The following is a 72,089-nucleotide window of genomic DNA, read 5'->3' as shown; positions in this document are numbered from 1 at the left end:
TTACATATAAAATTTAGCCCAGATATAGCTTTTGCTATTTACAAAGCACCCACTAACCAGAATAATTTCCTCTCATCGACCTCTTCAGCCCCCTTCCAGTCTGTAGATTTGCTCTATCATCCTGTCTCCTGCCCTTTTACCCCCAACAGGCCTGTGCGGGGCCATAATGCACATCCGAGTTTAGTTCCTGAAGGTCATCCCAATGAAAGGAGACAGGCTTGAAGTTTCACTGACTTGAACTTTTCCTTATACAACAAAAAAGAAACAACACAGGGAGACTTAGATCCTTACAAGATAGTTGCCCCAGAAGATGAGCCCTTTGCTCCTAATCCAGTCCTCCTGCTTTTGGATTTTACCCAGCACCACATGCACCCCCTTTCATCTTCTCCAACAGAAACAAATTCTCCCTTTCTGGAAAATACCATTCACAGGAGGGGATTTTGAGGGTTGTTTGGGTTCTTTGCCCATGAACAAGGAAGGATGTGGTCTCCTCGTTCTGGATGAGTCTTTCACCATGACGGGTGATTCCCTTGTTAGGAACCTACTAGTTAAATACATGTATTAAAATATTAAGCCATGGAAGTAGCATCACCTAATTTCTGCTCTGGGGAGAAAATGGAGTATTTTGCTCCTATCAGAGTTCTGGCTTCAAGGAATGATAAATTCTCCCAAGAAGGGACGCCTGGGTGGCTCAGTGTGATCCCGGTGTGATCCCGGGTCCGAGATCGAGTCCTACACCTGGCTCCTTGCAGGGAGCCTGCTTCTCCCTCTGCCTGTGTCTCTGCGTGTCTTTCATAAATAAATAAATAAATAAATAAATAAATAAATAAATAAATAAACAAATAAATAAATCTTAAAAAAAAAAATTCTCCCAAGAAGAACTCTGCCCCTCTCCTATGCAGCCTGCAACGTCCAAGCTAAGTCATGCCAGCTTCTTCCGGGTCTCGTCTACCTACAGCAATGGCAACAGCTGCCACTGCATTGCATTTACCATCCAGTGTACGCTGGGAGCCATCTGCCAGTTCCTGTCACCATGTGACTATCACAAAGCCCTGGTACGCTGTGACAAATGTGATTTCTCCCTGGCTCTGACATGGCCTGTTCAGGCAATGACTATTTTTAGACAGAGGTTCTAGTCCCTGGTTTCATTACCACCCTGTATTTTAGTGCTCCATTTGGCTCGCAGAACCTAACCATGCCCAAGAAATTCCCGCAGGGTTTTTTGCAGAAAGGCAAACCAACACCCACTCCTGAATTAATGAAGCCCTCTTGCTGTCAATGGAGCTTTAATGGACTTCACCATCCCCTGTATTTTCACACCCAGAACAGAAAGTCATACAAAAGTAACTTAATTCAGGGATGACCTTTGAGTTCACTGCCTGGCAGTGTTGTAAATCTTGTGCAGGGGCAGGTTTATTGCTTTGTCCATGATTTCCATAGGCAGCTTCACCTTATGTGTGGCAAGGACTTAAAAATGGTTGCAAAAATGTTACCACTGTGTAAAGTGGACGATAGTCATTGCATTTTATCAACCCTGGTGATGACTTCTCCCTATTCATTCCCCCAATTTTGCATTTTGCTAGACTATCTTTCAAAAAGATGGTGTCCCCATGGTACATAGTATTTCAAGTAACTAGAAAGAAAAATAATCTCTATTCTGTTCTCTTCGTTGAAACACCTTTTTGGTGATTTTCTAAGGCTCAAAAGCTGCCAAACTCAGGGCTTTTCTTTACTTCTTAATTTTTCTTCTATCTTCTTAAGTCATCTCCTAATCAGTTCTAATTCTCATGTTTTAAATTAAATGTAGGGGCACCTGAGTGGCTCAGACTGTGAAGGGTTTTCTGCTCAGGTCATAGTCTCGGGGTCCTGGGATTGAAGCTGGTGGTGGGCTTCTTGCTCAGTGAGGAGTCTACTTCTCCCTCTCTGCTCCTCTCCCCCGGTCTCTCTCTCAAATAAATAAATAAAATTTTTCAAAAAATATAAATAAATAAAACTAAATGCAAATGTGTCAGGTGAGGTTGAGATGAACAAAATCTCCACGGTGGAGGTGGGTGATTAAGAGTAAGGTTTTGGAATCCCTGGGTGGCTCAGCGGTTTAGCACTGCCCTCGGCCCAGGGCATGATCCTGGAAACCGGGGATCGAGTCCCATGTCGGTCTCCCTGCATGGAGCCTGCTTTGCCCTCTGCCTGTGTCTCTGCCTCTGTCTCTCTCTCTTTCTTTCTCTCTGTCTCTCATGAATAGATAGAATCTTTAAAGAAAAAAAAAAAGGTTTCATGGGTCAAATATAAACTGATGGGAAACAATGGATTTCCAGACTGTCCCCGTCTCACTACTTCTCTCCACAGATATGGTTTATCACTTGCTTTTTGTGGAACATTGAGTAAATTGGGATGTACAACAGGGAGCACTGAATTTTCTGCCTCTTGAGATGTCCCCAGCTAGTGGGAGAGACCATCGAGTTTAAGAAAAATTGCAATATTTTGTTATATTAGCTGTGAGAAATGATATAATGTGTTTGGGCAGCAATTAGGAGAAGCAAGCAGAAGGGGCAACGCATCATGGCTGTATCTCCAGCATCCATTCTCCTGTGTCTGGAGACAGCATCCTTCCTTGCGCTGAGAGCTACTCCATCATTAGCTCCAGCCACCCCCCAACTTCCTCCCCTTCATCAACCGCAGTGGGCAGATAACCCGAGAATGGCCCCCACCCTCCTGGCCATACTGATTAGTCCAGGATGAGCACATGACCCAAAGTGGACCAGTCAGAAACACTTCTTGAGATTTTCTTCACAGATGCTAAAAGAGAAACGCCATCATGTTAGCCAATAAGTGTATATTTTTATTAGGTGTATTTGAATCGGGTTTTGTTCCCTTACAATTGAATGAATTCTGACTAGCACGGAGGCATTCTAGGAAGAGAACAACCCGTGATGGCAAGAACGTGGTACATCCATAGTAGAGCAGATACAAAGAAAAGGTATCTGTACCCTCCCATTCTAACCCATCATTTTGACATTATTTGGATATTTTGAGGCTGCTGTTTTAACTCTGTTGCTTCCTCTATGTTCTGCCAAAACCTGGACTGTAAACATGTGGTAGAAAAATGGTAGGATATACAAAAAAGAAAAAGATTATCAACACAATAAATCATCTGACCATTCTGGACAATCTTAGAATATCTGTGAGAATTGTTTAATATAGCCTCCTGAATTAAATGAAGATACACCTAATAAGGTTTTCATTCAATTCATAATAAAAATATTGAAAATTATAATGAACAAAATTAAAAATTTAATAAGGGCTCAACCTAGATGTAAAATTTTAATCTAAAAATTTCACCAAGAGAAAAACAGACTCAGTAGAAATGACAGGTACAACATAGGTCTTACAATGGAAGAAAATTGGATTAGAAATCTTAATTTTGTGAAATACTGTTCTAAGTACTCTGATACAGAGATGCCTGATTAATAAATCAAATATCAAGTACAAAATTGACACAGAGATAATTTTCCCAATGAGATTACTTCAATTAAATTAAAAGATTCAGAATAAACTGTATACAATTCAATTGTGCCACATAAACATTTAGACAAGCAATCATTTGGTTTACTGTATCAGTGAGAGAAAACATTCCCTCGATAAAAGCTCACCTTGAAGTTAATTCAGTGGGATTCGAACCTATTGATTCCATATGTACATCAATTTGGCTAAAGTGTACATTCCAAGGGAAAAAGTCTCAAAAAAAAATGAAGCTATAGGAATAGAAGGATGCAGATTACAAAGGATCAGGCATGCCATGCTTGAGGCTTTGACTTTATCCTGAAGACTATGAATCCCTTTCAAAAAGGGAGTAACCTGATCACCTCTTCGTCAAGTCAAATCCCTCTAGTAGTTCTGTGGAGAGAGAGGTACAGAGGAGTAAGATCCGAGGCCAGGAGACTAATGAGGATCTGATCCAGTAATCCCAGCACGATTTAGTGAGTGTCCCAGTCTAGGGAGGGGCAGACGGAATAGAGGGAAGGAAGGAGATGCAAGAGCCATTATGTCAGTGAATTTGACAGGACTCAAAGACTAATTGAACAAGAAGAGGAGCGAGAATGAAAAATCACTCCCAGGATTCTAATCTGTGCACTTGGACACCTTTTACCAAGAAAGAAAATAAAATAAGAGGAATGGTTCTGGTATGGTGATGAGTTCATTTTGGATGACCAAGTGTGAGGTGAGTGGAGACGCCCATTCCTCAGCCTGACCCTAGCACTCAGGAGGGAGGTGTGGGCTTGAAGCAAGGTGGTCCGGTGTATCAGCATATAGTTTTTTGAGGAAGCCATTGGAGACCATCAGTTCATCTACAAAGACTAGAAACAAGGAAAACAGAATTAAGAGGGGAAACCTGATTTTTGTTTGTTTAGTTTTTAATAGCTGTATAGGGCTATCTACAGTATGCTTTATGCATTTTAATTGCTTAATCTTCATGACAAACGTATGAGATAAATACATCCTTGTCATCTTTCTCACAGTTGAAGAAATCGAGGCCCAGATAGGTAAAGTATTCTGTGCATGGTAATACACCCAGCAAATGGCTCAGTGAGGGACTTGACCCATGTGATCTGGGGTCCATCTGTATTCTAACCAATGAGATGTACTGCTCCTGACTGTATTGAATACCATATAGAGGGATACCTGGGTGGTTCAACCATCGAGAGTCTGCCTTTGGCTCAGGGCGTGATCCCGGAGTCCCAGGATCGAGTCCCACATCGGGCTTCCTGCGTGAAGCCTGCTTCTAACTCTCTCTATGTCTCTGCCTCTCTCTGTGTGTGCCTCTCATGAATAAATAAATGAAATCCTAAAAACAAAGAAAGATTTTTAAAAAATGAATAGCATATAGAAGGAACAGATGAAAGACATCCAAAAGAGAGAAACCAGAAGTCATGATCATGGGAGAAAGAGGGAAAAGCAGTGGGTGGGATGTCACAGAATCTAATGAAGGGATGAGTTTTAAGGAGAAAGTGACCAAGAATAACAAGTATCTAAAAGGAACCTCAAATGTCAAGAGCTGACAAGTGGCCCCTGAGCTGTGATGGGTGGGCTTTCTGGTATTTTCTGTGGAGAGTTAGAGGCAAAAGCCAGAAGATAGTAGACAGAAAAGAGAAAAGGAGGAGAGGAATTAAAAATGATAAGCACAGAAAACTCTCTCCTTTCCTTCATAGCTGAGTTTCTTTAAAGAGGTGAGAGTGGTGAAGAAGGACCCGAGGTCCATTTACATTGTGGCAGAAGAGAAGGACACAAGAAACCTTGAATAAAATAGTGCAGCTAGAGAGAAAGGAGACCTCATGTGGGAGGAGTTTATGCCAAATCATTTCATTTAACACCAGAAGTTGGAGATGAGCCTATTTGCCAAAAAGGAACAAGGTAAATGGTAAATGAAGATTTTTTTTTTTTTGAGAGAGAGAGAGAGGGAGAGAAGGTAGGGAGGGCAGAGGGAGAGGAAGAGAGAGAATCTTAAGTAGGTTCCATGTCCAGCGTGGAGCCTGATGTGGGGCTCTATCTCACAACCCTGAGATCATGAGCTGAGCCGATATCAAGAGTCAGAGGCTTGGGCAGCCTTTTAGCACCGCCTTTGGCCCAGGGTGTGATTCTGGAGACCCGGGATGGAGTCTCACACCAGGCTCCCTGCATGGAGTCTGCTTCTCTCTCTGCCTGTGTCTCTGTCTCTGTCTCTCTCTCTCTCTGTGTCTCTCATAAATAAATAAAATCTTAAAAAAAAAAGTCAGCGGCTTAACTGAGAGAGTATCCCAGGTGCCCCAAGAGGTAGATAATTTAAAAAGAATACTAACATGTGGGGATTAGGAGAAAGAATAGGCTAGAGATGTTTTCCTTAAAGTGATAGCACCCTATGATGCTGAGGGGGAAGCCATATGTCATGGTTAGCCAAGGATGGTCCCAATGGATACCTATTGGGTTCAGATCATTGTTTCTCTTTCAAAAGGGTCCCTGTTTGGAGGTTATAGAAACCCTAATATTAAGAGATGTTTTAAGAAAGAGATTTACAATAAATGGCCATTGTAAGAATGGAGGAGATTCCTTATATACAATGTGATCTTAGTGGGAACTCATGAGAGAACTCTGATAACTGGTAGGACAACCCTCTACACATTGATCTCTAAGCAATTTAGAGCAAAATTTATGGTACACTCCAAGCAAATATACAGAAGTTTGGCATATCTTTTGTGTTCTGACCTTATTATCTTTATGTCTGTAGTACTTTGCTTTTCAACCCTTAAATTTCTACTGTCATTTTAATTTTTTGCTTATTTTATAAAATATACATGGATTTGTAAAATACTTTAAATCCGTTCTGGAACTAGAGGCTCTGTTAAGTCTCTCATTCACTCTTTCTTTTTTTTTTTTTCATTTTTTAAAATTAGTAAGTAGGACAGTATAAAAAGTGGAGCTGTGAAAAAAATCAACTGAGATATTGTTATTGTTTTAAGTTTCAGAAGATCTTTCTAATCTGTTAAAGAAAAAAATAACCTGGAAACAGAAATGTGAGCCTTATGGCTAGGTAAAGTGATGGGAACAAGAATCGTGACAAGATTCTAATGACCATTTACTGAGCTGAAACAGGGAGCTATGGCAGATACTACCTATTTTCTAGAAGTGTCCTCTTGTCCTTTCTTCCTCAGTATATAGAAACCCAGTTTGTGGGGGAAAATGTGTCCCTCTCCCAACTGTGCTAATTCTGCTTTACTTGGCCAGTGACTGGTTTAGGACCAAACACATATTCCCATTCTGACCAAGTAAGATGTCATGTGGGCATCTTCCTGGGAAGATATTTCTCCCTGATAGAAAGAGAACTGCTGTCCCATCCCACAAACATCCCTGTCTGTAGGTCACATTGTCTTTCTGCCTTAGATATCGTTGTAGGAATTCATGATGTTTGTAGCAACTATGAGGACACTGAAAAAGAAGTGAAACCAGATCCCTGAAACCATCTACCTGGAGGAGGCTGGCCATCTTGTTATAAAGAGGAAATGACAGCCCTCTTTATCTAAGTCAGATATTAACACTTAAACCTGAAAGTACCTTGACATGCATAAGCATTCTAGATAGAAAACCAAAAGTCAGCCCTTAGGGGTCAGCTCAGGGGTTTCTGGAGGATCAGACAACTGAAATAATAATACATTATTAAAGAATTGTTTTTAAATAAAATAATTGTATATTGGACTTGCCACAAGACAAAAACCCTTGGTGGTAGGTTGATGGTTGCATTAAATTTTCTTTTTGCCTTTCCTCATTTTTAATTTGTGGTATTATCAGCATACATTAATTTGCCAATCATAAAACAAAGCAAATACTATTTATAAAATAAAAGAATAGTCCCCACATTATCATTGGGTGTTAAACACCAATCAAGAACCAAAAACAGGAGGGATCCAGCAAGCAAACCTGAGTCTGAGGGGATATTTTCCCAGCTTCTGGTTACAAAGGAATGCAAGACACAACTGCATTGATGCATATACATTTACCCAGCACATTCCACACAACATAGCTTTAAAGCAGTGCTATTCACTCTTCTTCCTCTCTATGTGGTTGTATAATTTCTATGTCTGGGATTGACTCTTCTTTCTTTGTATACAAACTATTCTCTGTCAATGCACAAAATCCTATGCAATCTCTAACTAGAGCCTATAAACACATTAAAAATATGAAAAGAAATTTGTTTTGTCATGGCTTTGTCAATGTCATATCTGTTAAACACCTATCAAGTTGCTTCATATGTAAAGCCATAACTTGTAACGAAGGTAAGTCATATTTCAGATTGTTTCTTCTCATCCACTCTCATTCAGTCTACTGAAATATATTGAGTAAAAGAGAATAGTCTGTTTTTAAACCCCTGGATTGATAATGAAATCACAATATAGCTTTTATGACCATTTGAAGGCTTATTAGGTGACACCATCTGAGGAATTCTGTTATTACTGTCACTGTAGAAGCAGAATATATGGCTCAAACAAGACTTAAAAATCCTTCCAAATTGATGGTACTTTAAGTGATACATTTTTTTAAGTGATAGCTTTTAGGAGTTTGTACACTACATGTTTAGAAATGGTGTTTCCATAAAACCTCTAGACTAAAAATAGAATTCTTCAATGAATACATAGGCAATCAATAAAATTCCACATTATTAATTCACCTGACAGTACATTGATGCTTTTTACAATATAATACTCAGATAGTGAAGAAGATAGCAGAGGGGGTAGCTATCTTTTCATTTAAATTGGTGCTTGAGCTTTGCAATTACTTCAAATGTCATTGCTGATATTTGAAGAGATTTCCAGTGGAATTTTTCTCAAGTTGGGTATTTGACTGATATGATTAACCTTAGGCCCATCTTGATGCCACTAGACTCTATGATGAAAAAACTAATTTTATCTTACAATGTGTGCCAGACTTTCAACTGATAAGGAAACTAGACTCAAAGGATTTTTCTGGGACAAAGATCATGATAGTAATGATTAGTTTTTAGATAATGAGCAGATCTTTGTTATTAAGTTAGTTCACTTTTGCAATACTCTTCTTCAAAAGTACATTAAAGCAAATAAAAATATGCAATCAGTTTTGAAATATTTAGTAAGCAAAACAGGAAAACTCTTTTTTCAAAATCCGTTGTTGCATATTATACTCATTAATAAGGGACAATGTAATCGAACACGGTATACAGAAGACATTCGTCAGTAAACCAGTTTATTTAGTTCTTTTGGTTAAAAAGGGTCTTTGGAAAACATTTTAAACTTTTAAAAGTTTCCTCTTAACAGCTTCACATTAATATTTGTTGATGATCTCCTCCATTTATGTTCATTATGATCTTGCAGGACCTGAGAAGACACTTTTAAACATATCTCTCTTTAACTTATTTTCAGTGACAACAACAGGCAGAGGCTAACACATTCCCATATACAAATGGTCCCCAACTTATGACAGTTCGACTTAGGATTTTCTGACTTTATGATGGTTTAAAAGCCATACACGTTCAGTGAAAACCATACTTGGAAGTTTGAATTTGGATCCTCTCCTGGGTTACTTATGTGTGGTTTGATCCTCTCTTCTGACGCTGAGCAGCATAGCTCCCAGTCAGCCACTTGATCACAAGGGTAAACCACCCATCTGTACCTATATAGCCATTCCATTTGCTTTCAATACAGTAATCAAGAAAGTACATGAGATATTCAATACTTTGTTATAAAATAGGCTTTGCATTAGTTGCTTTTACTCAACTGTAGGCTAACAGAAATGTTCTAAGCATGTTTAAGATAGGCTAAGCTAAGCTATGGTGTTCAGGAGGTTGGCATATTAAATGCATTTTCGACTTTCAGTATTTTCAACTTATGATGGGTCTATTAGGATGCAAGATCTGTAATTTTAACTGATTTTTAAAAAATACCTGAATACTTCACTGAGTGTCAGAGATTCTGTATGTCTTACTTGACACGTTTCCTTTCAATTAGTCTAAAATACAAAAACAGTTCATGTTTGGTTTACTAGGTAACTCTGTTTAAGGACACCAAATAAAGAACAAATGTTGGAAATTTGGAAATAAAATAGGACAGTTGAGAAAAGAATAGTGTGAAAATTAACTGGCTTTCTGGACTAACAGTATTTCTCCAAATAGCACAGCTACTGACAAATTATAGATCCAACTGTGGGTATTAAATTCTCCCACAATCACACAATGTTACTTTATCTTCTGAGGATAGAAGCAATCTTATAAAACATGACAATTAAAGTACTATAACAGAACTCAATAGTATTTAATACCTATGTCTTCAGAAGGGTGTGTTTTAGAAATTTTGATCATAATGCAATCTGCTCAAAGCTGTTAAAGTATGGATAATTTCACTCAATTTTCCAGTAGGTTTCTGCCTTGAATAAGTAAATAGTGGGTAATGGTTTGTGTCAAAGTCCTTGCAACACTCCATTAAACACAGAGCATGACAATCTGATCAGATGTCTCTTTTATAGTCAGAAACTGACTTGTGACTTTGTGAGTTACTCAGCTACATCAGGTCACATCAAAAGTCTCATCTTTTCATCTTGCCCAAATCCCTGATGGTTTTACATCTGACACATTTTGAATCTCCGCACTGTGACCTTACTCTTCAACCTGCATCTGATATAGTCTAAGTATTGCTAATGAAATAACTCAAAGTTATTATTTAAGGAGATGAACCGATAAGCAAATAATATCAACATTAATAGAATTTCAGATTTTTACACTATTTTCCATCAGTGTCTAGCCCAAATAAGTCAAAAGTATGGTTCGACTCATTATCAAATCATCAAAAATTTTACCCATTTGTTCATCCCTGGGAAATAAATAAATTCAGGGTTTGAGTATTTGACTACATAAACTCATATAAAATATAACCAAACTCAGATAGTTCAAATCAGTCAAACCAATCTAAGCATTGCATCAAATAACTAGATGTACACTTTACATAAGTGCAGTTTAACTAAAATTTTGGAAATCCACTGCTGATACTAGTGTTAATTAAATCTCCAAATTAAAGTTCTCAGTCTCCAATTACAATTCATTTTATGTGGCACTGATTGTAACAAATTTTATTATTTATTAAAATTATTTAGATAGGGATATTTGGCACTCAAGTCCAAAATGATAACTCTAAGACTGTTTATTACGTTTCCTCAGATTCTAGAAGTTCATTTCACATTTACTCTTTAACACATATTCATTTTGGGATTGCTGTGTGCAAGGTTTGTAGTATCTAGACATCTATTGTTCACTTTGTTCACAGCCTGGGAATCAGAGAGGGTGTCACTATAGTGCTCTTTCACACTGATGAATCTGAGGTCTGGAGACAGAGGGCACAGCACATTGGGGCTTTTCAAGAAACAGTTCTCAACAATCTTAATATTCTTGCACTTCATGCCAAACACCAAAGAACCAGAGATTGCTAAAACTGGAAAGGATCTTGGTGATTCTCCGTCTAAGGGTTCATGAGAAACCTGTGACTCCTAGCTTCTAGGCTTTCTTTGAATAACTCCACAGAGGTAAGTTACTACTTTGGTTAACTTCACGAAAATTGTCATCCCTGTGTTGCATCCTTGAGTTGCAGTATGTTTGTCTGGCTCTTTGATATTAATTTTTCAATCTATTTTGCATGACAACCTTTCAACTGTTTCTGTAAACAACCTCTTAACCCCTAATCCTTCTCCCTTCTAATTAAATTTCTCCAGTTCTTCCTGTCATTTCATATATGGCATCAATTCCCAGACCTCTTGCCATCCTGCTGAGTTTCCTCTGATTTTTTTTTCCCCTCGAGGTTTAATTTTTGTGTTTAACTTTTTATTGATGTATAACCTACATACAAAGAAGCACAAACATCTCCAATGTAAAGCTCAATAAACATGAAGACATCATTAAGGTTTTGTTTTTTAAGCTCACAAAAAATAGAATATTATAAAAACCTTAGTATTCTACAGGCAGAAACTACTATAATCTAGTTACCATTCCCCTAATGATGGAAAGAAATCCTCTCTTTGCTGTCTTTCCTCCTTTCCTCCCCACCTCCCTCTCTTCCTGTGTTTCATTTTTTTATGTATCCAAAGGAGGTAATTGCTTTAACTTTCAGAATTCTTGATTCTCACTATGGTGTCATGAATGGAAGCTTCAGTAACCCCACCAGTAATTCATTTAAAATGTCCTTAAAATATTAGTTTTGTCCTTTGACAAACAAAAGTGTTCATATTTATTTTGAAGAACGCTGATTTACTTGAAAGCAACTAAACAATGAAGTTTCCTGAATTTAAATCTAAACGTTTTGAGTGAAATCTTTTTAATTACTCATGATTATTAGTTCTAAACTTCAGAATCATTCTGTTTAAGTTAAATGGCCTCATACGGGATTTCATCCTTCTGGTTTTGCTGCCTTTTTGTTGCTGTGACATGGTTAAATGTTATCACTGCCATAGCGTTCGTAGGCTTCATGTTAATTTGACCCTGTTTATATCACATTACTCTGTGCTATCAGAAGCCCATCTTCACTGGTGTATTCAACTGCTAAAGATAATGTGTTATATGCATGTGGTAGTTTCTCATGTAGAGATAAGAATTTTTTCTTTGTGCTATTACAAAAACAGGATTTCTCTAAAAATTTTTGTTTTTCACATTATTTTTCTTCTTTTAATAGTAATATGTACTTGGTGTAAAATTTCCAACATTTCAGAAATGTATAGCTTAGGAAAAGTAGGTCTCATAAATTCTCCTGAAACACTCTGAAAACCTCAGGGTAACAGATATATATATTGGTCACTCTCTATATATTATTGAATCCTCTGAATGCTTCTGACTAGTCATTATCATTCGAAACTTTTTGTGACACTTCATAAAGTTATCTAAGCCTGAATGTCTTCTTTTCAAAGGATGGAATTCAGAAAATCCATGAATATGGATGGAGAACAAAATAAATCTATACTTTGCTTTTCACTTCCCTCAATGATGAAGGTAAGCAGCATATCACTATAGCACCAGCAGTGCCTGATGCTTGGTCATTAATTGATATTATTTCATATCAGATTATCTCCAAATATTCATTGTGCTCATCAAATTAGACTCTCTATTAAATCTGTTACTTTGTGTATTTGTATTTGTATTTGAAGATTACCATTTCAAAACTATATGCTTTTTTTTTTCATTTTCACAGTTATTTTTAAAATAGGATTTGTTTTTATTTAATTCCATGTATTTTATTTTATGCATTTAAGAAATTTCCTTGGAAAAGGGTTTGCCAAAAGGGGTCCATAGCACAAAAATAGGTTAAGAACTGACCTACTGGCTTTAGTCATTTACTATCCCCAAAGAAAGCCCAAATACATTCTCAAACACATTTCATTGGTGACACATGCACCCTGGAGCTGAATATTGGAATTGGTCTTTTTAGAAATTCACTAGGGCTATCTGATTTTCCATTTCTTACAGAATAATCTATATTTTATCTCACCTGCAACCAATACGATCTACTCTACTATATGTCCTTGAACCCCAAAGCCACATGTGCTCTTGAACCTCTTTGCTCACAACTCATCCTTTACCCAGGTTCTCACTTCCCCAAAAAAGTATTCACTTGCAGTGATCAGAGGCTGGTTCTTCTTATCGTGAAATTATGAAATTGACTTTTGCAACCTTTTTAAATTTTAGCCAATAATCCCACACCAGCAATATCGTTTTGAATCTTCACCTGTCCTATACAGAAAAAGTATCCCTCCTGATTGAACACTACCTGTCTGTTTTGTACAGATACACTCCTGGCTGATATGGCTGGCACCTGTAACTTGGTGGGAACGTTGATCAAAGAAGAGAAAGATGGGGACGCCTGGGTGGCTCAGAGGTTGAGTACCTGCCTTCGGCCCAGGATGTGATCCTGGAGTCCCGGGATCAAGCTCCGCATCAGATTCCCTGCATGGAGCCTGCTTCTCTCTCTGCCAATGGCTCTGCCTCACTCTGACTCTCTCATGAATAAATAAATAAAATCTTTAAAATATATAAAAATAAAGAAGAGAAAGATGAAAACAACACATGCTGATTCTAAACCTTTTAACTAACAACGTGCAAATGAATGATCCTTGCCAGTGAATGGATGTAGGGCCCCAAACCAGTCTCTGAATACGGGTCCTCTGGCTTGAGTTCAACATCATCTTCCCACTTTAGAATTCCCTTTAACACATCATTCTTGATTTCCAGGCTTTTATTTCTTTAAAGTGAAGCGAGATCACAAAGATAGTTGTGAAAGCATCTGAGTGCTGAATCTTTCTAGATTTTTATGACTTGTCTTCTTCAGTTGACCAGCCTGTGATTCATTGGTAGCAATTATTTTTAGTGATGAGCTTTTACTGAATCCCTGCAAAGCAACAGTGCTTAGTTTTCAGAGCAACAGTGCTCTTCCCTCACGCACTCGCTTTTAGGTCCTGCTTAGTTATATTGTTTAATCACAAACCTAATACAATTAGCTTTAGCAAGTGTGAGGGGTAGATATGAAAAACCAATTCTTGATAAGGCCAATCAAACTAAAGGGGGACAAGGGGATTGTGCAGGGACCTGCAAGAGCCAGACTCACTATCACTGGGTAGAAATTGGCATGCCAACAATGACTGGGGGTTTTCAGAGAAAAGGGACATATTGTTGAATCTGGCAGGAAAATGATGTGGTGAGAGTTGCCACCATAACAATAGTACACATATCACTTTTATTCACTTTTACATTTATTACTACATTCTCTCTACATCCATCTTGTATACAATTTCTGTGAGATTTCTTAGAAAAACAAATTTTTATGCAGAAAGCTTCAGAGGTTTTTTAAAAAGAAAAAGAGAAAAACAAAACAACAACAACAACAAAAAAAACAGGCATTGGAATCAAGCATTCAGTATTAGACCCTGGAGTCTGAATGCATCCCACATTAGCGAGGCAATTAGGCATGTCAGGATACCTCCTGGTCTCTCCCAACCTCATTTCGGTGGACAGACAGATTGACTTCTGACTGGCCAGTGTGTGAAATGAGTTGACAGTGGAGCACTATCTATGTAAATGTGATACATCCTCAACCCGAACGACTATTATCAAATATTTTAAAATATATATGCTTTAAAATTTACATTACGAAGAGGAATTTTCACCTAACTTCTAAATTGTTAGAGAATAACTAGATCAGCCTTCTAGCAAATTTTGCTATTCAGCGTCAGGTGTTACATGGAAAGAAATCTGAATGAAAAAAATTTTCCAGTACATAAATCCACCTGCTTTACAGAAAAGTGAACTATCTTGGAACTTAATGGGAGCAATTTTGTGTAGAACAAAGCAGTACAATAGAAGCAGGAAAATGCAGTGACAGTTTCTAGCAAATCTTTAAAATAACAGTCTTCTGTGGACATATATTTTAGAGGTAATCAGTTCTACATGGTTCTGCAGCCCCTGAAAGGACTACCACATTCCAGTGCTGTATTGGATTGTCACGGACTTCTCCAATTGTGATGATGTTCTATCTGGTCAAAGTAACGAGAAGTACAATCTCTGGAAAGCACCCCACCCCCCTGCCTTGTCCCCCAGGTGAAAATATAGTATTGTGTTTTAGAAGATTCCAGAATATAGGTAGAGAGATTCTCCTCTGCCACAATTTCCTGGTAGTGCTGCAGTGAGGCATCTACACAAGATGACTGAATGGTTGAAGACACGGGGACGCAAAGGGTGACCAGCTCTCTGACCCCACCCATGCAAAGCCCAGCCTATGGAGCCCCATGGGGGCTGACCTATTTGTTCAGCTGACAATTGGCCATCTCAGGGAATGCTTCCACTCACTGCTGACTATGTTTCTTTCATCTATGACTGCTGGGCATTTAAACTTTGTCCTACATGGAGGTCCTATTGGCCCAAGCACTTTCTGTGCTGGCGAAAGACTATTAGACCAATTGTTTGGAGCCACAGACTTCCTACATCAGTTCTGTTATAGACTCAATTGTGCCACCCTCCTCAAAATTCATACATTGAAGCTCCAACCCCCCATGTGACTCTATTTGGATATAGGTAACTAAGGTTAAAGGAGTTAATACGGGGTGGGGGTCCTAATCCAAAAGGACTAGTGACCTTACGAGAAGAAAAAGAGGCAGACACCACAAGAGATGCTTGGATGGCTTGGTAGTTGAGCATCTGTCTGTCTTCCACTCAGGGTGTGATCCTGGGGTTCTGGGATCAAGTCCTGCATCGAGCCTGCTTCTACCTCTGCCTATGTCTCTGCTTCTCTCTGTGTCTCTCATGAATAAATAAATAAAATCTTAAAAAAAAGAAATTAAAAGAGAGACACCACAAATGCATGCACACATAGAAAAGGTCATGTTGGAGATGCAGTGAGAAGCTGGGCATCCACAAGTCAAGAAGAGAGGCTGAACCAGGAACCAATCCTGCCAGCACCTTGATCTCGGACTTCAAGCCTCCAGAACTGCTAAGATAAGTTTCTGCTCTCTAAGGCCTCTCACGTGGTATGCCCTTGTGGCAGCTCCAGGTGATTATCACAGTCCCCCAGCGAGCACCACCATTCTTCACATCTCCTGGTAATCCCCACCCCTATTTCTCCTCTAACCTTTCCCTCTGGACCCTTGAAGAGAGAAGCCCTTAAACAAAATATTTCCTTTCAAATTTTATTTAATGACCATCCAGAAAAATCTGATGTCTCATCACAATGGAGCCCCAACCCTTAGAAACATAAATTCTGGTTTCCCCTCCCTGGACAGGAAGAGAAATATTTTCATCCTTCCTCTAATGAGTCAGTCTCCTAGAAAAATGGACAGAAAACGTTTGCACAGAACAAAATCCAGGTTGACATTGCTGTATCCTGTTCCACATATTTATTTCCCTTCCCTAAAAAAGTAGCATATCTAGAGTGAAGGAGGGGACATGAGATTTGGAGTCAGACAGACCTGAGCTACAGTCAAGTTGACCTGACTTCCTTGAGTCTCCATTTCTCTACCTTCCTCCAAAAGTTGGGCCAGTTAACATATATGCCATCGAACTAGTGAAATAACTGAATAATTTTAATAAATGTTCAGCTTTTCTTCCCTATATATTAGTAGTGGCCCTGTTGAGACAGCTAAGAAGGTCAAATTGTCCTCCTTCTATAAACATGGTAGGGAAGCATGAAATGCATTCAGAGAAGAATATTTTCTAAAAATAGTTAAAAGAATGAAGTGTTGATAATTGAGCATCCTTTCGGTATCTGGGAAATTTCTTTCATGGAACACCTCAGCCTTTCTACCATGCCAAATTAACCAAGCGTTGTTATCCTTCAGATGAGGCACTTCAGCTAAAAACACATTCAGAATTCAATGAATCACATTTTGCCAGCTTGCTTAGAAATGTAAATGTCATTTACTTCTGGAACATGTTTTTCATGTTCCATCGAAGTGAATGTCATAATTTTTGACTAAGGGGGTCCCAGTGTATAACAATACCATGAGATAATTTCAGGTTTCATGTATCAGGAATTTAAATTGGGAATAGACTCGATTTTTGTTTTCTAAAGATCGAATCCAACCTCTGGAAAGCCCGGAAAGGATCTGGTACATGCGACGTGAAGTAGAATCCCAACAATGAGGAAACAAAAGGAATAACAGTAGGAAATAGGTCAGTAAGGCATAGCAACATTTTCTTAGGCAGGCACAGGGTGCATTGATTGCTGGGGAGGGCTCTGCTCCTCCTACCTTTATGAAATTATAAAATAATTTTATAAAAAGAAGAAAACTCTAGTTTCTCTGCTCTGGAGATTTTCTCTCCTCGGAGGCATAAGAGAACCACAAACTTCATAACCATTTTCTTAAAAAAAAAAAAAAAAAAAAACTGAAGGAGAAAATACCAGCCTATACTCCCTTTTGTCTGTGATCCTTGTCTCTGCACTGCTTATTCACTGGTTTGATAGTAAAAAGAATTGAGACAATGTTTTCAAGTGTGAAGCTTTCTTCTTGGCCATCTTGGAACCCAGACCAGCCTGTGTGGTCAGGCCTAGCTCATTCCTTACATGACAGAACAGGAAACAGAGGTTCAGTAAGCAAATCACATCTTTCATTTTGTCAACGGTGAGTTCTCCTAAAAACCAAATGGCTCAAGGTAGTAGGAAATATTTCACCAATATTTCATGATAGGGCACACCGTTGGTTAAATTAGAATTTTTGTGGCAGTCATCGAGACCACTTGTGGCATGAAAAATAAATTCACACCATACTTTTTCTCCCAGAACAAAAAACATTAACCAGACCTTTCTGTAAGGGTTTCTCTAAGGGATGAGTGAACATGGCTCTGCAGATAACACTCCCACACATCTGAAATTCTGTCCTGAAGCCACATATCTCAAGTTTGGGGAACAGCAAAACCCCAAATTGTCCTCCCAAACACGTATAAGCACGTGCTTGCAGAGAAACTTGAACCCATATGTTTTTGATTGACGGGAACAGCACTGTTAAGGCTGCCCAGAAGATTTTACAAGCTTTTCTCAGGAAACTTGTTGTATTTCAAACTCAAGAGTTATACTTAACCAAAAATAAACCAAATGTAAACCCCTACCTATGGGGCATTAATTTGAACCAAAGACCACAAAACTACCTTTTAAAGAGAACAATTACTTTCCAGGACATGCCGGGCCAAGAGCTACGTTCTTTCTAGTACTTTTCTAGCTGAGCTTGGTAAGCCACTAGAAGAAGCACTTTTTAATAAAACTGAGAGAATAAAGCTCTATAGTAAATCCGAAATAGCACTTTCTTAAATCCCTACTCCAAATAGAAGACGTTATCACTATTAAATTTGGTTTAAAAAAAAAAAACTTTAAAAAAAGCAGTTTTTTTTTTTTTTTCTAATGATTAAGGAAATAGTCACATAATCTAGCCTTTCAGGGTTAAGTCTGTTTGTGATATAAATTGAAAATTAAGGATTTTTATCTGAATTAAATCCTTTTAAAACATTCACAATTTAATAGTAACCTATTGTACCCAGGGGATTTCAAATTCCTACTTCCAATATCCACTGGATTTCAAAAGCAAATTCTAGACCAAATATTGAAGTAACCTGAGTTTTGCCTATATGCTATCTTCTTACTAGTTTAAAGGAGGTTTGCAGAAATGAGACTCTGGAGAGAAATTATTTCTTCCCAACCATTAAACCAGGTGCATGGGAGGGTTCATTAACAATCAGCACTAACCCAGGGCATTTCTGGTGAGTCTGAACGTTGTTAGGATTTCCTTAGGCAGTAGAAGAAAATAAATATAAATTAGTTGTATTATCTAGTACTGGTAAAATCAGTGAGAAATAATAATGAAAGTCAAATCCTGTAAATATATGGAAAGATGTTTGTTGGGATATATATATATATATTAGTAAGCAAATATATATATATGTAATAATATACTATGTGTTACATATATATTTATAACCCACATAGAGAGAAAAAATTTAAATAAATATTGGATAGAGGGAATCATGACCACAATAATAAAAACTGTGTGCCCCTAGGGATAATTCCTTGAGGAGCAAGCCCACAGGAATGCACCAGAGGGCCAAGAGCTGCCGATTGACATCACATAAGGGGGGAGATCCCTCTTGGGAAGAGTTTGCGTTTGCCTTACTTAATCAATAAGCCTCCACCCCTGAACCCACTTACATTTTAATCAAAACTAAGATAGAAGAAAGAAATAACTGAGAAAATTTTCCCATTTTCACCTAATTCAGACTTCAAAGTCTCATAAACTGACCCCTTTGAAAAGGAAGAGATAACATTCTCCAGATTATAAATAAATGTATTTACTCTGCCATAAAGTGTAAAGGTAAATTCCATCTTTTTTTTTTTTTAAACAAAGAAGGTTATCTTCCCTTCTCTGAAGTCTTCTAACTCAAAGAAGAATGAGAATTTTCTACCGTTGGAAGAACACTCACCCTCTGCTAGTGAAAAGCCCTTTTAAATCCTTTGCTAGACCCAATCCTTCGTTTCTATGCTGTTGATGATGCTTTACCCCTTCGCATGCATACTGTGGCTGCAGAAAGGTCAGAAGAAAGACAAAGGAAAGCCAACTGTGAACTCAATTGTTTGTGACCTCTGAGATCTGTTAACACTCAGATGTTTCGCTCTGTTTTTTCTTAACTTCTCTGGGTGCTTCTGTTTGTATCATAATCCACCAGCCAATAACTCTGCCCCTCTGAATGAAAAATGTAACAAAGATGGAACAAAAAGGAATGGTTGTCCGTGGTTGCGTAAGATCGAATCGAAGCCATCAAAATTATTGCCTTAACACACCACAGCATTTTCCTCAAGGAATAAACTGACTTCACATTGCACAGCACCAGATAATATATGTTTAATTTAGGGAATTTACTTCTCCCAGATTAGAGGAAGTAATGTGTACTTTTAATTCTTTGGAAAGTAAAAACACATCTCCATTTCTTTATGATGTGTTTTTGACTCTTCTCTTCCTTAAATGATTAGGTAGACAGACTCACTCTTAACAAACAAATTATATATATATAATATATACACACACACACACACACACACACTAAGTATTTCTGTTTTCTCAACACAGATAAAACCACCAGACTAAGCTGTTCTTCAAGGAATTGATACCACTTTTTAGGAATAAAACAGAATCATTAGGATGTTCTAGAATCTTCAAGATGAGCTATTCTGCAATAGACTTTGGTCTGTCAGAAATTAAAGTAATATGCCACAAGACATCCGTAGTGTCTCTGCTAAGGTATTTAGGTGCAAGCCCAGACTTGCAAAGACACGATTAAGGCTAAAGTAGATTCACATTCTTCCTTCTCCTTAAGCTTTGCCCAAGAAATAATTGTTTGGAAGCCCACACAAGGAGAGGACAGATGGGACACAAGTACAACTCAGAGTGGATTCGACTTTCTGAAGTAGACCCATCTCCAGAGATGAGAGGATCATCTTCTACCAGGACATTATCTGCCTTCCAGGGAAGGAGAAAAGGAAAATTTCACCGCCTGCCCTGCGAGGCCTTTCCATGTCTAACCATTCTTACCACTATGATGGTAAATGTTGGGAAAGAGCTGGGGTCACCGTGTGCAAAGGTGTTACAATATAGATTCCTCCCGACAGCTAACAATTACTCCCTACATCTTCTGAGAAAAGACTGAGCCATAGAATGTTTCCAAATCTCAAGACAAGTACCACAGACCAATGAGATCCATTTCTCAGCAAGGTCAAATGAGCACTCTCTATTTAACTTAGAGAATCCAATTTTCCCCCAAATTTTCTTCATTTAAGATACCCAAATGGAGACCTTTCAATACCTTTTTTCTACTAAATTAGACTGTGCAGCTAAGCTGTAGAGGGAAGGTCTGAGGAGGTGCTCAGGGAGGAGCCTGCACAGCTAGTCCTGCTCCACATCACCTATTCTATGCATGAGTGGAAAGAAGGAAGGGGAGAGGAGGGAGGAAAGAAAGGAGGAAAGAGGGCATGAGGGAGCAGACATCGTGAGGTATTGCATTAAAAATGAAATTTAGCCACCTGGGTGGCTCAGTGGTTGAGCTTCTGCCTTTGGCTCAGGTTGCGATCCTGAGGTCCTGGGATCAAGTCCCACATCATGTTCCCTGCAGGGAGCCTGCTTCTCCCTCTGCCTGTGTCTCTGCCTCTCTCTGTGTGTCTCTCATGAATAAATAAATTAAATCTTGAAAAAAAAAAAAAAGAAACAAAGAAAGCTTGGAAGCCTGACCTCTTAAGAATCAGTCCACCCACACTTCTGCTTCATTGCCTTTTAGTGTTTTAAGTCCTCCAGAGCAGGAAGTCAGCAAAAATAACCATAAAGGCATGCTCCCATCTGTACTCTTCATGGGAGGTAATAGTAGCCAGAGAATAGCACCGATCATCCCGTTGTGGAATTATCAGTGACCACGGCCACGGCCACCAAGCCAACCAGTAAATGACTCCCACAGTATCGGATTAGGCAATTGGCACAAGAAATAACTTCATAAGCTTTCAATACTTTTATGCTGTAGCAAGGAAAAGTACTAATGCTACTTCAATCTCCTTGTCTTTTTCTTCCTCTGAATCACTTCCAACTTCCAGGGACTGGAAATCTAGTTTCACTTTAAGTAACTGCTCAGCTGCTTTTCCCAACAGTAACTGTAATTTGCAAATTAAAAAAAAAATAAAATTTTAAACCAAACTTCTTCCGTGCCCAGGTTTATGTAGTCAGCTTAAATTACACTGTTTTGCATCCATAAATATGCAATATTATCATGTTCTTGAGTCATTTGGTGTTTTGATCATCAGATCCTAAAAATATAAGCTCCAACAAGTCAGGATTCCCTCCTCTCCTGGATTTCTACCGTACTATGTATTCTATAGAGGTTTAATAAGTCACTGGGATCTGTTAATTGATTCATCACTCAGTAATTTCAGAAAAATAGTAAGGCAGATCAGAATAGACAGGAGGCCAAGAAAAGGATGAGGTCATCTGCTTGTTCTCTCTCTCTCCATCTCCAATCCTGATGTCCAGATGAAATGAAAATTGGGTCACTCATTCAAATTGTATATCTAACACCAGGCATCCGGATATTTGGCATCAAATGGGAAAAAAAAAAATCGGGTGCCTGGCCTTTTTTTTTTTTTTAAACTTTTTATTTAGATCTTGCAATTTCGGATGGAAGGAACACACAAAGCATGACCGATTAAAGTGATAGTATGGTAAAAATAGTGGGGTGAACTGAATAATCTTGGAAGCTGTGTTTTGTATTGAGAGTATGGAAGAGAAAGGAGACTGGAATTTCAAGGGCAAGGAAGAGAGATGGTCTTGATTTAGTTATTTTATAGGTTGTCACACATTAAGATGACAGAGTGTTCACACTGAGGGTCTAAACTTCTTTTTTAAACAACAGTTATATTTTAAAAAGTGAAAAGACAGTTTTAGAATCACACATATCCTCACAATTTTCTAATAAATAGCAGCCTGCAGCAGCTGGGATGACACTCCACCAGCTTTTCAGCGACTCAACTCACAAAGTAAACTGAGCATTCGGGTTTGCCTCAACAAACTCTTGCCTGCTAAAATTGGAGAGTTTGACAGATTTTTAGAAATGTTCCATGAATCCTAATTTATGAGCAACAGTTGGTAAGTGAGCTTGCCAATTAAACCAAATAGTGAGTGTTAATTCATTGACATGGTATTTCCACACGGAGAGAGAAAATAGTCTGCAAAGCAATAATGGGAGAGTATTTACTGATTGAGTGTTGCGTCACTTATTAGTTTGCATTTCTTGATTATTCGCCAGTAATTGTTTACTGAAAATGTGATCTCGCACAGCGATTTGCGCCTTAGTTAGGGCCCACTCATCACTTGCTCTGACACTTATTTCATTTAGAATAACAATCAATAAAACAGGCTTATTTCCCAAGGAAGACTTTTCACGCAAGGAGCATGCAAAATTGTCACATAAATGAAAATAGCCATCGTGAATTGTTGAGCTCCAGAGTATCATTTCAAATTAATTTCCGGAAGCCATTTTAGATCTTCCAACTCTGGCTCAGCTTTCTTCTGGGCTGCTCGTAGCAGGAACTGCAAATGTTGGCACAGTAAGAATTTGAATGCCATAGGAGACAGCAGAGAAAGAGATAAGGAAGTCCTCCATTGTTTGCGTGCGCAGCAGATTGGGGAAAACACACCACCCAATGGACATGCCCCCAGTTCTGTGTGAGGTGGAGCATGTGTGCCTGTGTCAGGAAGGCCCTGCCTGGCAGATAAGGAAAGGAGGTGGTTGTGGGGTGCTGGGCAGTGGAGGTAGTGGGGATTGCCACTACCTGCCACCCTGAGCTTTGCCTGTCTGAGGCATTGCCCAGCATTGTATAAATGGCAGCAGCCTTGATATCTACTAAACACTTGACTCCTTTTCCCTTTTGTTTTGATCAGCATGGGAAACTCTTTAGGGTCATTTTTAATTGAAAACTTATATTGGAAAGTTTCCTCTGAGTGATTTCTCTGTAAGGTGTTAATAGAGAGTTGTGTGAAAGGAAAGTCACATCACTTGTTAAAAAAGCAAAAGCCAAAGTCCACAAGAATGTAAAGTAATTCATTTGTAGGCTTATTGCTCTTTAAGTGCATCTATTGTGAATTGTCAACAAGTATATCGGCATAGTAGGAGAACCATAAAAGGTGCACTTATAAAACATAATTCTAAGTTGTCCCCTTACATATATCTGCTGGTCAAGCCACCAAGTCACTCCAATGGAGAGAAAATGCCCAGAGTTTCAGGGATTAATTGAAGATTCCTGAAGGCGGAAGAGCCTGCATTTTGCAGGGATTTTTATTTCAGGACAAGTAATGATCAATATTGAAGGAGGAATAGAAGTCCAAAGTGTACGTGGGTCCTCTGATTCTTTGTCACATTAAGTATAGCAAAATTAAGGGAAAAATCTTAAGACTTCTAGAAATTTAATATTAAAAATGTTTTCTGGAACACCCGGGAAAGGGTATGCTATTGTTTTGTGTCCCCACTATCCCCTACACTCCATGTTCCATCAACCACTGACTTGTATAACAAGCTTGATTCAGAAAGTAAACAGACATTCAATCACTTTTCTTTCAACCACCCAATAAGTTGAAGTGAAAACAATCCAGTATTGATTAAATGGGGGGTCAAAAGGCAAAAGAAACTTAGGAAAGGCAACATTCATCTCACATGGGCTACAAAGAATTTTCCATGGCCTACACTATGAGAGTTTCTAACTCCTCCAGATAATGCTCTCGCAACAGAGGAAAAAAAAAATCTGGGTCAGAGTTGGCGAATGAGAAATATCCACAAAGAAAACAGCAACGACAAGACAGCCTTCTGGGGAATGGCACACAACTTAAAAAGCTGGGAAATAAATAGACTAATGGATAGCATCCATGCAGACATATGCCAGGCATATGGAATTGCTATGCTAGTAATCTCTATTTTCAGATTTCATTGTATCTGTAGATAAATGATGATGTGATATTTTAATTGGCCTTGACTGAATTTTTCTGTCTGTTCCCCCTAAAATAAAAATTTGCAGACAAGGTGAAAACTTCATCTAAAGACACTGGAAATTCTCCTTTTCGAATTATGACAGCAACCTGTATCTGAAAACCCCGCTACCACAATTCTGAATGCACTCAAGTGAAACACAGACTTGTATTCACAATCCAAAACTCAAAACCATAAAGTCTACGCTAGGTGACAAAGAAATGTTATGTCTTTGAAAGGAGAAATAGCAACCGACAAAGAAAATTGAATCCCGGAAATAACCAGGTGATTTAAAGCTTTCTAGATAATCACCAGCAACTAGAATGATAATACTTTAATAACATATTATATTTAAATAACACCTTTCAAACTCCATCATGTTAATCTACACAACATGTTCACAGGTAAGAAGGAATGGGTATCATTCCCATTTTAGATTAGAATATGGAAGGGTAGTAGAGGACAGCTTTACGGAGATTTCTTTGAGTCCGGGCAGTGGATCCAGGACTAGGCACTTAAGTGTGCTTTTCATGAGATTTCCCTGCCTCTCCAGCAACCCAGCTGGTAGAGTGAGTTGGCCTTCTACGTGGTTTTCAGCACCACCACCCCCTCCATAAACTGAGAATTTCTCAGTGATTTGACCAAATCTCAGGCTCTCTCCATTTCCTGGCATCATCTGGTGGGTGTCCTATGAAGACTTCCTGGTACCAACAGAAATAACACCTGAATCTGTCCCAAATCCGCTCTTAGTCCTAAGGCTTTGACACAATCTGAATGCAGAAAATCAAGTAAGCCATGGGCTAAGCTTGTCTCAGGGTACAAATCATTCTCAGAGTTTCCTCAGCTCTGGGTATATGGATCCAGTTGTTAGGATCCAGTCTCCCTTTGACCCAGTCCCTTGAGATATGTCTATTTCCATTTTTACTTTATTTCTACCCTCAGTAAATTGACCTCCATTTTAAGCCCAGCCTACACTTATGCAAAGTTCAGGACAGATGCAGGCTTATCTTTCTGACATTCTGGGCCAGGTAGCTACCTTGAATTCTAACCCAAAGGCATTTCTACCTTAACCAGTGATACAGCAGAGACTCAAAAATAGAGAGAATGCTTCTCATTCACACATCCAATGTCCTCTAGAACCTGGTTCTTCAGACACCAGATCAAAGTAGTCTTCCAATACCAGTGACCATCCCCCTTCTGCACAATGGTAGCACGGAGTGCCATCACCCGTATCATGAGTGACACTTACCCTAGAGTGTCCAAAGGAGAACAGTAGAGAAGCAGAATAGGAGTTAAAAAGCATTGACCATAACCATACATCCTACTCTCAAATCCTCATGCTTCCTACTTAAAACTCACGCCCATGTTGCCTTCCACAGACAGAATATTCTGTTCTCAGAATAGCAAGGTCTAACCTCATTCCTCATTTACTGCTCAGCAGGGTCCAAGTGCTCTCTAGACAAGTGATCTTTTTCTTTCATGTATTACAAAGAGCTCTATACAAACACACTGTTTATATTGAACAGTCCACAGATGACATGCTGTCTACCACAAAAGGACATTTTCATATGAATAATCAGTAGGACTTTTCAGAAGTGGTTTTAGGGGGATGTTCTAATCCATGGATAAAGCGATAATCAGAATGATACCTTTGTATAGGGTTTTGCTATGTAGAAAGCATGTTCACGTATATCACTGCATTTGTAGGCAAATTGTTTTGCTTCTCTGAGCTTCATTTTCTCCACATGTATAGACAATGGCACAAATGTCTCATGATATATATACATATTTAGAAGAGTATAATTCAGCTGTAGAATTGAGAATTCAAACACCAATTAGATAGTATTCTATTGGCAATATTTTTTTTTAGATGACAGTGAGTGAGTTTTTGATCATCTATCACTGTCACTGTTTCCCCTGGACCTGTGGATCACCCAGGACTCTGAGCAAGCCTGCACGAGAGAAGGTCAAGAGGCTGCTGGGGCAGCACACCTTGCAGTTCTGTGAGAGCATCGGCCCCCAAGATCTCTAACCTCCAAATGATAGACTTTTTTTTTACACAGAAAACAATAAAGATTGCCCCCTCAAAAAAAAAAAAAAAAGAAGCAAATTGTGAGAACCAAATACTGTGTTTGAAGAGTAACTATAAGTATTAGCCACTTTCAGATGTTAAGTATTTAGCAAACTATCCAATATGTGCTCTTAAGGATCCTTAATTAGTCATGATAAAAATTATAAAATTTGAAATTTGCCGTACTATATCTTCAATATTTTAAGGCCAATTCCACTTGATATTGAAAATTTTGTTCATTCTGGGTTATTAAGTCATCTAGTGGATGGAGTTTTCTCCTGGTTACATAGAATATACTTTTGGAACCTAATCCATTCACTTGGCTCAAAATACCATTTATATACTAAAGACAGACCAACCTCCTATCCCTAGCCCAAACTTCTCTGAATTCCTGGCTCATGCATCCAACATCATGCCTAACATGTTTACTTATAAGCATTTCTTAGAATAATTTCAAACTTAAGCTATATAAAATTAATCATTTGATTTTACTTTCATGCAAAAAAAAAAAAAAAAGACCCTAGTAAAATCAAAATTATCTCTTAGGGGTCTAATTAATGACACTTTATTTTAGCCAAAGATGTTTTCTACAGTAAGTTGTATTTTTTTTCCTCATGGCTTTTTTGAGAAGATTCCTGCAATTTTATATACATATACATACCCACTTACACATATAAACATATATTCCCAGGGAGGACTCTAACCAAAAGAGAAATTGTGTCAATTAATAATTCTGAAGTTGAATTTTTTAATGTGTCTGAAAATGAGCCCTTTTTTTTAAGCATTATAAGTCTGATTTAAATCCTGGAGTTATAGGCGCTTATTGTGACACGCTCGATCTCGAAATGCAGGTGCGATGGCTCATAGGTTAGATGGACCCGCAGCAGGAGCATATTATCAGCTAAGAACAGGTTTCCTGTTTGTTAGTTTAGGAACTGTTCTTGTATGTGTTGGCCAATAGCCTCTTAGCAAGCAATTATTTTATTAATGAAAAAATAGAGGAAATAAGATCACTCATTATGTGTCCTGACAGTGTCTCTTAGCTTTAAATCATCACCTTTGCCTGAAATGCTAAATCATCAGACAATCACCCCTCACAGACACCAATGCCAGCAGCCACGCCTCTTTTCTGGCTTCCAGAGACATCAAATAGGGACTTTCTGGTTTTCTGTAAGTTCACTGAGACTTCTAGGGTCAAAGTGAGGGATAATTTCACACAAAGCAGGATTTTCTTTGACCCAGCGGAGAGCTCCTGGTCCCCTGACTCCTCTTGAGCAGCTACCAACCTGAGTCACCACAGTTCTGCTCCTTGGAAATGCAAAATAGCTTCCTTTTGGGAGCCCAGACATCACTTATCAGGCCCTAAAACTTTAGTCTGGAAATTCAAGCTGTGGTCTGAAATCACTGTCTTTTTGGTCCAAACTACCATTGTGAGTCCCATGATCTCACCTGAACTATACACTTGCTCACCTCCCCCATACAGTCTCGGTTTATAATTTCAAAATCTGTGGCTTTGCTCATGTGGTGTCCTTTGGCTGCAGGCTATTCCCTCTGACACTGGCTCCCTAAATACCAGTCCTTGTTAAAAGTCAATCCATCTCTTATAGTTTATTCCAAAAGCGCATTTCCTCCACAGACACCTTTCCCTAATCCTTTCATTTAAATACTCCTGACCAACTTCCAATTCCTGCTGTCACTTATATAAATATTTATTCCCATTCATATCCTATACCTTAATGGATTTTAGTTGCTGGTGTGTTTATCTAATTTCCTTGCATTTTTATATACATATACATACGAGCAAGCCACTGGTATTTCTTGCTCATTTCCTTGCATATCATAGTTACCCACCAAAAAATATGGCAGATGAATACCCTATAAAGCCATGGTTCAAAACAGGTACTTTGTAGAGTGGACATGTGTCTGAGTTCAAATCTTGGCTCCTCTACCTATCAGGTGCATAAACTTGGGCAAATTGATTAATAGCACCACACCGCTGTTTCTTCCATTGTAAATGGTCAGAGTAATAGTACTTATCACAGGAATTAAATGAGCCAATACTTGCAAAGCAAGAGTAAGAAGTCTCCTGCTTAGCAAGTAAATATTTGAGGGAATGAAAGAGTGGATTATAAATAAATTTAGCAGAATAATAGTTGGATGTTAGGTATGTGTACTTTCACAAAGAGGGATTAGTGCTCAAACTCTGAAAAATTCAGATTTCTGGCAAAGGCAATGGAGATGAAATCACACAGTCAACTAGGCTTATGAACATCATGGCAGCCCCAGAGCCTATGCGGTGGGCATGTCATGAAAGTGTGTTGTGCCTTGTAGCTCACCATACACTTTCTTTTATTGTATGAAATAACTCTTATGATAACAGAAATGTAGACTTTTCTTTAGTTTTTACCAAGTGATAAAGTTTAGATTAGAAGTAAAAGAATGAAGGTAGAAAGTGTCCAGCTAAAGAAGAGCCATTAAAAGTGGAAAGGAAAGAGCTCCCACAAGATGATTGCAGACCACCTCAGCCTATGAAAGGCCTGTAGCTAGTTTGGCAGATGCATAGTTAAAGTCCATTTTATCCTCTTATGCTGCCCAAATCTAAATGTAAGAATGATCATGATTCTTGAAAAATCATTTGGGGTTACTTAGAATAATATCTTCTTAAAAATGGTGTAGGGGTGCCTGAGTGGCTAAGTTGATTAAGTGTCCAACTCTTGGTTTCAGCTCAGGTCATGATCTCAGGGTCTTGAGATCAAGCCCCGCATCAGATTCTGTGCTCAGTGCAAACTCAGCTTGAGATTCTTTCTCCCTCTTATTCCTCTTCCTCTGCCCTTCCCACTTGTGCTTTCTCTCTCTCTTAAATAAATAATTGTTTTTAAATGGCTTTGCTTAGGTTATCTCAGCTCATATTGAGTTTTTATGGAGCATACCATCTCATCAAACATTGTATCATTTGCACATAATGTTTTATATTTTGCATTTAACTGCTACCTATGGAAACAATCTGCTTAAGTATACCAGTGGCTTAAACTAGGGTTTGCAAATAATGATAAAAACAGAGACATAAATTCTGTAACTACTATCAGCATAGGTGATGGGAATATGAAATACAAATTCAGATGTGCTAGGACAAGAGAAACTACAAGTGAAATATTATAAAAGCAGCTGAAAAGAACAGGAAAAGAAGGAATGGAAATTTCTGTGGTATCATTTATTTACCACACTATTTGGTATGCTATCTACTAAGAACCATTTCAAATAAAGGCATGAAATCACCAAAGCTTTTTTTGTTATTTCCAAAAGAAAAAAAATAATTCAGAGTAACATCTTGAGTAAGTCAACAAAGATTTTATAGAAGCAGTATAAAATACCATTTTCAGTGTGAAACTAATTTGCTAAGAGCAAAAAGAGACCAAGATTATAAATAACCTCCAAATTTTCACTTTTATCAAAAGAACAGGGGAAAAATCATGTAACTGATGAGAAACATGAAGAATCAGTAACAAAATTAATGACAAATACGCTTGGAGAGAAGGCAGAGGGAACTCTTGCATGTTTCTTCAATGAGATGATATTGCTCAAAGTCACATGACTCAATGGCATTTAAGGCAAAAGAGCAGTGTTTCCCCATGACACCCTTACACACATTTTGCTTCATAATTGGGTGCATATACTAATGTGTAGAATAAAAATCAGGTCATAGGTTATATGCAGCAAATGTATGAGGGATGAGTGCTCAAAACCCGTATTCTTTTTGTTGTTGTTGTTGAATGTTCCCAGTACAGGAGAAGAGATATTTCACTTAGCTTATGGCTACTTACGATCCATGGTATAAATTGGAAGGAATATGCTATGATTACTATAAACGTCCCTAAATGTCAGTGCGTAAGGAAAATTGTTTTTTCATAAGTAAAAGTTTTGTACTCAAATGCCAATCTATATAATATTTACTATTCACTGGGAACTGATGGTAATCCACAAATAAACATTAGTGCTAGGAAATACAGTGCAAATTGAAACATACAACCACTCAACACACAGTTCTTCTTTACTTCCCACTACATGAACAAATAAGCAATAAAAGACTATTTTTTAAGTAGATTGGCTATCCAAATTCAAGGAGCTCACATACAGCATATAAGTGAAACCAAAACATTCCTTCATGATCTTTTCTATGATTTCAAGTATGCACTGGTACCAGTCAATAGAAATAAAGAGTGAAGAAAGAATTGACTGGGTGAGGAAAGTTACTTAGAAATCATGCTATTTATTAGAAAGGCAGATACAGATAACCCAGTGAAAAATTTCCTACAATATGATCTATAACACATGATGATAGTAATTTTGATTTTGATTTTTAAACAATTCAATTTTGATAACTATTTTCCCAAATATTTACCCACATGGGTTGCTACTAAATTTAACACATCCTCAGAAGAAGCTCAGAAGAAGCCTGTGGGATGCTATTTGAAAAATTTTATTGTTGCATAATATTCCGATTCATAGTTATGCCTGAATGAATTTAACCAATACCATCTTTATGATGCAACAAGTTTGAGAATTTTGCTATTACAGTCTATCAGTTAGAATACTTCACACATCTTTGCATATTTGTTCAGTAATATTTTTAAGTAATTTTTTTGGAATTTGAATTGTGGGTCAAAAGGCACCATTTGTAAATGCTGCCAAATTAATTATCAATACCATTGTATCAATCTCCCACTTCTACTCCTGCAGCTGTGGATTCTCCTACCTGCACCCCAGTCTGAACATTTTAGTACAAGTGCCACATTATACATCTTCTTATTTTCATTTGAGCTTGTTTGGTTATTTATGAGGTTGAATATATTTTCAAATGATTATCATGCTTTTCTTTTTCTTTTCTTTTCTTAATTACTTGCTAGTACTAGTCCACCTGGTGGGTTGTATTTCTTGTTAATTTATAAAAATAAAAACGTTAACAGTAGTAATACGAGCACCAAGAGCTGACAGCTATCGAGCATTACAAAGTGCTGGGCACCATTGTAAGTGCTTCCTGTCGATGTGCATGTTTATCTTCAAACCAAACAAGGAGGGATTACTGGGCTCAGTACAGGACCTCTGGTCAGTGGTGAACAGAACAAAAAACCCAGACACATTGACTCCTGTCTCTGTTCTTAACCATTGTTTTCCACTTTCCCATTTGTATGAATTAATCATATGTTATAGATCCTGAGCCATATTGTGTTGTAGCTTTCCAACAAATATTACTAAAATGTTTAAAAGTTTCATTACCTAAAATGATAAGCTCCCATTATCTGGAAAATGCATTTATAGGAAACACCTCATTTTCCAACAATGCCACACAAATAATGCTACTTATATTTGACAGTGTGCTCATCTGTCAATCCTGACTAGTTGGTGATATAGAAAAATAGGAATTAAAGGAAAACATTTTGTCAACTACCAAAAGAGTCATCCCAAAGCCCATGTATTGAAGCTTGTTTATTTCCTTCTACAGGAGGGGTGCCTGGGTGGCTCAGTCAGTTAAGTGTTGGACTCTTGATTTTGTCTCAGGTCATGATATCAGGGTTCTTAGATTGGCCCAAATCAGGCTCCACGCTGGGTGTAGAGCCTGCTTAGATTACCTCTCCTTCTGCCCCCTCCCCCACCCTGCTCACAGGCACTTTTCTCTCTCTCTCTAAAAAAATAAAAATTAAAAAATAAAATAAAAATATGTCCTCCCATAGGAGAGAGCTGAATCTGTACTCAGAGGACTTTACACACACTTTTACTGCCTTTGTCTTTGGGCTTTCACTGTACCAGAGATTGAAAGTGTCAGACAGAGGGTGTGATGCCTAGCTAGGGAAGGCACCTCACATCCATGAGAAGTACCTGGCCTAATAACAACAGAGCACAAAGCAAATTCCTGAAACAGGAAAAAGGAAGTCCCTTTAGAGTAGAGGCACATACTAAAGGTGTTATGGTATTAGTTTAATGCAGTCCGTCGAAGTCCAATGTAATCCAATAATGGGTCTGAAAGTAACAAGAATGAACATTTATTCACCAGCATTCCAGGGAGACCAAGGAATAAAGTCCTGACAGTTGGGTGTAATCAAGAGAAAAACTGTCAGTTTAAATTAAAAACCAATTTAATGGTTTTAAATTAAAAACTGATTTAAATTAAATTAAATCTGTCAGAATAAATTAGCCAACCAGGGACTACAGAAAGTAGGTAAGGCACATGTTGGCTTTTAGGTTCTGGAAGGAGTAGGACATGAGTGCAGATGGGCTGAAGTCAGGAGCTGTGCAGACTGGAACACAATCCCTCCCTTGTGAGCTACCACATCTTCAGTCAAGGGGCACCTTTACAGATGCTTGGTTCAGCATGGTATAAAGGTAAACACAAGCCCAACAAGATGGCTTACATCAATGGAGGAACAGAAAAAGAAGTGCCTTAAGAAGGGAGTGTGTATTGGGATTTAAGAGAAACTATGGAAAGATCCTTGTGCTTATACTGGCTGGAAAAGATTCTAAGAAAGTTCTCAAGGGACAGAGAAGTTCCAAATTATGATAGTAATAGCCATAATACCAATATCCAATGGGGATCCAACACTCACTATCTGACAAGCTCCCTGCTGAGTGTTTTCCATGCATGTTTTCAATTACATGTTTTCCATGTAATGTTTTACATTATCTCATTTAATTCTCACAAGCTCCCAATAAGTTTGGTACTGGTGATATTACCTCCATTTTGTAGGCAAGGACACTGAGGATCAGAGAGGTTAAATGTATCACATTACAAAGTGCAAACCATGACTCTACTTGAACTCAGCTGTCTCCAGAGAATGTGCAATTAACTATTACACCAAGTTCATCATGATACATTCCCTGAGTTTTCAAAAAGTCAAAGTTTGTTACTAATCTAAGAAACAAGGCAAAGTACAATACCATTTTTCAAGTATTCCCATCAATAATTTTACTTTTTAAAAACCCTAGCCTATCAGTTTAAGTTTAGAGGGCAGTAATATATACTGATTTGTAGAGTTTGTTTGTCCTAGATACCTTCAGACCTCATCTTTTCCATCCATCAAACAATAGGGTGAATGGTTGGTTGCTAAGATCCCTTCTTGCTCTAACTTTCTGTGATAGACTCAGAGAGGACATTTCATTGCCCAACAGTCGTGAGTTGGGCAAGGGATTTAGTGTAAATACCAGTGCTCACATCATCATGGGCATGTGACATGAATTCACACCTACAAGAGAGCTGAGGGAGCAAATACTCTGCTCTTAGGCTCTTCAGACCATCTGAGAGTCACAGAATTCTTTTTTCCATTGACTGTTGTTTGGAGAAAAAAGAGGAATTAGAGCTAAATGAAACCCAGGGAATCCCAAAAAGTTCCTTAAAGTCTTTGTACCTGTCAAGGTATAGGCTACAGCCTTGAAGCCACATAGCTCAGGGTCACTACTCAGGTGAAGGCTTGGTTTTCTGGTCGCCAGTCCAAAGCTCATCCAACCCCATTCCACAGTTTGAAGACTTAAGCCATTAGACTGAAAACAACAATACTTCAAAATTCCAAAAAATCCTGGTGGGTAACAGAGAAGAGTAGAACACATGTCCATGCCCAGTGGTTAGGTCAGGACATAAGATCAGGCCCGGAGATCTTGCCAAAGAGGCAGTTACTTCACAACGACTCTTACAACCACTATTGGGATGAGCCTAATCCTGGTGTGGTTGCCCTGAGCTTGATAGATGGTGACTTGTAATGGTGGCTACAGTTTGAGGTGATTATCCTATGAGCAACAAGAAATGTCAGCTTCCAGAAAGTAGAAAGTGATTCAGAAAATAGTTCTCTCATGAGACCAAGTCAATCTTGCCTGAAATCCAGGATGGCAAAAATGTGTCTTATCCCACCTTTATTCCCAGCACCTCGCCTACTGACGACCATCCAGGAGGCCCTCAATAAATATGTGTTGAGTGAAAGAGACAAGAAATTGCCACAACAGTGTCCAATAGGTAGCCATACCAAGTGCATCAACTTGTTAACCAATTCTCAGTATGTGTTTATTTGAAGTTTTCCATGTTCTTTTATTTTCTCTGTTTCCTCTACACACAGATATGTTGTATAAGCTACATTAGCTCATCTTGACTTAATAGATTGCCTGGATTATCTTCTCCCCATCTTACTTTTAATTTTTTAATTGGTTCTATCCAAAATTAGACATTCTTAATGACAGAAATATAGAAATTTTGCATATGTATCTTTAATAGGAAGCTATAGTAGTGGAGCTGACTATAATGAGATTGTGTGATTTGTCCATTTGTTTTTGTTTTGTCAATCTAGGGTACATCAATTCACATGCATCCTGAGTGCTTGAAGGAGTACCTAGCACTTTGTAGGTACTCGATAAATATGAATGTATACATGCCTATGCAAGGCATTTGTGATCCAGTACCACTGCTTATGAAAAACTTTCTCTGAGTCTTTCTGTCTCCACACAAAGATTTCCCCTTAAGAGGAACTTCATAATGTTTGTTTGGACCGCATATGGCAAACTTCCAGTGACTATGCCTCAGACTACTTCTCCTTTACAGACAGACACAAAATTTAAATTTAAAAATGCATAGGAACAGGGCCGCCTGGGTGGTTCAGTTAATTAAGCATCTGACTTTTGATTTCAGCTCAGGCCATGATCCCAGGGTCCCAAGACTGATCACCGGGTCAGGCTCCATGCTCAGCATCCAGCCTGCTTGACCCTCTCACTCCCCTGACTTTAAGTCTCTCACTCATTCTCTCTTAACTAAATAAATAAATAAGATCTTTTTTTAAAATGCATTGGAACAACTCAGTGAAGTTTGGTGTTATTTACTGAGATGAGGAAGATGAGGAAAGGGGCAGATTTGTGGGAATAAGCAATTTCTCTATTTTATACATTTTTAGTTTGTCATGTGAGAACTGTCAAGAGACAGTTGGATATATAGACTTTTATATTTTAGCAGTTGTTCTAAAATTTTAAAAATAGTTTGCTAAAAAAGTTTTGCTAAAAAATTTTCAATATCCACATACAATGTGAACCAGTTGGGTATCAAATTAATTTTTAAATTAATCTCAAGAATGCAAATTATTCTATATAAGCTATTACTAAAATTGTTTTGGCATGTGATTCCACACGGAAACATCTTCTATCTTCACACACACACAAAACTACCCAGGTGCCAGAGCAAGACACATTTTGTGATATCCATGTATATATATATATAACCTAAAATACTTGCTCTGCAATTCCAGTAACACATCTTAACTTCATGAGGCTTCCCTTGTCAAATGGAAAGCATCAATATAGAAAGAAAAAAATATCAGTTCATTCTTCTTGGAAACCTTAGCAACAACTAATAAAATCAGGTTAAGAAATCCCATATCTGGGCAGCCAGGGTGGCTCAGCGGTTTAGCGCTGCCTTCAGCCCAGGGTGTGATCCTGGAGTCCCAGGATCGAGACCCACGTCAGGCTCCCTAAGTGGAGCCTGCTTCTCCCTCTGCCTGTGTCTCTCCCTCTCTCTTTCTCTCTCTCTCTCATAAATAAATAAATAAAATCTTTTAAAAAAAACATATCTGTTCACCTTTCACAGAATTACACACATTTTGTCCCATTTTACAGCATATTAATTTTTTCTACATACTAATTTTGTCCTATTTTACAGGATATTAATTTTTTCTACATACTAATATGAAATAGAAGCATGCCTTTTTCAAATTATGCATAAAACAGAACTACATACATGTATCAAACACATGAAAGAATCCCAGAAACTGTGTGTTGAATTTGAAATTTCTATAGTCCTATTTTTTTATACATCTACCTTTATGGTCATCCTCCTCTATGTAAGAATTTTTATTTATGCTGTAATCACCAGTAGAAATATGAAACAGATATCTAGTTATAGATGTATGTCTAATAAACATATATTGTTTACATATTACCTACAATTAATTTTTGTTCTAACCTTTGAGTATACTATCTTACTTTGGTAGAATTATTAATATAGAAGCAAATTATTTATATAAGAGCAAATCTACTCTGTGATAATAAAGAAAATAATCTTCATTTTCTATTGATCTCATGGAAAAGATACTCATGTAATCACATTTATAATTTTTCATGTGTTTATATTTGAATATCTTAACGCCACTCTGGTTGCATTTGCTTGAATTCTGAAATAAACTGTATCCAATCACAATTCTCTTAAAGCGGTTTCAATACCCAGCTCCACGGCCCCTTTCTCTGTGCCAGCAGAGCTACAAAGAAACACGTCCTAGAGCATGGAGAGAAGAATTGGCTTCTCCACTTGGCAACAGACCCTGTGTTGATGATTTTTAAAAGAATAAGTGTTCATTTCAAGGGCCCTAGAGAGGCTCATGACTAGAGCTCCGGTCATTTGAGGGGAAAAGGAAAGAGATTCTGAAAAGCCGGGGGCAGGGGCATGGAATAAAGACATTTCCTCTCATTAAAAAAAAAAAAAAAAAAAAGCAAAAAAATTAAAGCAAACACAGGTTTTGAGTAAGAACATATGTAGTTCCTTATAATTAGATTAAAAGCACCTAGATACATAGATTCATGGCTTTTGATGTGTCTGGACTTCAGATCAATTATACACATGCTAATGTTCAATTTCCATAAGAATAAAGCAAATGACAATTATATGTTGGCTTAATTGTGTTATGACAAAGATGCTCTTCAGACTCCGTAGCAAGAAACTTGGTTCTATTCCATGTGGGTTCACTCCTAGAATCTACAAAATTCCATGAAGAGGAAATTAACTAATTTGTATAATAGAACTAATATCCTCTCATGGATATTTGGGTCTCGGCTGTTGGAGAATAAAAAGAGGATGAAGAAGCATTGGAGATGTTTTAATTCCCCTTCAGAACAAGGTCTCTAGGGAAAGTCTTTGGTGGTAGATTCCAAATCACAAGGTGCTCAGGTCTTTCAGGTATCCTGGAAAGGCTTTTAGAATGTATGACCAACCCTGCTTCTCATCAGCTCCTCTTCCCCAGCTTCCATTTGTCTTCCAAGGAAAAGAAAGAAAGGCTGCTTTCCAGAATAGAAAGATGGAACCTAATGTGAATTTTAAAATAATTTAAATTAATTTAAAATAATTCCTATTACTCTGTTGGAAAAATTAAATAAAACTTGAGTAAGGGGACAAAAATTTGAGTAAGGATAGGGTTCCAAAAAAAAACCCCAAAACCCAAAAACAAACAAAACAAAAAACCTCAATGTAATAATAAGAAAAACTTGGTTTCTCACTAAATAGCTGTGTGTTGATTAGATTATTTGATCTCCCTTGGTTGAGTCTCCTTTATACAATGGAGGGCTTCAACGAAATAATTGTAGGTTCTTCTAGTTCTAAAATTCCATGATTCTATGCATAAGGGGGTGGGGGGGAGGTTGTTTGCTATGAAGGGCTATTGGGCCTTGGCTTCTGAGCATTCTCAGGAAAATCACAGCAGGATGGGGCCTCCATCTCCAGCCCAGATAAAATGGGAAGCACAGTTAATCTCCACTTCTTAGCTCTTGATGGAAGTGGAGGTGGCCCCCCCAAAGGCCATAGAAACCATGTGAGCCACAAGAGGAAGCCTTCTGAAGGAACTCACATCTTAGCTCCTGGGCACCCTCCTTTCTCAGCCCCTGTAGACAGACAGGACGACACTGAGTGGACAGGACAGGTGGGCTCTGTACATATTCACTCGTGTTGTGTCACGTTGCAGCGCTGTGGAGGACAACACGGCAACTAAACCTTTTCCTGTGCCAAGCCTCTAATACTGAAGTCATCATCGGAAAAGATCAAAATTATACCCCCAATGTTAAATGATTGTTGAGAAGAGAGCTGAAGAGGAACTCAGGAGTGCACACATCTCTCGGAAATCCACCCACAACTGCCACATGGCTCCTGCCCCGGCCCTAGATAGCCCTTGCTAATTCAGAGCCAGGTCTTTAATCTTCATGTGGCAGAGCGCAAATGCATGTGTTTATACTTAAAATGAAAGGCAGCTTGCTATAAAGGAATCTTTACTTCTTTCAAATGCTATAGTAAGTGACACAAATCTCATGAAGATGGTATTAATTTCTTCTGATAATCATTTCTGGGTCATTAAGTCCATTGCATTTTTCTTTACACTCTCCTTATCAAGTGTACAGAACGCGGTGCGGGTTCCCCCAGGAGTCCGGCTGCCGTATCAGAGAGGCTAAGACTTTCAAAGGATTAAGAATACCTCTCTGGTGCTTTTAAAAACCCCTCACTAATCTTCACACTCTCACTTACACTGACCCTGCCCGGCCAGGCTTCTGTGGGATAGAAGGTCTACACTGGCATGCAGCAAGGAGGGCAGCATCCTGGCTAACTACGGAAGGGGAGGACTCTCGCCAGGGCAAGATGGATAAGCCAACTTGTATTTCTTTATTTCTCCTCCTCCTAGAAGGAAGAGTGAGAATAAAGGTCACCTCCATATGAATAAAGTGGCCTTTTGATGAAAGGCATTTGAAGGGATTTGACGACTTATAACAGAAATCCTAATTCAATGAAACAGTATGACTTCATCTAACCGTGTTAACTCAGGGCACACCAACATAAGAACCGGCTTGAAAGCCAGAGGCAGAATTATTCACTATTTTAAGCTGTGTTCCTTCCTAACAATGCTAATCGTACATTAAGTCGGTATCCACCTGGCTTTATTTGCAAACCATAACTATTGCTCCCAGGTGGTGATGCTCTTTATTGATATGGATCAAAAATCCTTCAAATGCATAGTTCCTCACTTGCATGCTCCATATATTTGTTTCTTATCTAGTGGATTGCAGTGTTTTAAGAAAATACTGCCAATCCATAAAATTTCTTTTGTCTCAGGAATTCGGATTCTTTTAGCAGGAGTGTCTCAATTGACTTAACTGGAATTCATTCATTTATTAATCATGCAGCATATAATGTAACAAAGAGGGAAAGATCGAGGGGATGTAACCTCCTATGATGGCAGGATTTCTGGGAGCACTGCAGGCTGGAAAAGCTGTAGGTGGGTGAGAAACATCCTCTGCGCTACTCTAGCTCTGCCTTCTTTAATACTTTTAACACACGTATTAAAGTATAAATACGCAAACATAAATACAACCACCTATAATATGCACATTAGTTCCCATGTGTTCAGCATAGGTAATTCCTGTTTGAGCCATGTTTTCTTCATAAACTTTAGAAAAGTAAATGTACCTTCAAACTCCAATAGCATTTTCATCCATTTATTCAGTCTTCAAAATGGGTTAACAATTCTCTGAGATCTTATAGGACCAAGGTGAATGTTCTCACAGTTTAACATCAAATCCTCCGCTTAATTCCTAGTTTCAAAAGGGTACATATGTAGTGTGATGTGAATGTAGTTAGCGTGCCCAAAGGTGCAAAGAAAGTGAGGTTTTTGCATTCTTCTAGAACTGAGCTCATCTTTTTTGCCACCTCCCCCTCCACAGAGGGGCGGAGAGACAAATTCGCCAGTTCACGCTAGCTTACCTGCTTCCAGCTGCATCCTCTCTCAATCCACAATAGTCCCTTTCAAGTCTTTAAAGTGTCTCCCATCCACTGCTCCCAACAATGGCAGCTGTTCTGTGGCCACCATGGAAGTTGATGTGAACACTCTTCTCCACATCCTCCTTGACCATTAGGACAAAAAATGTCCCTGGGGCCCTGCATAGCTCTGCTTGCCCCTTATATGCTGGTGATGCCCAAAGCTGGTAAGTTCCTAATGGGCTGGATCAGAACCAGGTGGGGTGTCCACTGGCCCAGAGCCAGCTGGGCTCACTCACACTTTTGGGAGACTCTAGTCCACCTAAGAATCTCATTCTATCCTGGCCTGGCTGGCCTATGCACTGAGACCATGGCAATGTCTCTAGTAAGCTCTCTGGCCAGTGTTATGAGCTACTTTTCACAATATCCCCAAAGGTCGCCTGTATGACAGCTGGAAGAACTTAACTCAGAATCTCCCCCTCTGCCTCAACTACCAAAAAGCTAGTTTATCCTGATAGGCACAAGGTCCCAGACCAGAAATGGACTGAGCCCTTGGCTTTCTGGTTTCTCCCCAGCCCTTGGGGATGGTGTTTCATGTGCATCTCACCTCTCCAACACACATATACACTCTGCCCTTAGCTCCCCAGACCATTCATTTCTCAGTTAAGGACATTGGGATACCCTGGTATGGTGAGTGAAACCAGATCAGAAGAGTGTCTATCTTTGCTTATTTCCATTCTAGTTCCCCCAAACAAACTTGGTTTTCATCTCTCTTAAAAACCTTCATTTCACTTTCCAGATTCAGTAACCAAGTTCCTGGGAGGTCCAGTTCCTGACATCTTCATCAGCTGAGGTTCTCCTACCTTCCTGTTTTTTCCTTCCTGGAAAATAGGCTAAGCTTGCTCCAGCCACACCTTATCTCCGTTCTAGCTTCTTTATGGTGTAAGCAACATGCGCCTTCAGTTTGTCAATGATCAAATGCTGTGGCGTAGGGCCATAAAGTAGCCTTGAGCGAAGGCCAGAATATAGATAGGTCAGGAGCAAAGGGATGAATCCAAATTCCTGCCAGATGCTTATAATTTTTTTTCTTAAAGTTAAGCTGTTTCCCATCTTTAAATATAATTGTTGATTTATTTTTTTCAGAAACGTTTTGAAGTGGCAAATGTTAACTGAACCTCATGCTCGATTTCATATGTTTCATTGACAGATGAGATACTTTTTTTGTTTCCTGGACTTTGGAGTATAAAAGATCTCTTTCAACTGAATAACTTGATGATAAAATAGCCAACGGAATGAAAGACTCTGCCATATATTCAAGTGCCAGCACCTTTTTAGAGAAGTTAAGAGTTTTCCTAAAGACAAGCACTTCCTTAATGAGGATACTTCTTCCCTCCCCTAGACGTTCAATTTTATAGAGTTAAAAGGAATGATCGCCGGAACAGAATCAATCCGTGGACATTGCTACGGTGCATTCTCTGGGTGACCACAATCCTAAGTCACAGAAACACAGAGGTGAACAAATCAGTCCAGATCTTTGCCCTTGTGAGGCTTACAGGGTGATAATCATTTGCTAGACAGAGTACAAGCCATGGATTTAGAATAATGGGGTCTCATATGTTTCCAGCCAGTTAGTGTCCATGAGATCTTGATTGATCATTTAGCTCCTTTAACACTTGACTTACTCATCTGTATAATGGAGATCATAGTGCCTGCCCCATCTACCTTGAGGTATTATCATGAAACAAAACACAAATATGATTTTGCTGAGTGAGTGGTACACAAAGGCAAGGCAAAGAGGCAGTAGTAATAGGACAACAAGGCATGTGCAGAACCTGTTCAACACAATACTGACAAAATTGTTCTGTGAGCCAGCTTTGAAGAGATACCTCTTACCCTCTTACTTAGGCAATACATTTTCTTGCTGTGGCTGTGAGGTGCCTGAGGAGCCCTTTATACATGGCGAAGGAGATTCCTTTTGCTTTCAGCCAAATGGTATCCCCTTTCAAGTCACATGAAATCAAAACTGCAAGTCAAAAAAAACTGATGGGTCATTTTATTATCACATAATATCTTTGCCACGACAGCCTAGAAAATGTGAAATGCAAAACAATTTCCCAAGTACCCTGCAATATTGTCTTGCAAAGAATTCCAGTAGGCGTTGTGTAAGGTTCACAATCAAGACTGCCTCTTTTTTAAAGGCAGCCTGCCCTGTGCAGTGTTCTTTTGCACAGCATTTTTCCCAGACACCAGTGCTTCTTTGGTTCTGGAAGGCTCCATTGCTCATGAAGACTCTTGCCACTTGTGCAAAATGCATCAGTGAGGCATCAGGACCTCCAGCCGGCCACCACAAGGCTCTCAATCACTTGACCCCTTGCCAAGGGACAAGGACTAAAGAAGAGGCAGGGACAGCAAAAGAGACTCTCTACTTAATGCAAATGAAACTAGCAGGGAGTCCTGACTTAAGAGCTTCTATGGTGAGAACAAAGTAATTCCGTATTGCACTCTTCTTAGATTTTTACTCAAATATAATCCAAATGCATCACAAATTTTTTTATCAGTCTCTTATCTCTAGTTTATTCTGCTTCTATAAAATATCTCTTTAAACTATGCCTTGAAAATGCTTTCTGGGAAAACTGAAGGTATACATATGGTACATCTAAGTTTATTTCAGAATTACTTTTCTTCTATATTAAGCCCAAAAACTTTTGGTCCAAAGGCTCTATATTCTGGCAATGTTTTATTTTCCTAAGTAACCAATAGCTCTAAAACTTTTTCTTAGTATTCTCTAGGATAAATGGTAGCTGTTGAGAGTAGAAAGGGATCCAAATATCTCTGCAACCCCACAATACCCCATATGCTATTTCCACTTTAGCCAGTATTCAGAGATTGTAGAACAGAATATATATATATATATATTTTTTTTAATTTATGTATTTATTTGAGAGATAGCATGAGCGGGGTGAGGGGCAGAGAGAGAAGCAGACTCCCCACGGAGGAAGGAGTCCCAAGGTGTGAGACTGTATCCTGGGACTCTGGGATCACAACTTGAGCAGAAGGCAGATGCTTAACCAATTGAGCCACCCAGAATCCCCCAAAATATAGTTTTTCAATAGACTTTAAAATATTTTCAAATTAAAAAAATAAAAAAATAAAAATAAAATAAAATAAAATATTTTCAAAAACAGCAGTTCAATTTTGGATTGCACTTAGAAAAACCATTATGAGGGGGATTATTTCTGAGGAGTGGGAAAACCCTTGAGAGTACTTTAGATTATTTGAGTTATAAAAAGGCTATAAAAACTGGGGGTCTAAGAAGTGATGCTAGAATTGCAAATAAGCTTCAATTACTAATCCACTCACTGGATATCAGGTTCATCTATCAAAACAAAAAGAAGAATTAGAATTCCAAACAGACAGGCAGCCAAGCATTCAGCTTTGTACGTAGATTGTCAGCATAGAGAGCACATCTACAAACCCAACAGCCCCACCAGAGAGAGGGAAATTGAAACTCAGGGAAGTTGGATGATGGCCCAAGGTTGCAGAGCTCTCGGGGGTTCTGGAGGAAGGAGTTCAGTGTCCTTGTGAGAGGTCATAGTGCCTAATAATAGGGTCCATGATGATACATTAATGGCTACACTGGAAACCTGAACACTTTAATTCCCTCCTGAGCATGCTCTAAGTCATTCAATTGATGTTAAGGTTGATCATATTTTCATATTTTCCAATAATCACTTCTTAATGGTACCATCTTTCTTCATTATGCAGCTTGCTGCCCAAATTCCAGCTAGTGATTTTACCTGCGTTACTCAAATTCTCTGATCCTTAACCATTTGTAAAATAAACAAAATAACACCTCCTCTGCTATGGCAATCACTCTGCTGCTCAGCAATATCTCAGTTGTCCCACTCTGGATGCCTCGTAAGGTTGACTGTACTTCCCATTCTCTTGAAATTGGGCAATGGCCATGTCATTAACTTATGCCAACAGATGTGAGCACATGTGCCATATGTCACTTAAAGGCAGAAAGCTTTAAGAGCCAGTGTGCCATTTGCTGATATCCACCACTACAGTGATGAGCAACCTTCCAGGTGGATCCAGGAGCCTCTATCAGCTGCGTCCATGAGTGGAGTTGAGGTGGAGCAGAGGCCTTGAGGACTCAGAATGGACCTGTAGAGTTGGCAATAAAAAGAAGAGAAACTGGGATCCCTGGGTGGTGCAGCGGTTTAGCGCCTGCCTTTGGCCCAGGGCGCGATCCTGGAGACCCGGGATCGAGTCCCACGTCGGGCTCCCGGTGCATGGAGCCTGCTTCTTCCTCTGCCTATGTCTGCCTCTCTCTCTGTGTGACTATCATAAATAAATAAAAAATAAAAATAAAAAAAAGAAGAGAAACTGCTGTTGTTTTGAGCGACTAAGTATTGGTGATTTTGTTGTTGTTGTTGTTACCATATCATACCCTAGTCTGTCTCGAGAGACTCACCTTTGGGACTCTTCTAGCTTTAAAGTTGTTGTGTGTAAAATGGTTACCACTTTGCCTCCAATAGGCACTCCGCCTAATAGTGTCAACTAGTTGAATCAGCAGTGAAAGAACATTTTATTTTTAAACTGAAGGGCATAAATAGCTAAACAAATGGAGTGTTTAAAGTTTGAAAAATGTAAAAAGAAATGGTGACAACTGTCATAAGTAATGTGCCTGGCTATGAATAACTCTACGTTTTCTATTCAAACTGCTCCTAGAAGTGACAAATGAGACTTTCTCATGTCTGAGTTCTATCAGATGTGGTTGGTCAGTTAAATAAAAACACTAACTCATTGCCACAACAAATAATCACATTCAATGCACACAGCTGAATTTCACACCAAAATGAAATAATAATTTTGAACCAGTAACACACACACAGCACTTTCTACCTTAGTATAATAATGTTGATGTGTACAAGATTTTGTCTTGTCTAAGAATTTTAAAGTCTGTTATTTCATTTGATCAAAAATAATTATGAAGCATCAAATACTTCAGCAGAATGCTCTTAACTTATTGTGGGTCAACTCTCTCCCCTTTAAGAAGTTAATAGGAAAGATTTTCTCTGGGGGAAAAAATGTGTATAATCACAAATTCACACTGAACACAGTCCTAGGAGACTTACAGACCCACTGTGGATGATGAGAGATCCTGACGAAGAATTTTGTCATTAACACTGTAGGATATTGCACCCTCACTAAGGGTCCATAGCACAGCAGAATATTCCATATGTTGCACATCAATGTTTATTGAACATTTCAGTAATCCAAAGCATTTGAATAGGCAAAAGAAAGACTGTCATGGGATTACCAAACACGTATTCCGTTTTTTGTCGTTTGTGCTGGAGAAGCTCTAATAATCCAATCCCTGTGACTTCTATTTTTAGCTCTTCTAAGGGATGATACATCTCGCATTTTCCAGAATTCAAAGGTTCCATTTGATCAATAACTTTAGAGCTGTCACAGGCAAGAGTTAGGGGGGATGGTAGGGGGAAGGAAGAGACAAAGGGGGTGCTAAGTGACATGGGGAGGGGCTGTATCTTAGAATCTCAAGTCTCCACAGAACTGTTGGGTCATTTAATGGCAGAAAATGGAGAGAATAGTTGCCATGTTTTCAGATTTTTTTTTTTTTTCCTTAGGCTGAACCTTAGCACTTAGAGGATTACCATTGACTCTGTAGAAGTGCCTGCACTTTTTGACTAAGGTAAAAATGGCATATTCATCTTCAGTCTTTGATCTGAAACAAAGTGCCTCTGAAAGACTCTGCCTCAATGTCCAGGACCACCACTGGCGAAGATGAGGAACTGCAAGCTCACGCAGCAGATCAGATTCTCATGGTGGCTCTGCAGTCTGTAGGCATAGATTCACAGGGACAAAAATGCCTTGCTTATTATTGGCTTTTACAACCTGGCTTTCTCGGAAATCTGTGAGAGACCTGAATTCACTTCTGAAACTAGAAGCAGATGGTAGAATTAACTTTAAGACAGAAGTTTAAATTCTCGTAATGGAGATAAGAGGCTTATCGTTTTTGTAGAAAGTGCCTGAGTGTATCTGTGTGCTGAATCCCTGTGTTCTAAATGAGCTGTGGCTCCGTCACCTCGAATTCTGAGCTCTTATCAGCCTCATGGTGTGCACATAGCAACACACCACAAGAAGATAAAGGTGCATTGATCTTTTGCAGCACAGCTCAGTTTTGATGAAGATAGTGAAAATCCACATAGTGAGGGCTTACCTCACTGCCTCCATGTTAGTGATTCTTGCAACTGAGAACACTGCTCTTTCTTCTATTTTCCCACCAACTTTGCTTAGGGCCTTTGTTGGTTGGTGTGTGTGTTCACAGTGTGTTGCATGGCTTCCACACACACACATACCATATATGTACATAATTGAGGTGTCAGCACCCATACTTTGGTAAATACAAGAATTCTTTATACACTGTTGTGCAGTTTGCTTTTTCCTTAACTTGATAGTACATCTTGGAGAGCGTCCCATATTAGCATGCATAGATTAAACTGGCTTTTAAAAAATAATAATAATATAAAGCATATATAATGTCAAAAAAAAGCTCAAAGACCATAAAAGGGAAGAAAGTGAAAACTATTTTCTAATGCATCTCTCTAGTTTCCCTCCTGGTCTCTTTGTCCAGACACATTCTTAAGTAAAGTCATTAAATAGACCTAAAATAACATAGATATATCATATATCTATGTGCAGGAGAAGGATGAAGATGAAGGATCCCCGCAGGCAGGAGCGCCTGGTGGTTCAGTCAGTTAAGCAACTGCCTTTTTATTTTGGCTCAGGTCATGATCTCAGGATCATGGGATCAAGCCCCAGTGTGGGCTCTGTGCTGCGTGTGGAGCCAGCTTGAGATTCTCTCTCCCTCTCCTTCTGCCCCTTCTCTCTCCCTCAAAAAAAAAAAAAAAGGAGAGGAAGAAAGAAAAGAAAGATGTCTGCATGTCTGCAGGTTACTTGTTGCCCCTCATGCATAAATGGAGTCTGTCTCTCCATCCCCTGGAATCTGAGCCAGTCTTGTCACTGCTTCAAGAGATTCAGTATGGCAGAAGAATGCCAATCACAGCTTGGGGCTGAGTCTTTCCAGGGAACTAGATGCTTTGTCTCCTTGAAAATGAGAGGTAAGATGTCTTACTACCTCAAGACTGACATGTGGTGAGATTTATTCCAATCACTAGACACTCCAAACACAGTGCTCAGGAATAACTGGATTCTCCACAACCTGGTCAATAGGTGGTATTATCCAATCCAATTGTTTTAATTCATATTTCTTTAACTGTGGTAGGCTTTGAAGCATTATTTTGCAGATTTGACAGGATTTTTCTGTGTTTTTTCCTCTGTGAACTATCTGCTAACCTATTTTACTAACTTTCATGTTGTTAACTTTTTATTGAATTATTAGGTTTTTATATATTGAGAAATTAATTCCTTTTATACTGTGAATAAATTTTTAATGTGTATATAATCAAATGTATTCATCTTTCTGTTATGGTCATAGCTAATAGGACTATATTACTCCAATATTGTCTCTTCGCATTTTCTTTTAGCTGCTTTATACGTTGATTTTTTTTACATTCCATATTTGGGATATCTTTAATTTATGCTGCTATAATAGTGATATAGAGATCTAGTTGTAATTTCTTCCAGGTGGCTATTTTTCCCTAATTATTTAAATGTAATCTTTATATACTAAATTCTCATGTCCATTTATATTTTTTCTTCTATCTTTTGATTCATGCATAATTCTTGGCTTTGGTTTATTTTCAATTTAATAACTTTAAATATGAAATAATAAAATCATTTGACATCTATAGATGCCATTAATAAATTTGAGTTTAAAATTTAATAAAAAGATTCTAGCAATTTTCATACAAATTCCTAAATGGTCATCAAACTATTATATTATAAAATCATCCTTCAAAAAGTGTAGAGAGGTTTTTTTTTTTTTTTTTTTTTAAGTTCACATTCCCTGAAGAACAAAAAAAAGTAATGGCTATTTTCATTTAATGTTTGCTAGCACAGAAACATAATGGTATGTTTTTATATTTTTTGGAATTAACAAAATTAATTATAAGTTCTCAATATATAGGTCACATAAAATGAAAGGTTAATTTTTCTGAGAGGATATGGGCCAATTTTCTCTTGAAAAATAAAAGTAATTTGTAAAATATACAGTTAGTTGAAATCACAAGGAAGGAGGTTATCACGGTTTGGTTGCTTCGGCTTTATATTATAGTTCATTTTAAAATGGATGTTCTTCCTTCCCCTGTGAATGGTGAGTTCAGTTATTAAAGATAGAAACGTAGCTTATTTATCTTCAAATCTCCTCTGTGCTAATCACAGTACATAGAATATAATGTGCATTAAGTAAACGTCGGATCAATGATATGAAGGCATGGATCTAATGTCATATATTTTTATTTGAAACTTCATGAAGTTCCCAAAGTCAAAGACAAAACATACAATGAGAAAAACAAACAAACAAAACAAAACTTTTGAGACAATTATACTGAAATTGTCAAAAATGCCATTTTGTCATTGGGTCTAGGCAAGACCAGGCCAATGGAATAGCAAAAGATAATGATTTGGGAATTCATTAATCAGGTGCATAATATTAGTATATTATATGTCTCTGTTCTATCCATCTTCACATCTACCTGTTAATTAATTTATCTGTTGTAAATGTATTCATAAATGATTTGTGTTAGATTCTGGAGATCACATGAAGACCAGTGTGTCACAGACTATTGAACAGATTTTTATTCAGGACATCAAGTAAGACTCACTACAATAAATGCTATCATAAAGGCAGGTACACAGAGTCAGGGGAAGAAAATAGGATGTACACGAGGGTTTGGGAATGATGTGCCCAAAGAGAAACAATAGAGCTGGTTCCTGCAATCATGGAGGAGGTTCACCCCAGATGGAGGGAACCTGGGATAAGTGGTACTGTGGATAAGCTAAACAAACAAACAAAATCATCACTGACTAGGGAACAAGCCTCCTGGATTTAGGATTAATAACTATGGGTTTCATGTATCACTGATAAGACTTGACATACAGTTTCTCTCTCTCTCTCTCTCTCTCTCTCTCTCTCTCCCTCCCTTTTTTACTTTCATTCTGGCAAATATGAGTTCAGAGACCTTTCCAGTTCTGGTTCTTTGCCGCCCCGTGTATTAAAGCATACACAAAAGAGAAGCTCAGCTTTGCTATTCATCAGTGTGAGACATGAAATTCCTATTGAAAAGAGGAGGGAAGGACTTCTTTAAAAAGCAGTACCACTTTATTTTACAAGGTAAAAAATAACCATATAATAACAACGTAAATACATGACTGTTGACAATGTAAGTGCCATGTTACCATAGAGCAATTATCTACTTCTCTCCTTTTTTAAAACAAAGACCAAGCTGAAAATCTAAGAGCTGCAAGTTGCATGATGATTATTCTGTTCATTACTTGGTAACTGGAAGTATAATTATCAAGTAATCTGCATGAACATAATTATGTATTTACATAGTCTTTGCCATGTAATTATAGAGGAGTTCAGTGATTATACAGTACACTCCTTGAAAAAGAAAGTGATACCAAAAAACAACAAAAAAAATCTGTGTGAAGTAGTCATCTCAAAGAGAAAGAATTAAACACGAGGATGATTTTTCTGAGAGAAGTCCTAAATCATAATGTAAGTGAAAACAATAAAAATTAGATCAATTTCCAATCATGAAAACCAATCAGAGTCCATTTCATGAATTATGGAAGCCTGCTGAGACTAACAAACCATTTCATTCATTAAATGCTCAAGGAAAATTGTAGAATGTGCTTTCTTATTTCTTCACTTATTTCAAAGTGAAGATTTTTAATGTTTATTAGACTAATCATCTTTATCTTGTCTTCTTTATCCCACTATTAAAACTACAAGTATATCTTTTAAATTCTAGGAGGTTTAATGAGTAGATAAAGAAAAATGAAAAAGAATAAAGTTGAATAGTGTTGATCACTTAACAAAGTTCTGAAGCTTTCTCTCGCCTCCCCCCCCCCAAAAAAAAGAGAATATTAAGTACTTTATTTTTTAAGATCTTTAATATGGATGGTGTAAAAAAAGATGTTCTGGAATTTTTAAGCATTTTGGTAACTGCATCCTGATTATTTTGCTTTCTGTTTACAAGGGATGTTCAGGCCACAGTCAATGATTGGATGGCATGTTCTGCACAGTGAAGATTATCACTTAAGAGAGTCGTTGTCTGAAATCATTTGCATAAAACAACAGTTCAGTCAGAAATGAATCTAAAGTGACTTCTTCAGTATAGACCAAATTTGGGTAAGAACCTGTAATCTGCAATACACACACACAAAACCAACACAATTGGAAGCCTGTGATGATTTCACATTAGTCACTGTCCTCTGAATAGATATATTCTCCTAGAATTTGCACAGGCTCATGTTTGAGTATAACAGGCTTGGCAAGTTGACTCTTTTAGTTCTGTAAATGCTATTTAATACATCCACGGAGTAATTTACTGCTATTTTTCATAGTTAAAGCAACATCTGAAGGCTGGTAACTGGTAATAAGAAAGCAATTTAAATATGAGGCAATCAGAATGTGAGGCTTTTGTCACTCCTCATTCCAAAAGAGTGTATGTGAGGCATTAGATCTGCAGCCAACCTTGCTGAAGATGTTACAAATTATTTTTCATGTTTTTGGTGAAAAAAATTCTATCTTTAAAGAATTTCTACTCCTAAATTAACAATGTAGCAAACATTCAATCCATTCCCTTAGTTTCCATCACATGTTTGCTTCTTTTGTACGACTAGCATCTTCTACCCAGGGCACAGTAATGGGAGAACAGAAGGCCTTCCAAAAGGTAGCAAGAGGGGATCCCTGGGTGGCTCAGCAGTTTAGCGCCTGCTTTCGGCCCAGGGTGTGATCCTGGAGTCCCAGAATCGAGTCCCGTGTCAGGCTCCCTGCATGGAGCCTGCTTCTCCCTCTGCCTGTGTCTCTGCCTCTCTCTCTCACATGAATAAATAAATAAAATCTTTAAAAAAAAAAAAAAAAAGGTAGCAAGATGCTTCCCGACTCCTCTGAAACTTGCTGCCTAATCCAGAGATCCAGTTACTCCACCACCTAAGGAAAATGGGAGTGGTGTCTTCCTGAGAGCCTGTCCGAGGCCCTACGTATCACACACACACACACACACACACACACAGGGATATAATTTATACATTGACACACATGGGCGGCTCCTTACTGGGGATTTGCCCATGAATCACACCATCCCAGCTCCCTAGAAACCCTTCTCCACAGCTCTTGCTCTATGTCCTTGAAGCAGAATTCAGCTTTGTTTGAATGCCACAGTGGCTTGTGAGGTATGTTTCTGCTCTCATCCAAGGTGGGCAAAGCCTGAAGATGCCAGGAGCAATTAGGCGGCAGAGCACTTAGATAAAAAAAAGTAAATGAGTACCATGTGGTTTTCTTCCTCTGCAATGGCATATGAACACAATAGATTCTCACAGAACGACGTGTCAGGTTCTGATGGAGGCAGGCATCTGCTTCCTTGTTAGTTTTTTATTTACTACATTTGAATATAGTGGCTGAAGAATATTGTGCAATATCGAGCAATTTATGGGTTGTGTGTATGTAGGTCGAGATTTCTGAAAAATTAAATGTAAGTTTTCCAAAATCAAATTATAAAAGTTTAGATTTATTTAAATAATTGCGTTAGAAATTTCCATGCTCATCATTTATAATTTATATTATATTTCATGGATAATGTTGAATTTTTAGGAAGAATTGCTTTCAAAAATATTAATAATTGGAAGGTTTTATTTTGTTATATTTTAATCAAAATATATTCATGTTTTGAACATTCTGAGTGCAATTACATATTCTAGTTTTTTAAGGACATTAGTCTCAAAAGTACAAAAGTTTTGTGACAATCTTTATGATAAAAACAATGGGCAGCCCAGGTGGCTCAGCAGTTTAGAGACTCTTTCAGCCCAGGGTCTGATCCCAGGGACCCAGGATCAAGTCCCACGTTGGGCTCCCTGCATGGAGCCTGCTTCTCCCTCTGCCTGTGTCTCTGCCTCTCTCTCTGTGTCTCTCATGAATAAATAAATAAATAAAATCTTTAAAAAAACAAACAACAACAACAAAAAAAAAACAATTAGGGGGCACCTGGGTGGCTTAGTTGGTTAAATGCCTGACTCTTGATTTGGGCTCAGGTCGTGATCTCAGGGTCATGAGACCGAGCCCCACGTTCGGCTTTGTGCTGAGCATAGAGCTGTTTAAGATTCTCTCTCCCTCTCTCTTTGCCCCTCCCCCACTCACTCACTCTCTCTTAATAAAAAGTTATTTTTATTAAATTAAGGCAAGAAAAATTTTATGGAATACCTCAGAAACTTATGAATTACCTATGCCTTCATTTTAAACTCCTCAAACAACAATGGCACACCTATCAATGGAACATCCAGATATGTAATAATCATGAAATTCAGTCACACTTTGCTGAATTTATTCATATAGCATTTATTCATATAGAAACTACAACTTTGGACATGCTTTCCAGCACATTATGAAGGTGTATTTGTCAAGACAAGAGTATAAAACATCTTTTACTTAACATCTTGTTACATCTGATTTATAACTCGAAATTTCAGAAATGTATGAAATGCCTTTCTTTTTTTTTTTTTTTTTCTTTTTTGGTCTTGTCCTAACCCTCAAAAACAATCAGGGAAAAGGTGTGGTAGGACGATGTGAAGGGAAGCAAATACTGCTCCCCATCCCACCTGCCGCCACCACCACCCTCCTTCTCCGGCAACCAACCAGCCGCTGCCTAGAGAACACAAGGCAGGAATTGTATTCGGGGAACAAACTGAGTTTAATCAACAGAATGGAGGGAAAAGAAGGGTAAATGAGAAAAGAGAAAATTGCTGGCAAATGAAGAATGACATACCAGATTAAACATCCTTGCAGGAGACAGTGAAGAAAATTCAGTCCTTGCCGTCAAAGACAAACTTGAAACGGATGCCCCAGGATCCAGAGAACAATGACAGAGATGAAGACCTCTACAGAGTGAAGAACAGCCTTGCCCAAGCAGGCACAGAGCTGTAATACAGAGATCATTAGCATTCCAGAATTTTTAAAAATGAAAAGGAAAGGACAATTGACGGGATTGTCAATCCCTTGAGCTGAAAAGATCCATAACAACAGTTTAAGAGATTACATTATGTTGCAGGGAGAAAAGAAGAAGTACATCCCATCTAAATACAGCCTGGCCAAAATAAAAATAGTAATAAGGATGACAGAAAGGGAAAAATAATTCCTGTGAGCATCGGGCAGAGTTGGAGGTGGAGGACATGCAACTGCCAAGAAACAAGTATTCAAGTCCTCTGGGACTTCCTGACAATGAATGCCCCAGACAAGAGCTGGAGTTCTCTGGGGAACAGGCTGAGATGTCTTTGGCCAAGTTGTCTTTCATGGACAGAATCAACAGAAAGACATTTTCAGATACACAAGGACTCTAAAAAAAAAAAAAAAAAGCATTGCTGTGTGCCCTTTTGTAAAAATAAAAATGTGTGTGAGACCATCAATATGAAAAGCTCACCAGTGGGGTAATCGAGGCATAAAAGAGACTATCTCCCCGTGTAGTGGTTCAGGGCATGGAAATGAAGTCTCAAGTCTCATAGGCTGATTTTAATTCTTGATGCTGATACTAGCTGTGGCTTTTAATTTTTATAAATCTAGTTTCCTATCTGTAAAATGGGAATAATGATATCTATAGCAAATAGCTGTAAGGTTTTGATGTATGTGAAATATTTATTGTGCAGCCTGTCAGATAAAGGAGTGCTCAGTAAATGCTCATGGCATCGTCATTGGCACCATACATGTGTGATATTTAAGACTAAAATTAAGTGAAATGCCCTTTGAAGGAGCTACTTGAATTTATGCCAATCTCTTCTATGCTCTCTGTATGGAGACTTTTGGCCACCTTGAAAAACATCTTTCTACTTCTCAAAAGTACATGTCTGATGATCCACTCTTACATGAATATTATACATTTGTCTATAGACTGTACATCATACAAATATCATTGTACAATTGTAGGCAAAGGAGTAATAGCAGACTTCTTATTAACTAATCAAGATCTACAGTAATTGGTGATAATAGTAACCACTGAGGCAGAGGGAGATCACTTCTTTATGAAATGAACCCGGGGTCATCCAAAAGTCTGTTCTTTGATAACTGAATTTTGTGTTAACTGGTAAAGTAGACCAGAGTGGCATCAGTCAAGATTCTCTCATTGGCAGAGAAAGGCAGTGAGAGCATGGAATGAAAGCATGTTGGTTCAGATTCAACAGAAAAACTACGCGTCAAATGGTTATTTTTGAGGCCCCAACACCTGGCCAGTACAATTACCGGGACCAACTATGGTTTCCCTACAACACTGGACAAGAGTGCCCTGGGGGACAGGCCAATTCTCAAAAGAATACTCTGTCTCAGAAAAAAAGAAATGGCAGTCACTAACATCTGGAAACAAGATTGGTCCCTTTCTCTGGGAACCTCAGCACAAGGAAGACACTAAGAGCTCAAGAAAGTAGTAGCTAGAAGAGTATGTGACCACATGTGTCCCTAGAGTTGACGTAGCAAGTCACACCATTTAAAAGTGTTTGTGAAATTAAGAAATTAATGGTAAGTGTCATAAAAATAATTAACATGTCCCCACCATCCCAGCTCTTCCAGAAAAGGGCCATGGCTAGTTTTCTTAGTCTCATCACATCAAAATTACGCAGTCCCCACTATTTAATCAAACCTGACTTCGCCAAGACTTTTCAAGTATTTTCCAGGGTGTTAATCATCGAGCCTTTTAAAAATGTTGTGAGCATAACATCCACGTAAGAAACAGTTATACTGCAGTTTGCTAACATATATTCAAATACAGCCTTTCGATATACTAACATTACTGATTCATAAATACTTTACTGATGTTCAGAGTTCATGGAGAAAATTCTTCCTGTCTGCAATGAATTACCTGTATTTTGAGTCCCTTCTAAGATTTTGTCACAATGCACTTACACCCATTATCAAACTGGAACACATCCCACCAGGTTCTTTGTTACTCATTAAGTGTCTAGTCACAAGAACTCCCATATCCATCAAAAATAACATCAGACTTACAAAAACTGAAATAGAGTTTTCTTCAAGTTCAGAAACAGGGGCAGCCCGGGTGGCTCAGTGGTTTAGCGCTGCCTTCAGCCCAGGGCCTGATCCTGGAGACCCGGGATCGAGTCCCACATCAGGCTCCCTTCTTGGAGCCTGCTTCTCCCTCTGCCTGTGTCTCTGCCTCTGTGTGTGTGTGTGTGTGTGTGTGTGTCTCATGAATAAATAAATAAAATCTTTAAAAAAAAAGTTCAGAAACAGAATTTCTAAGAAAAATCAATTACTAGAAATTTCATGTTCTTCTGCAATGGAAAATGTAACTATAAACCAACCCTGAATGAAATTACTCAACAGGTAAAATGCCTCTAAGATTCATTTTCAGGCACTCTGTGGTTCCACGTTTTCTAGTCTCCTGCAATCACAAAAGAGAAGGAGCTGGCAAATTTATTCATACCAAGGTGTTCTGAATTGACATCTATATAATCTCCAAGTTGAAATATGTATCAGAGACCATCCAGCCCAACCTTCTACCTAATCTTGTCATCTACTCTTCAAGCATCGTTTTCCCTCTCAAGGATCAACTCACTCCTTTCCCATTGCTGGGCAGGCTGTCTCAAAACACCTTGACCTCCTTTGGGTCAGAGTTGCCTCCTTCAACTCTCAGCAGTTACTCACCCTTTGACCCCACAGAGTACATCCAGCCTTTTGTCTGGCTCTCTAGGTATTTGCAGAAAGCTATTGTCTTTTTTTTTTTTTTCATTTATTTTTACACTTTAAAATTTGAATTCAATTTGCCAAAATATAGGATAACACACAGTGCTCTGTCTTCTTAAGTAGCCCTTACACCTTGGTAATTTCAACTTGTCCTCTATATCATGGTTTCCAGACAACTACTACCTTACTCTTATTTGGATGGTTCTTAGTTTGTAAACCATTCTTCTCCAAGTATGCTTCTCAGAAAAGCTTATTCTTACAACAGTTTCTGGAAAGGTAGCATGATATTTTAGAAAGAGCTCAGACATTGAAATCATATAAGATTCCTAGCTATAAATCCAGCTCTTGTGCCTACCAGCTGTGTGACTTTGAACACGTTATGTAACTCTCTGTTTGCTCGTCTGTAAAAGAGAAATTATACTACCTGATAAAATTATAGTGAAAACTAAAGAAAATCAAAGTGGCATTTAAGCCTGCCTTCCCAGGACAGGATAGTAAACCCTCAATTAATGATACCTACCATTACTACATATCATTATTAAAAGCTTAAAATTATGACATCAAAAGATTACTCAGTTACCTTACATAAGGTGGCTATGCGACTATTCCAGAAGCAAGAAACTAAGTTTTTTATCCCCGAAGAGTGAATTCTCTGTTTTTAGTACTCTTTCTCCTGGCTGTAATTCAAGGGTAAAGATTAATCCATTGTTTTTTTGTGAAATGATACTTTACATATTTCAAGTATTTCAACTTTGAGAATTAAACAGTAAAGTTTTCCAAAATCCCAAAGTAGTGCTTGGGTTTTCTGATTTTATGTGAAATAAATGATCTCCCAGGTCATAAATTCTCTGTATCATCAACTAGTTCTGCTCACGGGTGCTATGGGAGAGATTTGCGTTATTGCTGACACTAAATCTACACCAAACACCTCTCACTCTTGCTATAGAAATTTCCATGAAAATGGCATAATTTAACAATTCCAAGTGTTCGAGGGAGGGGCTAATGTCCAGAGAAAGAATCAGAAAGAGAGACAGAGGCACAGTTCCATTCAATCTGCTCATGCGCTGGAAATTAAGAAACCTCCTCACTCCTATGTGGGCTCCTGCACAGGTGGTGTCTATGAGGCCATGACCTGAAATGACATTGAAATAGAGGCAATTGAATTTTTAAACCCAAAATACCCAAATGGATCTCATTTCTAACATTATGGGAAAAATTCTGACCTCCTCCCTGTCTAACTGTCCATCTTGAGAACTACTGGTTTGGAGCTCTGGGAGAAAATGGAGGCATCCTAAGATTGCAAAATGGAGAGAACTAGTCCAGCTGCCATAACCAAGTACCATCAACTGGATGGCTTAAGATAATATGAATTTAGTAGGATCGTTCTGGAGGTCAGGACTCCAAAATCATCCTCTCACCCGACCCCCCCACTCTGCTCCATTTCCATTCCTGGGAAAAGCAGAGATGCCTAACCACCAGATTCCAAGGCTTCCAAAATTGCTCACAAACAGTACTTTAACCCCTCTCCTTCTGTGTTACTAACAGTAAAAATGTTAGCAAACTCCAAGATGCTTTAAGAACTTATTTAGAGAAATGACTGAAAAAGTCACAATTGCAGAACTTCTCTGACTTCAGAAAGGATCTCAAGCAGAAGAATAGAAAGTGAGAGTGAGGATAGTGGTCAAGTAACCAGTCCCTGAGAAGTGACATTCACACCAATACTTCATGTGTAGCTGGCACATTACAGTGTCCAGAGCCCTTTTCCATTCCTTATTCCACTAAGGCTTACAAAGTACAATGGGGCACAGCCTGGGAGGCACTTTCATGAATAAAATAATGGTGCTATCATAGGCATCAAGCTGATAGAATTACTTCTGTGTGAAAGTGGGGAGGTGAGGCACCTAGGGAGGCTTCACAGTGTGAAGCAAAGGTGTATGTTCCAGAAGTTCCAGGTGACTCCCAAGAGCATCAGTGATAATCCCGGCTCAGCAATGAGACCCTTGTGTTGAAAACTTGGATCAGCCTCCCGTTGGCCATATGACCCAGGGACTTGTCTATGGGGTACCAGTCAAAACAGGACCTAACCCATAGATTTGTCACAAGGATTAAATGAGTTAATATTGCAAATCTATTTTTCAGTACTCTGGTAGATAATTTTATTTTGGCAGTATATAAACTCTACCTCTTGATTCTAGATTACTCACATACACGTCTGGAAATTTACATCTGTATGAGTCGCCAACTATTGACATGTAATACTCTACAAATGTCAACATGACTAGTAGCCCCTCACTCTCCTTTTCTCTGAATACAAGTTGTCACACCACACAACCCTACTGGCCAGGACCACCCACCTTTCTCCCCTGTGGGTTGCACTCTGTCCCAACTCTGAGACCTTATAAAAAAATACAGAAATAGAGAAAGGAGGGAAGCCTGAGTGGCTCAGTTGGTTAAGCGTCCAACTCTTTATTTCGGCTCAAGTCATGATCTCAGGGTTGAGAGATGGAGTCTCGCATACAGCTCCATGTAGTACCCATACTCTATGGGTATCAAGCATGCTTAAGACTCTCTCTCCCCTTCTCCTCCGGCCCTCCCTACCCCCTGATCATGTGCTTGCTCTCTCTCTTTCCCTCTCTCTCTCTCTCTCTCTCAATAAATAAATAAATAAATAAATAAATAGGAAAGAAAGAAAAAGAAAAGAAGTAGAGAAGAACATATGAAGACAGACATGCAGAGAGAAGGCACCACATGACAGCAGAGGCAGATTGGAATGATGCAGCCACAGGCCAAGGAATGCCAAAGATTGTCAGCAACACCAGGAAATAGGAGAGGGAGCAGGACCTTGATTTTGGAGTTCTGGCCTCCATAACTGTCCTACTAAATTCATGTCATCTTAAGTCACCCAGTTGATGATACTTGGTTATGGCAGCTCTAGGAAGCTAAAACGGTGACATGAGTTTAATTTGTTATTTCTAGCCACTCAGGGAACTAGTTTCCTGCCCAGAGGGACTCTCCAGAGACTGTCTAACTTCTTGCCTGATCTTGGTACACATTTTGCCAATGGCTCTGTCCATAACACCTGCTCTGGTGCTACTTTCCAAGGTCCTTCCTGGACCTGCCATGACTACCACCTCTGCCACTCTCATACTGTATAAAGGAGTGCATTCAGCCTGCCTGACTGGACTTCCATTTATTCCCTGAAGCTGGTAGCCCCCCAGAACTGGCCCATCCTCCTTGAGCACATCCGCCAGTGAAGACCCCTCCTCACTAGGCTTTTCCAAATGCCCATGATGCAATGAGCTCCCAACCTGCCATTTCTCTCTAACATCAAACACATCCTCTGATGTATTTAAAATCCCATTTAAGACTCAAGTTGCAAATAAATTCAGAGCCACAGGCTGAGCTTAGAGAACCAGCCCCTTCTTCATTCTAGAAAGCCAGAATCTCCATGAGGCCTCACGTGTAGCATTTTTATGAGTGACTGAACAGGATTCACACGTCTCTTAACCTAGGATAAGACTTAATTGGTTGGTTTTAAAATTATTTATGCCCTTCATGCATGCATTGTGAGCAGATTAGAAAACACCAGTACATATCAATTTTTTTTTTTCAAAAGAAGTCATTAAATACTCTGAGGAAACATATTCAGGGTAGGATAAATGTTAATATATAGGGGTAACTGCTCACTGTTTCCCTTCCCAATTGCTCTGTCATAGCTTCTTATATTTGCTTTATTTTTATCAATAAAAATGGTTGGGACAATTTTTGCCATATCACTCATTTCCCAAATGTTTCTAGGTAATCTCTAAAAATAGCTCAATTTAATTTTCAGGAGTGAGATTATTGAGTCATATGGTTTGTACGTGTTTAATTTTATTAAATAATGACAAATGCTCTCTTAAAAATGTAACATAATTTATAATCCCCCCACTAGATGTTATGAATACTTGCCACCCCTGGAGGTTATGGATATTTATAGCCTTTGCCAATATAGTGAGTGAAACGGGTATGTTGTTTTTGTTTTGTTTTCATTTTTGGTTTTGTGTGTTTTGTTTGTGTGTATGTTTCTTTGCATTTCCTTGACTACTAATGATGTCAATGCCTCAATGCCTCCATACATGTATTGGTCATTTGTATTTCTTCCACTGTAACTAATCCTGTCCTATCTTTTCATATATATATTGAATTGTTTGTCTTTTTCTTATTTATTTGCTTCTTTTATCCCACAAAACCAAAGAACTATGTCACAAATTTACATGAATAAGTTTGTTTATCCTTATTGTTGCAAACTGGTAACAGCCTGGAGAACCATAATAGAGCTTTATTGTTTAAATTATGATGCATCCTTCTAGAATACTGCTTGGGTTTTTAAAGATTAACATAGATCTATACATACCTACTTGGAAGAAATCCACAATAAAACTTCTCAGGAAAAAATAGTACATTTTATAATATCATATATAGAATGTTTCATAAAACAAACAAAAAAAAACCCAAAAACAAAATTTGGACACGTTCATTCGTATTTTAACATCCAGAGGATGAGAGAGTACACAACAATTATTTACCATGTTACCCAGAAAGGTTAACACTGCAAAAGAGAAGGAGGGAGTTGTTTCATTTTATACCTAGAACATCTGGTAAATTTGCTAAAATAGCTCGTATTATTTTGTAATTCAAGTGACTAACACAAATTTTAGAGTATAACATAATAATTAAAATATGGGATTGTGAAAGTTTTAGTGGAAGTTTTGAGTGATTGGCTAATATTATTTAGCAAAAGAAAAAAAACCATGTACAGATCAAAAACAGTGTATTTTCAAATACATTTATTTTTTTTGCATCAGGAGAGGAAACCTTCCACTGACAATGGACTATTGATGGGGAAATATGCAAAAACTAGTTCCACAAGGTTAGCAAGTTTACAATATTTAATTTTTTTCAAGAAAGTGGAAATCAAATGTCAAGCCTTTACAGACATTTATAATTTAGCACCATTTCATTATGATGCTATAGTACACTAAAACTATATAAAGATTTACCAGGGAGATAAAGTCCAAAGGTAAAGTCAAATGTTATTGGCAAATGATATCAAAGGAGTTTTTTTTTTTTTTAAGAGATTCAAATGACTAGTGTCCAAAGAGCCTGAAGTTCTTTCGTACAAGTGTCAATCCTCAAACTGTATATCTCCCTCAAGTCTCTATATGATACCAGTTTGGTATGGAGTTTTACATATTAAACATCAGTATTGTTTTGATGATGATCTGGATGTGAGATCAATCTTCTCTGATCTGGTAGGTGCAAGCATCACCCATGGCATGTCCAGTCTAGATATCTAGCTCTCTCTCTCTCTCTCTTTCTCTCTCTCTCTTTCTCTCTCTCCTCACCTCGCCTCTCCTTTCCTCTCTTTCCCTAGACCCAGGTACCATGCTACCTATCACAGACCATTCCTTTGTCCCACAGACACTTCCTCAATAACTGAACCCTCCATTCTCTGCCAAACCTGCTCCCCGCAGTCATTGTCATCTGTGAACAGACTTGTGTACTTTGTTTCCATTGCCCTATGCTACTACTCAGATATGTGTTTTCTTTCATTAAGAGAACAAGTTAAGGTGTTTCATTATATCACCTGTGTAACAGACATAAATAAATCTATGAAAATGTACAGTGAAATGTAATATGAATGTAATACGAGTGACTTTTGTAGTGCGTTAACAGATGCATTCCAGTTAACTGAATATCCTTGTACCTGGTTGCACAAGCCAAACCTGGTGTATCTGCCTCAACCCTCCCCTAGTTTTGATCCTACATCCAGTTCATCCCCAGTCTTGCCAATGCTACCTGCTAAATATCTCTCCACTCAACCCACTTGTATCCATTTCCAGTGTCATTTGCACTAGATGCCATCAGTTCTTGGGTAACTTTTCCTTTGTGCAGTCTGGGCTTCTTGCAAAACATGTCCCACATCACATAGAGTGGAAATGTGCTGTCAAATTCATGAGACCCCTTGCTCTAACAAGTCTTCCCATTACCTGGGCTCCTTCTCCTGAGATTCTCCTCCTGGAGTACTGCACTCCAACACAGAAACATTACCAGGATTCTCAGGTTTCTCCTCTGCTCCAAATGGACAACTTATTTTACTTGACCAGTCCCTGCCACTCCTAAGGTCTTGGCTTTGATGTGACTTCCTTCTGTGACCCATAAACCAGGCTGTATGCTCCCCAGGTGGACTGTAGTCAGCTCGCCCCAGGTTTTTTTCCCTGAGAGTACTTAACTTGAAATTCCTACAAGCCCATGGTTTCCTCCACTAGAATAAGTCTTGGAGAAAATAGGGCCTCGGTCTCATTCACTATCAGAGTCTCTATTTCAAGACATAGCAGAGGCTCCAGAAAAGTTGGCTGAATTGAATGAAAACTTACCAAATATTCAAAGATACACCTATGATGGCCTTTACACACTGAGGTGAAGCTTATTCCCTACTAGGGGTAAGATGCATGCTTTGCAATGATGCATTTATGATATTGTGGCTCTGTTCTGCTTCCAATTCTATGTCTGTGAAATAGGACAAACACTGACCCATCCAAATAGCATTCAGTGTGGCCTTTTCAACCTTGTGCACCTGGTGAGTGGCTCATCCACGACCCGAGGCTGCACCCTCCCAGAGTTGGGGGTTCCCAGAGTTCTGCAGCACAGGCAGCCAGATGCACAGGTGGCCGTGTACACCTGCAACCTCTACCTTAGGCTCTCATTTACTCTCCTCTGCCGCTCAAGTGATTCTTCAAAACCATATCTGAGCCGTGTCACAGTCAACTGTGATCCCTTCCATGGTCCAGCCCTCCACGCAGCTTACCCTGGCGTGCAGTGCTTGGCCTCACTTTCTCCAAGTTTACCTGGCACTGTCTGCCTTGAGCGCTTCTGACCCAGTGCCCCACATTCCAGCCACATCAGGCCCCGAACAGTTGGGGAGCACATTGGGCTTCTTCCTACTTTTTCCCATTTTCAAAGCCTTTTTTCAATATGAAATACACTCTCCTGCCCCATCAACATGGAGAACTCTTATCCATCCTTCAGAAACCTCCCACTCTAAAAACCTCTCTTCTCTCCAAGAAAAGCTGATCATCCCCACTGGAACCATCACTGTACCTTGTCTTCCTTTCTTGTATTTTGCGGTGCCCATGTGTATATCCATCTATCACTCCTTGCCAGCTAAGAGATGCTAGAGGACAATTCTGGATTTTACTTTTCAGTGTATCCCCACAGCTGGCACACCACAAATGTGTTTATTAAGTGGGTAATGCACCAAAAAATCAATCACCAAAAGCAGCAGAGACTCAAAACTGTATTAGATTTTTTTCCATCCACATTTTAAAAGCACCAACACTGATTCTAGACATTGGCTCAAAGTTTTCACTTGGTTTTGATTAAGTCCAGAGGCACAGCGGTGGGGCCATCCAAAGAAAAATCCTAATGGTCATTAACCTCCCTGAGAAATCCTAATTTTTCCTGCTGGTTGTTTTACTAAGTCTTATGACTATTCACCAGTCTAGCCCATTAAAAATCATAAAGACCCTTGCAAACTGAATACTGCTCCAAATTGTCCTAAAACACTGAAGTTACCAAGTAAGAGGCCAAGAAAAGTCCACTATTAAACAGAGCAAGACATGAACGTGAGGAAAATCATAAAATGAGACCAAGAATCGATCTAAGAAAATATACATTGGTCTCAGAGCTCAAGATACTTCTTAAAATGAAAAAGAAAAAAAAAAAAAAACAGAAACCACCCTCTCCACATGATACTCCATTAGCTTTGCTGATGCATCTGCTTTTGATAGCATTGGCACCAAATGCAAAGTTAATATGTGTGTTCTAGGATTTAGCATGGCAGGCGAGCAGGGCTGGGGGATGGAGGGACACAGGTTTCTAGCTGTATGCTTCAATTGACGCAGTGTTACAGAAATTACATGTGATGGGAGGGAAAAGCACTTGAAGGCTCCCCCAACCACCGGAGAGTATCATGGTTCTGACACTACAACGTCCACAGGAAAGAGAACAGTACACACCTTGAAACTTGCTATCTGTTCACAATCTCTGAGTCTGACATTCTTTAGCAACTCACTTGGTTTAATAAACTACAGCAACTTATTCAAACTTCTAAGAAGCTGCCAAGTAAAATGAGATGATTTGACTGGAATAACATGTTCTAACTACTCCGCAATTTAAGAGAGGTGTTATTCTACTTTTCACTGGACTCAATGCATTCCACAGAGTTTGCCTCAATTGCCTTTAATAGCATGACTGTAAAACTTATACAACATTTGCTCTTTCAAAGTCCGATTTCGTTTAATGGGACTGTAAACAGTCAAAAATTTGTTTCGTCTGATTAATGCCTCTGGATGTTTCTACCTTTTTATATCATAATATATTAATCCTTATCAATACATTTTACCACACAAACAGGGGAGATTTCCTATTAATTCATTACAACAAAATTTGGTCTTACCATCAAATTGCTTTTATTGTATGGTTATTTTTGTTACCTATTAGAAGGGGAAAGGGATGATCGGGACTAGGATATCAAGGCTTATCAAAGATTTTCATACTTCAAACAGGTTTCTATCTCAGTGGAAAGCAATTCTATAGAATATTATGCGTTGAAGTTTTTAATAGAATGGACTCAGAAGAATATCTGATTAAAATCCGGGACTAAATCCAACTGTAATAGAAAATTAATCCCTAAGCAGGATCTAGAGGCATATCAATATCTGCCGATGGCACTCACCCATGCAAGGTACCAGCTCCCTTGTATGGCATAAGCTCCGCCATGATCCACAATACTTGCAAAGAAATGCTATACATCTTATATGTTCTGAGATGCTGTATTGTGGAGTCCTAAAAAGATTTGTCTCAAGAGTAGAGAAAGATAAAACAAGATCTCTCATTTCTCAACTTATTTTTATAGTAGATTCAGCAAATGAGAATTATTTAGGGGGAAATACCTACAGGTCTTTTATAAGCCTAAAAATAACATGATTAGAAGTATAAGTCAACATGTATTTCCCTTTTTATATTATTCTAATGTACTTTTGATTTTAAAAAATCATATTTTTTTCCAACTATGATCAGCTGTTAATGAATATGATGGATAAAATTTGGTATAGCAAAGAATTCCATGATAACATATTTAAAGTTGAAAAAGTCTCAGTCTCTCAATATCAAAAATATGATGGAATAATCTCGAACCTACAGGGCACCATCTCACATACAAGGACTCCTATTTTTTTCCATATGCTTTCAATCAATAATATGAGAGAATCAAACAAATCTTTAATAAAGAATTTTTTTTAAAGAGATCAGACTTGTAGTTATCAGAGGCGGTGTTTAGAGGGCGGGAAAATGAAGGAAGGTGGTGAAAAGATGCAAAATTCCACTTGTAAGATAAATAAGTACTAAGGGTATAACATACAACATGGTGACTGTAGCTAACACTACTGTGTGATATCTAGGAAAGGTGTTAAAAATTAGATCCTAAGAGTTCTCATCACAGAAGAAATTTTTCTTTTCCTTTCTTCTTTTCTTTTTTTTCATTTTCAAGATTTACTTATTTGAGAGAGAAAGAGCGTGCTCACAGGAGTGTGCACCTGAGAGCGGGAGCAGAGAGGGAGGGGTAGAGGGAAAGAGGCAGAGGAGGAGTGGCAGAGGGGGAGGGTAATGGACCAGCAGACTCACTGAGCCAGGTGCCTTTGGGTGACTTAATCTCAGAACCCTGAGATCACGACCTGAGCCAAAATCAAGAGTTCTACACTTCACCTACTGAGATACTCAGGCTTCCCCTTCTTTGTTTTTTCTTTTTGTTGTGTTGATGAGAAGGTGGATGTTAGGTGAGCCTATTGTGGTCATCATTTCACAACAGATGCAAAGCAAACCATCATCTGTAGGCCTTACATTTACACAGTGATGTACACCAATTAATTCTCAATAAAACTGAAAAAAAAGTGACAAGGCCAAATCTCAGAAAGAAATAAAAAATTAACTAAATGCTTGTCATGGAACTAAAATGTGAAATAAATTAACTCAAACCTGCTTTTTCTCCTCTGCCTGGAGATTTATAATACAAAAATGTAAATAAGTTGCAGAGTAGGATTTTATTCCATCCATTCAAAGCCTCACAGTGAATGAAGAAAAGATTTTATTTTATTTTATTTTATTTTTTTTAAGAAAAGATTTTAAATCTATAAACTGAACTACAGTCTTCAATTCAACCTCAACATTCCCATCCAGGCAACACTCAGCTTCTAATTGAGGATTTAAAACCTGTTAAAAATGGACTTTTATTTACTACTGCATTCATGAGAAACACGCACTATTGCCTGTAGGTAAAGCTCTACTGATTTCAAAGTTTTGCTGATGTTACTCCCTATATTAGGTAAGCTCATGCAGAAATGAAACAAAGGAGCAAAGCTGATATTCTCGCATGGTGAGTTTTGGGTCTCCAGGTCTCTTGAGTTCTTTAATACTAACCGAAATTAGAATTCAATCAGGGAAAGATTTTCAAGGGAAATTTAGCACAAGATTTTTAAATGGCCCAAGTTATAAGACACTTGGTCAATTTGCTTTCCTTTGTTCTCTTTCTTTCTTTCACTCCACTTCTGCTTTAACAAAGATAAGGGAAAGACCAATATCTACCCAAAAGTAAGAAAAAAACCAGGACCTTAACCTTGTTGGGAGATCAGGATAGTAGGAAAAACAATTAAGATTTTGGGTAAAAGTTGAATTTAACACAAAAAATCTCATAGGCCTTTGACTTGTAGATCAAAATTAGGTTCTTCATCCTAGAGTAACAGAAAATAAGAGATATCTAGATTTAGGTGGTCTGAAATGGTTCTGCAGAAAGGAGAACCAGGCAAGTCTTTAGAGCAGCAAGAAGACAAGATGCACCATACGGAAATAAGGAGGTTGTTCAAGTCCAGCCGAAAACAAGGAAGTGCACCCTGATTTTTAACAAGTTGCCTACATTGGAAGGAAAGCTGCCTCAAGATACAATAACTCAGGAAATGTCACAGTGTGTATTAACTAACCAGTAAGGAAAAAGACATGAAGTTCACTGAGCAGCCCACTTTGTGAAAAATGAGCCACGGAAGGAAGGCTGACCACCAAATGACCAGAAGTACATGGCTGTGTCTACAAAAAGACATGAGCAGTGGGCCAGGTGTAATGCCAAGATGGAAACCACTCCAAAACTATTTATAAAACAAAGACCCAAAACAATATCCAGAGCTGCCTCAACCACAGAGAGAAAGGAAACCCCTTATGTGTGTGACCCTGAGTGCACAGCATACATCAGAGGGAGCAGAGGGCAGGTGACAATAAAAACATGGCACTTCCCATGAGAATTAAGCTCCTGTGAAACAGACATCCCGCTAATACAATTCATATTTTCTTCTACAATTTAATTCAATAAGTAAATTAAGTAATTTAATTCAACAATGCACACGAACTAGCAAAACTAGAGCCATTTGCTTCGACGTGGATGGACCTGAAGGGTATTATTATGCTGAGTGAAATAAGTCAATCAGAGAAGGACAAACATTATATGGTCTCATTCATTTGGGGAATATAAATAACAGTGAAAGGGAATAGAGGGGAAGGGAGAAGAAATGGGTAGGAAATATCAGAAAGGGAGACAGGACATGAGAGACTCCTAACTCTGGGAAACAAACTAGGGGTGGTGGAAGGGGAGGAGGGCAGCAGGTGGGGGTGACTGGGTGGTGGGCACTTACGGGGGCACTTGACGGGATGAGCACTGGGTGTTATTCTGTATGTTGGCAAATTGAACACCAATAAAAAATAAATTTATTATTTAAAAAAATAAAAAAATAAAAATTTTAAAAAATTTTAAAAAATGAATGAAATCCTAAGAATTTAGAATATTTAGCAGAATAATAAAAAATGAATGAAATCCTAAGAATTTAGAATATTTAGCAGAATAATTTAGAATATTTAGCCAGCTGCTTACCTACAGCTAAATATATCCTTTTAGCAAATTATGCATATTGTTATATATTGCATAATAAAAGTATTAATCAGAATAGGGAATTTCAAATACTCTGTCCAGGCCCTTATTTTCCCTTCTTTTGGTCTTTTTTTTTTTTTTTTTAATGCTCCTTCAGCATAAGGTGCATCTATTCTCCAACATAAAGAAAATGTCCCTTTTCATTCATGATGTATGTCAGTTCTTCCTATTAAATATAAATCTACTAGAATGAGAAATATGCAATCTGAATAGCATTATTGTCACCTATGAATTATTTGCAAATTTAAAAACTATATGCTATTGTAATATGACATATGAAAGTATTTAGTATGCTTGCCAAGTATTTTTTAAGTCCTTAGAGTAAAAACCATTTTACTTAGTACAAAAAATTTGCAGTGGAGTCTACATAATTATAATTATTCGTGCAAAATATTTCACACAGCTTCATACAAAAACAAAGTGATTAAAAGTCTCTGCCATTGTGGAGGAAAAGGAAAAATATGCTCATAATTTCAGTAGTTTGGTCAAGATCAGAGTGGATCTAAATCCCAGACCTAAAAATGAAAACAGTTGGGATTTAGTGAATTTAAAGCTTTGAATTGTATTAGATTGACGATCTTTAAAAGTCAAGATTCACTTTCCGTCAGGAGCAGTATCAGAGAAATCCCCATCACCACTTTCTCCCCTCACACACCTACTCCCCCAAGAGAAGAGTGCTCAAAGTCAATCATAATTCACTCCCCACTCAAGATGCTCTTGGATGGAACACTTGCTGGGGTTACTGAATCTCTCAGTAGGTGTATTTAGAGAGCTTAATTCCCAGCCAGTAATACACCATCAGGCATTCCTCCACCCAGACCAGACCCCCCAGGAGATTGATAGAAATGCATGGAGGCTTGCTTCATACCAATGGTTCTCTAAATAACACTTCTCAGCTCAGAGCAGCAGCATCACCTGCGACCTTGTAAGAAATGCAGATTCTCGGTTCCCACCCCAGACCTACTGAATCAAAACTTCTGGATGTGGGGCCCAGCAGTCTGTGTTTTAACACGCCTTCTGTGTGTCTCTGTTGAGCAGGTATTTGAGACCTGCTGCTCCACATCATGTAACAACCTGCTGTAAGAAGCACCTTCAATTTGGTTAAGAAATATGATGTGGTTTCAAGGTATGGGTAGTTATTCAAAGTCTATTTCTCTCTTCATAGGAAATAACGAGTGTAACGGTACTGGTTTGGCTAAACCATTATTCCCATGTTCCATGTAGCCCTACCTTGCCCTGAATTTTTCTTTCTCATCTAGAAAATAGGCCTTTTCAGGGTCACACACTAGTTAACTTGTTCTCTCCATTCTCCAGTCTCAGGTGTCAGCCCTGAGAAAACTTCCAAGGGGTGGGTGGGTGGGTGGTTTGTTTAGTTTAGCCTGCCTTTCTTTCTGGGGAAAAATGGCCTCAGTTTATCTTCCTTCACAGACACAAGGGACATGGGGACCTGACACGAGCCTACCTCTACAATCCCTTACCTATGACTCTCCAGACCAATCTGTCCCTTGAATATGGCAAAGTCACTCCTCCTCAGATGCTTTGCATTCACTATTCCTTTGCATGGAATATTCTGGAATCCTAACCATGCAAGACTACTTCCTTCTGGTCATTTGCACCTCAGTCCCAAGTTTCCCTTCTTAGAGAAACCATCCCCGATCACAGAGCCAACCTTAGCTGTAGTCATTCATGGTTCGTTGTCTTGTTCTGTTTCATTTATTTGTTGTCCTTGTGAAATATTCTCTTTTTCTTTATTTCTTTATATGTTTGGGCTCTCCGGGCATAAGTATAAACTCCATGGGAGCAGAAACCTTGTCCACCTTTGGTCACTATGGTATATCCACATCAAATAGCACTGGCACTAAAGAGTAGACTCTCTCCAATTATATGTTCAATGAGCAAATGGATATATTTGGCATAACTTTATAACTATTCACTAACTAGAACTTTTTTGCCCAGAAGTAACTGAAGCCATTTCAATCCAATTTAGTCAAACAGAATGTTTATTAAAGTATACAAGAATGCCCCACAGAAATCCAGGAAAGGAGCACATTCAGGTCTTCAGAACAACTGGAATAAGGGTATGAAATGCACTTCTGGGCTCCCACCATCTCCCATTCTATCCCTTTGCTGTGGTTCCCAATCTTTTCTCTCACATCATGTTGGCATACCTCACTTCTCTGGTCCACCCAGAAAGTTTAACACCCATACTTTTGAAATTGTACCTGTTCCCATTTCATCCAGTGGAGAAAGGGTGCGTTCTCATTCTCACTTCCAGAATCTCCAGGAAATCTCTCCATTTACCCCAACTCTTCTGGGTTCTTGGCTATAGAGTGTAATAAGAATGGGGCTCCATATTAAATTATCATGAAAGCTTTTCAGTAACCCTGCAAGTTGAGTAGAAGAGAAATGGTATTTCTTCAGAAAAAGGACGATAATTCTTGGGAAAAGAGAGAGGCTAAGCAGACAGAGCCAATAGTTCTCACTCTAACTGAGATGCCCATTGATAAACTATTGAGAGGCAATATAGTATTTGGTGAGGGCCATAAATGTTACAGCCAAAATTCTGGGCTTCAAATCTCAATCCCGATACCTAAACCATATGTGGTCTTGGGGCAAGACTCTCTTCCTACATATTCCTCAATTTTATTTTTATAAAATGAAGACAATACAAGGCCATTGTGAGGATGAAGAACTCCCCCCACAGCACCTGGCATATAGTAAGTGCTCAAGCTGTGTTCACTGTGCTATTTTTTACTCATCCCAAAGGAGTTAATATGGCTTCCAAGACAGCCTAACAATTCAAAGGAAGCATTGACACTACAAAGTGCCACCAAACAGAATGGTTATAGGCATACAACTAACAAGCCATCTGCAAATGTATGCTCTCGAAAGAAATGCTAGACACAATTCAGTTTTTCCAGATGCATTTCCACACATTAGGAAAAATACTATCATCTTGACATAAAATGACAATCACTTGGATGTGAAAGTGTGGTTTGTCTGTAAGAGAGAGGATGTTTTTCTACGAGTGGACATGTGATCACACGTGACCAGCCTCACTGCTTGTTCTCTCCCTCATACCACACACAAATGCTCTCAGTGCTCTCCCAAAGGACTATCCTCTCCTCACCCCTTTTCACTCACAGACTGGGTCTGCTGTAGAAACAAGGTCTATGAAAGTGGCTCCAGACAGAAAGATTCAGAGACATACTCGAAAAGCCTGTTTCTCCAGTTGCTAAGACTAGGCAAATGACAGTGGCCTAGAGACAGAGGAAGAAACTCTGGAAAGAGGAGGTAGTGGGATCACCTTGAAGCTGTCAGGGAGCACTCCTTCAGGTGGCTCTGCTGGAACCCAGGAACAAACATCCTGCAGAGCTGACTGAACTGGGAGATCCCAACTCCCACCAAGTAAAAAGAGGACAACTTAGTGGGGAGTGACATTTGTCAGGGACTCCCCCAGCCACACTCCATACAAATACACATCTCACTGCCAGGGACTTGCATTGAATTTCTGTCCTCAGAACACTTGGAAAGCTGGGAGACTAATGACGACATTCTACCTCACCAAGGTGTGTCCAAACAAGCACCCAACAACTCTCAAGTGTATACCTGCTACATAAAGTAAAAGGGCACTACTGCAATCTCAAAAGCTTGGGTATTCAGAGAGGGAAGACTTGATAGAAATCACAATCTGTGAACGAGGGTGTGGATGGAAAAAAACTCAACTGTTCATAGTTGACAAAAATGATCAAGCTCTTTGTAGCTACAACAGCTATCTATAAGATCTACTACTATTCACAAGTTTGCCGCCACGAGGAAAAAATCATCCCAAGACCTCTATAAAGAAACAAACAAAAACACTTCTACTTTTCTGTTGTCTTTTCTCCCTCTTCTGTTGCCTAATTTGTTAATCTTCACATTTCCTATAATTGTTTATTAATACTTGCTGACTGGTTCCTACTTTCACCTGTTGCT

This window comes from Canis lupus, chromosome 17 (assembly GCF_048164855.1).
Source record: "Canis lupus baileyi chromosome 17, mCanLup2.hap1, whole genome shotgun sequence".
Classification (NCBI taxonomy): Eukaryota; Metazoa; Chordata; class Mammalia; order Carnivora; family Canidae; genus Canis; species Canis lupus.
The sequence above is the reverse complement of the archived record's forward strand: the minus strand, read 5'-3'. Positions refer to the sequence as shown.